Genomic DNA, 68,206 nt, shown 5'->3' with positions numbered 1-68,206 from the left:
CCAACTGTCTGCTAATCCCATTGAAGAAATTATCATTATGGACTCCGCCTTCTCTGCGTCAAAAATCACTTTACTTCACAAGTTGGAATAAGGACTTACGTAGATTTATGTGTAAATTTTGCATATTTAATTTTCTTTTAATGTTCTAAAATCTCATTGTTTCTCCACACGTCTTCACATTTCTTCCAGAAAAGCTTATTTAGGAAAGGGATGCAAATTTCTATTTAACAAAAACTGGATCTTGATATAGAAAAACACATTATCAAGGTCGTGTGGGGATGTCTGCAAAGCAGTAGACAAAAATATCAAAATGAAGAGAAGAGATATCCTTCTTCTTGTGAAGAAGCTGGAAGCTACATGGAAAAAAAAAAACAAACAACCAAAACAAAACCAAAAAGAACCACCTCTTAGTTCCTAACCTTCTTTTCCTAAAGACTTATCCTAATATTCTTGCATCTTGAGTCAACAAAAATGTCCCTTCATTCTTACTCCTACTATAATGGAAAAGAATTCGGTTTGGGATGCCTGGACCTAGGCAGAATCACTAAGTAAGGGATAAAAGAGTGTAAAGCTATAGGGCTGAGTCATCTCCTTGAAACTCCTGGATTATTTAGAGGTTACTCAGATTTACCAAATCAGGATTCACATCCAAACTTCTGTAAACTCATGATGTATCCCATCCTATAGAAACGTAAATTGCCACATAGAAAAAATAATGCTTTAAGGCAAACTTGAAGAATCGTGTCCTAAAATGTAAGATTCACTGAATGTTCTAGGAGGAAGTGTCAAGTTAAACTGTCATAATGGGAAAAATTTATTATTTGCTACATTGAGAGGTTAGAGTGTAAAACCAGCCAGATGTTATGAGAAAAATGTGACAGTTTTTTAACAATATCAATGATGTACCCTTCTAAACTTTCTTGAGGGGGGAAGGAGCTCCATCTGAAGTTGAGAAACATACTAGATTCTGAAGTGTTAGGTACCTATTATTACATAGACAAACACAATCTCTATTTTCCTGGGCTGTTCTCCCAAGCAGACAATACTTTCTACTGTCTCTCCAAGGAGTAAAAGCCTCCCTAGAAGACTGGTATCAGCAGGACAAGCAAGCAGTGACACATTCCTCCCTCTTCTGGGAAGCAGTGCTACTGCCACCCAGACAGCAGCTCTAAGGTACAAAAAGGGAGTAGCAGGCAGACAGCAGGTTGAGGAGAGAGTTCTCAGCTAGCCATGAAGGCAACAGTTGCAGCAGTCAGGGCAGTTCAAACAACTGCAAACCAGTATCTCAGGTGGACTCCCCACATGGTGATGGAGGCTTATTACAGATCTTACTGCAGTTTCAGATTGCAGTAAATCTGACTCAACAATTTTCCTTTACCCCCTTGTATGGATATAAAGTCTAAATACCAAAAAAGAGTGTGTTTTCTTGTAAATCATGATAGAGTTAATTTTTAGTAAGATACAGAGTTCAAAGATGGACAAAATACATAAGACCAAAGTCTCTTTAGCAGATCATGGCCATACATCTTAAGTACTGCTGGGCTTTCAGTCTAGCAGGAGGTTGTAAACAGTTTTTCAAAAACTAAGGATCTGATAAGGCCTAGTAGTTGAGGGATGGATTGTAAGTCTGTACAGTTTTGGTGTATGTGGTTTCCCACATACCTGGTATCTGCTTTTAGCTCTTTGTATCCCTTTCCACGGCTCCTGAATCATACTGTGACTGGCTCCTAGCCCTCATTCTCAAGGCCTGACTGTAGCTGCTGACATTATTCTAGCTCTACCTGTTCCTTGTTCCAGGCTCCTACTGCAAATAGGGTCTTTACCGTGGCTGCCAGTGATGCCCTTTCCTGGTGTGTATCTTGACTTCTCTTGTTTCTGACTTGGGCTGATTCTGACTGACCTGATTCCTAGAAACTTTTAATTCCAGCTTGACACAGCCTAACAAATATGACAGCTGATTTTGAAATCTTCTTATGCACAACTTCCCTCCTATGTCCATAGACCATGAGTAGCAATGTAAGCATGAAGAAATACAAAGTACAACCTGGCTAAATGTGTTCCCCGCACCACGGTGTCTAACAACAGAAAATTAGGAGCAGACTAGCAATGACAGGATGGTGTTGGTTCTGTGCAGTTCAGTCACCCCATGATTCTAGGGGATCTATCAACATTGCATACGGCACAGTTGGGATGTGCTGCACTTTGTAGAGCTATAGAAACTGTGTAAATAAGCCAATATGTAGAAATACTTCAGCAACAATCAAGGAATTCCTATTCTCACATACCTGCTACAAATACAAGGTAACAAGAAAGCCACTTTTACCATTGGGGATTGTGATCTTGCCAGAGACACTACTCTGCACCTTTTTATAGTGCATTGCATTTCTTTTAGTTAAAGCTAGATTTAAAAAAAAAAAAAAAAAAAAAGCAAGCATAACATTTAATAGCTCAGCATGACTGAACTGACTTTTGGCAACCCTGGAACTTAAGTTAGCCTTTCCCAGCAATGTGCCTGAAAAGGAAAAATTATTATAGAAAAATTTCAGAAAAAGACTACAGGAAAAACTTCTACATAGTCTCCAGATTTCTCTTGATCTCAGCCATGTCTTCAGTTCCTTCTTTCTTTCAAACATAAATCAAAATGGCTATTACCTGGCCTATTATAAAAGTAATTTCAATGCTAGTGTAGAGACAGACATAATTTGCACAGTACATGACATGGATTCCTTTCCTTCTGAATGGCCCTGATCTTTACATTCCATGTACTCACAAAACTCCTGTTAACTCTCCTGGAAATTTTGAGTGCTGAAGGTATGTAAGATTGAATCCAATGTGCTTATCTGGTGACAAATCAGGGTGGAAGTGCATGTTCTTTTACCCCTTTTTCTGTTTTTGTCTTACACTTTCTTTAAGGAGTGCAAAATTGCAAGAGATGTGTGATATTTTAAAGTTACTATAAAGATGTAAGTGTGGTCTTGTCTTTCACAAAATCCATGAGAATGTGAACTGTAATTAGCAGGAAACAGAGAAGATAAAAGGCATTGTAAAAGTAAGGAAGCCTGTTGAACCTAAAGGAGAAACAATATTAGCTGCACATGGTAAGAGTCCCCCATTTTTATCTTCTGAAAAGATTTTAAAAGTTTCTCTTAAGCACAGAAAAGTATATAAAGAATGGGATCAGGAAAACTTACACAAAGCGGCTTTTGAAAAGAAAGCAAATAAAGGGAAGTGAACTTATTTATTATGATGAATTGAAATTGTCTTCTACATTTGCCTTCCAAATTTGCCCCCAAATCCATGTTAAGCATCTGGTAGACAAATGAAGTAGCATAATGAGATGCTTAACACATCTTCAGAGCATTATACAGCCATTGAACGACCAAGTTGTCTTGGCTAGCCTACAGCCAAGCAGGTTGTCTATGTCAGAAGTATTGCCCTAACCCTTCTGCTTGGACAAATTTCAGCACAAAGATTTGCCTCTTTTGCTGTATTAGGGACAGCATCAGAGCCACAGGCTGCCAGGCCATTTCAGAAGCTCTTATTCTTCCCTGTCTTGTTCCATATATTCTTTCTGAATCACATATATGGTCAAACCTTAAAAATAAAATGACCTTTTCTATTTTTTGATCCAACAAAATCTTTCACCTCACCTCTTATAAAAATTTGCTTTTAAAAAGTTCTCATTTCAGAAATCACAAGAGAAATCCTGTCATTTCAGCAATGGCAAAACAAAGTGCAGGGATTGCATACCCAAGTTTAGGCTACCATCTTAAGAGCAAGAGTGGAAATGCAGCTTGCAATCAGACCAGTCTTTCAACATCACTCCAGCACATTTCTGTTTCTACTGCAATTCTTTGTCTGAAATCGCAGCATCTAATAAAAGTTCTACAGATGTGAGAGGAGAGAAAAGAATGAGAGAAGCAGAAGTACAGGAAAAAGCAATGAAAAATAACGGTTTCTGAGTACAAACAGAACACAGAACTGAAAGTCAAAGAACTTGCCAAACAGTGGTGAGTTTCTCCATGTGTATAATGGATAATCTTCCATCTGAGAAGGTTGTGATAATGACTAGCCAACAACTGCTTGATGTGTTACAGATACGTTAGGGAATCCTGTTGGACTGTGATATTTCCAGTCATTCAAGTTACAGTATCTTACTTGTGTAGCATAGGAAATCGAAGTTGTGGATGATTGCATGCAAATGCACAGTATTATGTACAGTTTCATATCGCACAACCAAGTGGTGATATACATCAGAAAAGAAAACTAAGTAACAGAGGAAAGTAACTAGATATTCCAGAAGAAGCATACTAATAATGTTATCTCCATCAGTCTTGAGAAACTCTTCTCTTCACAATATCTCATCTGCTGTGTAAACAGGAATTACTTAACCACCAGTAAATCGCGTAACTCAGAAATAGAAGTAACTTATCAATGCATTATAAACTATATCAGGGCATAGGTGTCCTTTAAGGATCTACTATATATTGCACAACTAATCCTGATGTGTAATTCTGTGAATCTATCTATCTCCTGGCCTGAAGGAGTGCAAAAGCCTAGAAGCAAGCTTGTTTTAAACAAAACATTAAGCTGAATTATCTCAATTCATAGTTCATGTTTATTGTGTGTGAACACGTGTGTAGTAAGCCTGGTTAAGAAGTGACTTAAAGTGGATTGGGTCTCCACTGCTGGACTTGGGGTAGCAGAAGTAAGGCCAGCTACTTGTGGTGGAGAATGGCAGAAGAGGCACAGACTCCTTTGAAAGACGCATTCCCAAAGTCCTGGTGAGTTGGATGAGAGATTAGCAATAGAGAAAATCCTGGTGCAGCAGTACAAAGATCAGTAGACTTCATAAAACTGACCCCAACCAACATTTGCAGCAGACTTCACACCATTTCCAGGAAAAGCCAAAAGATACAATAGGAAGAACTGAAGACCTCTGGTGAGTGCAGCTGTATTTGCAACTTAAAAGAAAGCTCTTTGTGAAACAGGATCAACAAGAAACTTCCTAATTCATAAGTAACCTTGAATGAGTGGGTCAGTAGGATTCTACTCACTGGGGAAGCCCAGGCAAGTGTCCTGCTTGTTTTCCTACTGTTGTGACTTGAGCTATTAGTTTAAGTCAGAAAGCTTTCTGTTGGTGACTTGGGAAGCTTACCATTGGTTTAAGTAAGAGACCAGTCCCCCAGCCTCCTGTTGAGGGAAAATATTTCAAGGACTCATGTATACATTAAAAGCAGAAGCATATTCACAATAAAAGCAGAAGCATATTCCCTTGGAGAAGGTGGAATGAATGAATGTGAAACAGATATTCTAGTACTGCACATAGGGAACTGATAGTGGGTTCTAATATAAAAATAGGGAATGTAGAAAAAGTAGAAAAGGGCTTGGAACCTCACCTGGACTACAGACTAACATAAAAATTGTGACAGTAGGATTTGAAGCTAGAAGATATTGAAATCCACCCATGACAGCCTTCTCATTTGGATTTCCTCAAAGGAGGTCTGGGATTTTAAGGTAGCCTAAGGATACTACTAGGAATTTCTAAACTAGCCTGTAACGCAGTGAGAGAATACATTAGCAGAAAAGAGCACATCACTAATTTGTTTTACCTTGTGGTCAGGAGTGCCATAAGAATACCTAAATCTTTAATTCAGTAACTGTAAAGTTCTGTGTGTGTCTTGGAACTGGTAGACTCTGCTTTTTTAGTAGTTCTCCTTGCTCCTGAAGATACATAAAAAGGTGAAGGTATATGCATCCATGGGAATGTTAAACCTCAAATCTATGGCTAGCATCGTTTTTGCCATAAGGAAAAAGGAAGAAGTTAGTGTGACAGCTGCTTGGTGTTCATGCCTTACAGTGTTCAATTAAGACTGGATGTGAGTATGCTGACTCACAGTTTCATAGCTGGCATCAGGCTTTAAAAATTCTTAGAAACCTCTGAAAAATTAATCCATCCTGATTTGACTTTCAGTTTTCTGAGTCTCAGCCTGTAGTAATTGTGCTACTATATCAGGACAGCAGAGAGCAAATCAAACTTGGATTGCAACTGTTTATTTGTGTGACAACAGGTGACATCACTTAGTGCTTGGAACAGACAGCTTTGAGTTATGCTGTTGTCCAAAGCATCTTCAGGGACCTCCTGAATATGTTTTGATGGAAGATGGAGAATTTTGAAGGTAACTGCTGATTACAAGGATTCAGCTTTGGTCCTGGCTAACGTGAAATCTGGGCCCCTTTAAATGTTTGTCTTTAAGAATATTGCTTGCTGGTGGCTTGGTAGAGCCATTGAACTATACAACGCAGGTTACAGGGCATGCCACAAGCTTCTATAACCTGTGAAATCACAGAGCAAACTAAAAATATTTTGCTTTGTATTCCCCTCTCCCACCCTGGTCAGGTCCCTAAGTGTACTAAAAGGCTTCAATGGCCCTGACCAGCCTCACCTGGGGTCTCCACCCACACAGCCATCACCTCAAAGCCTGTCCAGCCTCACAGGCTTCCTAGAGGTAGATTGAACCCTTCCCTCTGCTCTGCTCTGCCCACTGTGTCCTGGCCGTCCCATCCCGTCTCCTCCCGTCCCACCCTGCCCTGCCCTGCCCTGCCCTGCCCCGCTCTGCCCTGCTCTGCCTTGTGCCCAGAGTTTGTCAGGGATAGAGTGAATTTATGCCCACCTCATCCCCACCTTGCCTCTCAAACCCATCCAGCCTTTAGGGACCTCATAGGCAGCCTGAGCTCTGCTACCCAGCCCCAAGTCTCCCGTGCCTTCTCTCTTTCTCAATACCCTGTCCTTGGCTCTGTGTCCCCTGAAATAGTCCCATGAAAACCCACAACAATTAAACCACTCTACCAAAAGTCCTTTCTGACCCCAGATCCCTGTAAGGTGTGAGGACGTGTGTTACTGGGAGGGGACACTATTGTTAGGTGCCTGAGTGCACTAATGGGCTTCGATGGCCCTGACCAATGTAACCCAAGGCCTTCACAACAGGCATACACACACACATATATACGCCCTGCCCATGAGCGTAGGAGTCCCATTTAAGATCTGTCTTGGGCTTTCAGTTCCTGACTGAGTTATTTTGTAGGAGTATAAATTTTTAGCTCAACTGCAGCTGTGCCTATGTTTGGCCATGAACTCCAATGAGCTGGACCTGACCTGCTGACTGACTTCTAGCTTGATTTTAAACTTGCATTGTCAACATGGACCTACCTAGTGGTAAGTGGACCTTGGTTACCATAACTGGACATCATTCTAATCAATAGATTAACTTCCTAGCTTGATCTGAGACCTGCCTCATTACCACAAAATTGACTGACAGTCTAGGCTCTTGCTTGAACCTGGCTATCATCTCCAGTTCTGCTTACTCACCTTGCTTAAATAGTGTGGGGCTGTACTCCGGCTGATGAGGCCCCTCTACTCTCTGGTGTGAAGTCATGCTCAGCTTCCTATGCCTTAGGGTACAGTTAGGAACCCTTGCTGCTTCCTTACATTTCCCTCACAATTTAAGAGGTCTTGTAAATACCTCTGTACTTATTACTCTTCAAATTGCAGTTTCAAAGATTGTCCCAGTGAAGTCTTTACCTGTTTTAAAAGTTTTGGCAGTAGCAAGAGATAGTGGGAAGAGGCCAGATCTGACTGGTTGTGCTGCAAAACTTTGACAACCCGCTGTTCCTAGAAGTAGTATTAAAATAGAAACAAATATCTCTGCTTACATTGACTTGTTCCTTTCAACAACAGAAAAGAAATAATCAGTGAAAAGTGGTAGAGTCCAGTTATGATATCTGAAGAACTGCTTATAGAATTTTCCTGGTATACAAGTGACAACGGAGCCAGTGGTTTCTTGCATTAACTATTAGAAGGCCTTTGATTAGGTAAGTATATCAGAGCTTGATCCCAAGCAGACAGAGTTTAAAAAGGTGCACACTGAGAGAGAAGCCCACTAGCAGAGAAGATAGAAGGTTCAGGTTACTGTGTTACTGTGTAAGTAATCCTGTTCTTTCTGTGCAGGTATGGTAATACAATAGTTATGAAAGATACTCAAAGGCTGTAGCACTTATTGTCATGAGCTGCTGGGGAAATGACTGTTATACACCTCATGGAAAATTTTATGGTAGAAACTGAAAGGTGCTGTACACAAAGTGCAACTGATTCAGGGAGAAGGCAGTGAACTAAACTTTAAATGAAATTTTAAACACACTGACAAATGAAATGACAAATCTGTAAAATCGAACTGATTGTTTTCTATTTAATGCATTTATTAAAGTAACTACTGAATAAAAATAATTTATTTTAAAATTTAGTTACTTATTAACAATTAGTTATTTTCCCATTTACATCTGCTGGAAAAGTTAGTGATTGAGATTTTTTTGTTGTTTGGATTTTTGTTTTTCCTCAGATTCTGTTGTTTTCACCTTATTTAATAATGCAAAATTATTCTTTTTTGTGCCTGACATAACACTGTGCTGTATCAGAAAGTTTAATTTCATTATCATTCTTTTGCACTTTTTCTAATATGTTGTTTTCTTCACATTTGTGTTATCCAATTAGAATTCATCAGCTAATGAATTTTGGGACCATGACACCCAAAGAGCTACAAGACCTTTATTTGCATTGGTTATTTGTTCCTCCCACCTGCTCCAAGAAGCTGAGAGAAGTTTTACTCCATAGCAGAAACAAGTTTGTCATTACAACCACATGATTAAGAACATGATGAGTGATCAAAATTATGCATTACCCTCTATTCCCCCTGAGAGTATTGAATATACCAGAAAGCTGTTCCCTAAAATGAATCTGCACTGGTTAAAAACTGAGAACAGAACAAAAGTTATTCTGAGAAGTCAGGTCTTCAGGCATTTATACATACTCCAAACAAATATTTGCAGTGACTACTAGGTAGATTCTTAAGGGAAAAGAAGTTTAATTGACTTACGTAACTCTGAATAGGACAGGCATTTATAAAACAATTAGAGCAAGTGCTCTATCTTTCTGAGGGTTTCTGAGAACAGAACTTGAAATAAAAAGTTACCTTTTCCTTCACAAGTATGATTCATGACATTTTTCAGGCAGAGGCTCATTTATAGCCTCCCTGAAGTCTCTTGCTCTCAGTGGCTGTGGACAATTAAATGTGTTTAAATCTTCCTTAAACTACATCTTAACAAAGGATTTCTTTCTTTTATTGTTTAGATGATCCAAAATGACACTTTTTCCTTAAGTGAACAACAGAAATATCACTCATGCTGCTCAAGGGAGTATAGGTAATGTGACACAAAGATCATAACTTAACAAAGCACCACAAATTTGATATCATAAAATGGCATTAGGAGATGGCTCAGGAGTAACCTCACTTCTCCTCAATTCAGTCCTTATGTCTCAGTATGGGGTTGTGATCACTGTACATCCACTATCACTAAACACAAGCTCAAGGCTCAATGTAATGCCCAACAAATGAATAACAAACCTAAATGCATATTTTATTTTAGTTATTCCCAACAAAGCCCGTAGCAGGTTTCCTAGTTTTTAACCTACTTATCTATGAAACACAAGAGCTGGTGTAAGAGTGGTATATATGCTTTGACATTCCTCTGTGCCCTGTGTGTTAATTAGCAGAGACTGACTGCACTTTACCGGATTGATGAAAGTTTGTTCACATTGTTAATGGTATCACAAATACATTCAAAGTACAGAAGGCACCTTCGATACAGTAAGTTTGCAGATAGCACCAAAGTGTGGGGAGTGGTTGCCATACTGGAGGGTAGGGCTGCCATTCAGAGACTACTTGATAGAACCAAGTAACAGGCCAACAGGAAGCTCATGATTTCAACAAAGACAAATACCCAATCCTGAGTCTGGGATAGAAAAACCTCTACATTTCAGCACAGGCTAGGAAAGATTGGCTGGGGACCATCTCTGCAGAAAAGAGTTTGGCAGTTGAACATAAGCCAACAGTGTGCCCTTGCAGCAATGAAAGTCAACCACATGCTAGACTGCATTAGCAATACTGTAAGCAATATGTCAAGAGACGTTATTATTCCCTTCCATTTCACAGGGATTACGCCGCGTATAAGAGACTGTGTCCAGGACAGTGCAGAACAGACACTAGCAAACTGGAGTCTCCCAGTTCAGGAGAGATACTGGCAAACTTGAGCATGTCAAACAGAGGGCAACTAAGATGGACAACACTGTTCGAGGAGAGAGAGACTGAGGGACCTGGGTTTGTTTATCATTGAGATAGCTAAGGGGGAGGGGAGGGGAAGGCACAGGTCTAATTGCAGTGTCTAACTACCTTAAACAGGGTCATAGAGAAGATAGAGCCAGACTTTTCTCAGAGGTACTAAGGACAAAAAGCAACAACTTTCAAATACTGCAGTGGGGATGGTTCAGCAGTGGAATAGGTTGTCAAGAAAGACCGTCAAATCTTCATTCTTTGAGCTTTTCAAAACTCAGTTGAACAAGACTGAGCAAGCTGATCTAGTTTTGATCTTTGGCACTGCTTGAGCAAGGAGAGACTACAGCCTTTTTAAACACTACGAATCTATAGAAACGCTTTTAAGAACTAAAAATTTGACACCTCTTTACAATTTATATTCTGTTAATTAACATATGAACTTCTTGTATCTGATCATTACCTGTTCATTGATGTTAGTGTATGCTAGAGCTGTGCAGCCATCAAAATTACATCACTTCATCACTACATTACATCATCTTCAAGCATTAGCCAAAGCAGATACCGGACGTGATGTGACTTTCTTGTCCTTCAGGGGTTTTGAGTGAACCACCTCTATTTGTATTTTCAGCACTTGCTGAGACCTTAACACTGCTTACAAACACACTTCAATTTGTGCTATAGTCATACGCTGTTATAACTAAAGCAACAAATTTTACTTAGAAGTAGCAGACATCTAAACTTGTACCTCTTACTTCTGCTAAAAAATATTTTTTAAAGGCTAACCTCACAAAACAAGAGAAAACTCGCTTTGTAATATTATTTTAAAAACTATTTTCTAAACTGAAATGTATGAGGCTTGGAGGATTTGAATTTTGCTAAAATAAACTTGCAAGATCTCAGTTTGCAGGAAAAAAAAAAAAAAAAAAGAATAATTTGCCTTTCATAACACCTGGAAAATGGATGTCTTCCCAAGATGTACCTTCTACCAAATAATTTTAACCTTGACCTACTTGGAATATATACAAACCAAGGGTACAAAGGGTACAACCACACTGTAGTCACCATGATATCCATGTGAATTAGCTAAAGGATCTTGCATGAGAACCTGCCACCAAGCAGCCACAGCAGCTCAGAATTCAGTGTAAATTAATACTGCTGACACCAACCAAGCTAGTTAATTTAGAACTCTCACCACTACAGACTGCAGGGTAAACCTGCTTCAACAAAGACCCTTTTTGATTTCTTTGCACACAAGAACCTATAAACCATTCCACTTCTTAATCGGGTATCTCTCTCAATATATGTGATCTTTGCATTTATAGTTAGAAAGAAGCAACTTCTCATCTGCTCCTCATGATTTCAGAGTCAAGTTTCTGGAGGTTCAAGGCCATCATTCTCCAAAAAAATAAAATGGTAGCATCACATTTTTTGAGGCAAGACCTCTTGAGGTATCCAGTGTAACCTCTCACTTAAGAGTGGGACCTTCAAAACACTAAATCAGACCAGCTGAAGCTCTTAAGTAGATGACTCCCATTAATATGGCAGAGTAATAAGCATTAGGGCCCAAGTCTTTGCCCATCTTCTGATTTTAAGCCTGTAAGATCAGAGGTCATATCTCTAGAACAGCTATAGAACACTGTATCTGGGTGACCTTCATCCAAACCCTGGGGAAAAGACCACAAAGTATTTTTCCACCTGAACATCCCCTGTGCACCCACGGCATTTTTCCATAATTTGCCCTTTGGAGTCACCAGGTTTACTGAAAAAGAAATGCTAACCGAATACATTTATTCCATTTGGCTTCTCCTGTATGCGGAATTGCCAAAAAAATGTAATGTATTAAAGCTTTCTCTATGTCTTAAGTTCCTTCCGAAGTCTGTAAATATTGACTCCCAATCTATTTTCACATGATGCCATATACAAACTTTATTTGAAAAAGGATTATTTCTATTACAGACCAGATCATCAGTTTAGTGTTTTAGTTTCAGTCTTTAAAAAGTGTAATGTAACCTCTACTTCTTTAGGTTATGCAGTGTTTTTAATCTTTTCTCATTTGGAAATTTCCTTTTCCCAACACTTTGAGACATTTTCACTTCCACCATCCAGTAACAAAACTCCAATACCTGTTTATTTTTCAGAAATAATGTAATCAGAACTTGGAGTATAGGAAGCATGTACGTATAATCAGTATGCTAATGTTTATAAAATCTGTAGAAATTGTTTTGCCAGCTAATTTCCACAGTTTACAAAACGCTGCTGATTTGGAGAACCATGAGTGCTCTGTAGCTCTGCAACTATTTCATGGACAGTCCTAGCTCCACAAAATTTTTGGTTAAAAGTGGCTTTGAAAAGGCTATGTTATTATCAAGGAGATGTTCCAGACTGGTAGTTACTTATTATTTAAGGAAAAAAAATAATGGAAGCATGGAAGCAACAATACTGACAATTTAAATTTAAACTGTATTACTACACTTCTTACCTGAACTGGTGGTTCATTCAGCTACTGCAGCTATGTCTGAAACTACCTATATTGATTTCTTTGCCATGGTATGATGAACAAAAACTCACAGCGGAATTTTTAGTTCAGATGCTGCCATACAGTAGGTGTTTCATAAAGATATCTTAGTGATGATTCTATGAATTGGGGCAGTCATTCAGCTACTGTTGCTTTTTTGCATTAACTGTGGGAGACAAATTTTTAAATAATAAATAGAGAAATGATAATCTGATTTAAAAAAAAAATAAGATAATGCAACACTAAGTAATTTAAATGGTCAGAGTTTTTCCACAGCTATCTACCCTAGGGGAGTGATATATGATGAAACCTTACCCAAGTGAACAAATTACTTCAAAAACCACGAGTAACTTACCATAGGGCTAATGAAAGATCATTTTGCGATTTTAAGAATACTTCTCGCTACCAGGAAGAAAACATAATTTTTACCATTTTCTCTTTTGTGTCAGTTCTTTAGTATTGCCTGTGCTCTGTGAAATATTATCCCTCCAATGAAACTATATAAAATATTTTTTCTATTAATAGCATATTGATTATGTTAAATAGAAATATCAAACATTCCAAGTTGTGATAGGAAGTCATGGGGAGAAAACCCTGAGAATATACCTTTTAACTATGTCATTTCACATGAAAAGAAGCTCAGAAGGCAATCACATAAATTACTAAACGCAAGGCATTTGAACTTCCCCACCTTTGGGGTTCATCTTCACAAAAGCACTTCTGAATCTGCTATCTTTGGAAAGAAAGAACAACAACAAAAAATCTTCAAAACAGCCTCTGCTATTTGTTTCCCAGGGCTAGACTACAAGACACACATGAAACTCGATATGAAGCCGAGCTCAGATGCTGCAGTGGTGGGCACAGTTCACATTCCAAAACATACAGATCAGATTATAGACTGGGCATCATGTTATCAAGAGTATTATGGGAAGAATGTACATTCTGGCAACTTCTGCCCTCTGTTGCAGTGCTGAGAAAGCATGACAGAATCATGGTACTAGGGAGAACTTCTGCCACAACTACACTTTCAGAACCTGTTCACTTGCATTGCAAACACGAAATGGCATTTGTTGGCAGTATCAATGTATTCCCATTTTGGAAGGAATACCTGTAAAGAGGTGGGCCCCGGGTTTAAGACAGCTTTATCAATAGTTAAAGAGAAGGTCAAGCACATTACAGAAGATGTTGATAACACAAAGCATTTAAGGTCATATCTTTGCAGCCATTACTTGCCCAGTTTGTCCTGTGACACAGTCCTCTCAGTCCAAATGCTTCACAGTGGGACGCAAATACTTCTCTCTCCCTCTCCAGACAACTCTGTTTACACAATTCAAATAATTTACAAAGAAATAACATTGAAACATTCAGTTTTGGGGTTGACTGGTTTTATTTCAGAAAACTGAAAGAAAAAAAAAAGGCACTTTAAAACTATATTAAGTAACTATCTACATCAGGCATGTTGAAGACTATTTGTAATACTCCCGCTTAGCTAGTACACATGCAGATACTACTTAAGCAAAATCTTGGCTCCAAATGAAGCCATTGCTATTTTGCAACTGACTTCTTTTCAAAACCTGAATACAGTTACATTTAAAGGGGCAGTGCAATCTCATATATCTGCCTATTCCATTTCAGCAAGTCAGTATCGCAAACTCAGACTTATAAATACCAAAGGAAGAAACAGTGAGAATGGAAGAGTAAAACTCCTCTGAACAGAGAAACTGGAATGATATCCATCCCATGGGAAGTTCAGAAGTGAAAGCCACTGAGCTTAACATACAGTATTCCATGGCTATTTAGAAAACACAATTAGAATAGTAAGAATGAAACAAGACTAATTTTCTTAATCATCATGTTTAATTGTTTAAACACAGAATTATCTATTTAGTTCTTTTAATACTAAATATTCTTCCTTACTAGTAAGGTGACTGAAATACATTGCATGACACAGATTGTGCAGCTTCAGGGGAAGTTCATAGTAACACCTCTGACAGCAGTGAACTATCACAGCCTTTCTTACAAACTACCTAATTATCTTGGATCTCCATCTTATTATTGTACTGCCCTTATTTACCCTAAACCAAATTACAGCCTGGAAGGAGACTGCAGCAGTGACTTGTGTACCTTACCTAATGAATAGTTACATCATGTGGAAAACTCTGGAACAGGTTCAAGAGAAATTAAGGCAGAACCTCATATAATTGCCTATTCATAAAGAAAACATGTCAGAACAATGTCACTGATGTTTGCCTGGGGAGAAAGGGATTCAAGGCCCTGACAATGCACCTAATGACTTTTGCATTCCCATGGTAGCTATACCATTCTTCTTCTCTGTACTTTCAATAAATGCATGGAGAGTTGCCTCACATTCTCATTGGCAAGAACCCTGGGTATATGTAGCTTCCACCCATTTGGAGGCCCCATTCTATTACCATAATGCTATATATTCATTTATTAAACAATAATGACTAATTATATTTATTAATTTAATTATATCATAATTAAATTTTATCTTTTTCCACATAGGCCTTTGATGACTTCACAAATGAAGAAAAACATTAATATATACATCATAAAAGCTGAATAAAAACCATGGATGGATATATGCAGATTCTCTGGGAAACAAAGATAGTTTGCATTGTACAAACACTACAATGCCTATTGCAGAAAGACCTTCGAAGTCTACAGTGCATATTGGACTGAGTCCTTGAATTTTGCCAGCTTTTAAAAAAGTTAATTCCTACATTTCATTACCGTAAAAAGAACACTGAAAATATTAAGCAAGCATATTCAGAGAGCAGAAGGTAAACAAAATTTCTCATATTATTTTCTAATTCTAAGACTATTCTCCTATAGTCTTAAAGATAGTTTATAAGTTTTCTTAAGAACTTGCTTAACAGCTGTGACTTTCTGAATAATACATATAAGCTGAAACTCTTTTGAAGTAATTTATGTTTTATCTTGTGTCTAAATTTGGCCAGGGTAGCCTGAAGTAAATCAGAGAAAAAATACAAGAATGCTTTAAAATAGACATAAGACCATTGTAAAAGATTTCAACATTTATTGAATGCATAGGGAGGTGGATGATGATTGCCATAAAGATATCTGGATAGATGATGCGAGGCTTGACAGGCCAGACAGAAAGGTGCTTCAACAGTTAAAGCTTCTTCTCCCTAGGCTACACTGACACCTCTGCTGCTAATGAAGGCATCAGGTTCCTCATACATTTAAAAGAAGGGGCCGGGTGGGCAGTGGAGTATTCTGATTTAGAAGCTCCCAGCTGTGAACTTCCCCTCCTATCTGAATTCACTTTCTTCAAAATTGAAAGCAGGGGTGCTTATCTCACTTAAATACAGATATTTAAAAATTAGTTAAGTCCGAGTTACTGTAAAAAGTAATTTATCCTGTCCTAGTACAGCTGTTTGAGCTGCTTGGGAAGGATTGCCTCCTGGAGGTGACTCTCTTGCTGTTAAAGAACACTAGGTTTAAAACAGGTTGGATTCACATCATGTATCTTGTGTATGCTTCCACTGCTATTATTTTACATAATTAATAGCAATCAAGACAAGAGCAGATGAAAACAGAAATGGCATAAGGAGAAGATGAGAAGAGAAAGTGGCAATACATCCCATGCTCCAGTGGAAATCCGGTTCACAATGTTCTTTTAAAAAATCATCAGCCATTGTCACCATCACTCCCTGCTCAGGAGCTTTTCATTTCTTGTTACTGTGTCATGGTGAGGTAGATGAGACCTCTGGGATAAGGACATTATCTTCATCTCTTGCATGGGATGATACAACCTGACTGCTGATATCTGCTGTTAGGAGAAACAAGATATTTTCATTTTCAGGATCCAATATCAGTGGTGAAAAATGGCCACATTTTGAAACCGTAGATAGGTTTCAGCTCTTTTTCACCCCTCTTTCTAAGTTTTTAATGTACTGATGACCTTAGAAGTTGTGAATTCTGCATGAGAAAGCAAAGACGGTGAGTGCATGCCTTCCTGTGTAACGCATATGAGAGTCATGAGAAACAGATTACAGCAGACTAGTTATTCTAGCGTTCTGATAATAGGCACAACAGAAAAATAAAAACAACTGTCTGCCAGACAGGAACAAATTTTGAAAGAGCTAAACCCTGACAATCCCTGACTAAGGCCTCACTGTGATCTGTTTAGTTTCACTTGCGTCTTTGCTTTCTTGAGTTTTCCTTCCCCCACAAGGATGTTTTAGCTATTTGATGAGCAAAGTTGGTAAATAGATAACATCTTGCCTGACACCAAGACAAAGCTCCAGATATCAAGGAAACAAAGCTATCTACACATGCCAGATGTTAAGGAGACCCCAGCACACATCTACATGACTGCTTGTTACAAGAGGAAGTTGCATCAGAAAAGGGGCCCTGGCTTGTCCTCAGGAAGATTTAACTAATGCGAGAAAGATTATGAGAAAGATTATGAGCGATGAAAAGACCCTAACCCTAAATTTACTGCGCATGCTTGGACTATGTAAATGAATTCTGGGAACTTATCACCATAAGACTGCCCTTCTCAGGAAATCTGATGAATATGTATGATTTTTGTGTATATGAAATGGTGTGTTTTGCTAGCCCGTTGGAGCACTCATGGTGGAGCATCCTCAGTGCTGCCCAGCGCTGCAATAAAGAATGCCTGCTTAATAACACTCTGCTGTTATTGAGTTTTCATCTTGGAATCCTTACCCAGCTGCACCTAGCCTCCCTTCTCAGTGGGGAGTATTAGAAAGCAAGGGGTTTTGGAGCTCCAAATTTTGTATCAGTTTCTCAGAATTTGCAGTGTACTTTTTGACTTCCTGCAACACTAGATCAGTAGCCATAATATAGAACTGTCTGCAGTCACTTCACCACACACCTCCACTCACAACTGTCTGTGGCCTGAGCTGCAGCAGTTCATTCATCTCAAATCCAGAACTTCCAATATCCATCGTTCCTGTCTCTCAGCTGCCCACTCATTCCTACTGTATGGCCCAAAAAAACCTCTGTCAATTCCCTACATCTCTCTGCTTATTTCTGCTCTAGGATCTTCACACCGTTCTGCTTGTGCCATTCACGGCTAACCTATTCCCTGGCTTTTGTAGGTCTGGACACTCCCAAGAGGATCTGCTCTCAATCATGTTCTGGAGTCCCCTATTACAGACTGGAGTATCCCCAAGTTCTCTTAGTTTTCTGATCATGACATCAAAATCAGCCAGTGTGTGTGCCTTCAGTTGCCTGGCACTATACTATTTTCTGAGGAATACAGCCTTGGGGTAGGATGCAGAAATTCAGATCTTTCGGTCCATTTCCTTTCCTCCCTCCATTGGCTCCTTTTTGCCTCAAGGCCCTCACTGCTCCATCTTGGGAAAGACTTTATAGCCTCCTCCACCTCCTCATTACAAATCCAGTGGGGTTTTGACCTCACATAGGAGAGTCATCTGATGCAGACAGTGATAACCTTCCTAGTGCTGCCAATTGTCCTGTGCTTCACTGGACCGAAGAGCTGCTTTACTAGATTCCATGCACCAGCTCTTTCAACCTGATGAGGGAGAAAGCATATATTAACTAGTTTGTTTTATCCCCTTCCCCCAGCCCAATCTGAGACCAGTGGCCAATGTGCTGTACTGACTTGGATATTTTCATTGTCTTTGCACCTCACACTGGGTCATGTTGCAGAATTAACTAAGAGAGGAAAACATGAAATATTGAGTCAAAATCCCTGGAAAGAGCAGTTATTGCTGTGACGCTGGTTTATCCAAGAGGCAGGAACCTGTTGTCCAGTGCGGCAATAAGCAGAAACAACCATAAGAATTCCAGAAAACAACAAGGCCATGTGGAGGGAGATTTTTTAAATCAGAAGCAGGAAGTGATGTTAACCTACTAGTGTGCAGACCAGTGGAGCCCAAGCACAAAAAGACTCAGTTCAAAATAATGTCCAACTTAGGCACAACATCCAACAACTTTTTAAACAAATCCGTTTAATGACTCTGCTGAAGATAGATTTCTATAATGTAGAGAAATGTCTCCACATGGGGTGGCAGTGCTGACAAGGTGTGATTTAGTTCCAGGAATAGAGATGAAGTGGGAAAAATCTCTCAATATTACATTAATTCTTTCAACCTTTTTTTGCACTGTCTTTCTCGTGCGGAATGTATACAAATTGACATTTTCACACATACTTGCACCCACACATGCAAAACACTAACAGGGAACATCCAGAGAAATATGCATACAAGGTCGGAGGTGGACAGCTGAATATCCTACTATTGTCAGCCACACTGAGTAAAAACTCATTTGCTGGACAGTCTGGTTCTGTTCTCTATATTTTTTCTTTTTTTAAAGAAGAATTTTGCATTTTGATTTTATGTACTTTTCAGCCATGGAACCGTGTTTAAGGAGCACTGCTATAAGCTTAAATCTTTCTTATTTCATATTAATCTTAGTACATCCCTTTCCTATTTTCATTACACATATTCTTTGCTGGTGAACATATATAACCACAAATGAAGGAAAAGATAGAGTCAGAATTCTCTGAACTCAAGAAAGGATTGTGTAGTCACTCTGTGTCTTTTAAAGGCCATGGCTTCTATTGAATTTATATTGTTTAGCACTCAATAAAGGGCAGTCTAGCCTTCCTTTGTCCTGATCTAATAATTTGTTTCTGCTGCCTAGCCACAGACTAAAATTTGTGTGACTGCACAGTTAACTGGATCCAAAACTCACCCATTAGAAAAGTGACCTCATAAAATCTGTATTTAAAATGGTTTTGCCACCTAATAAGTCTCATTAACTGAAGCCATACCAACATTAGTGTCAGCACAGAAAAAGATGTAGGATCAAGCATCCTGTGTCAAGATCCCTTGCTGAGGCAGGAACCTGGACGTTTACCAGAATTAATACGTCACCATGACTTCAGTAGCAGTATGTGTTTCCACATCTGGCATCTATTTACTTATCTACTTTGGCTAAATAAAGAATTTCAGAGGTGCAGGTGAGGACTTGAAAGTATTCCCCACTCCCTGTGAGGAATGTAGAACACCTTTGATATACAATCTTACACTGAATTGGGTACAGATTCCTTTAGATCCAGAGATCTCTGTAGGGAACATGCCCCTTGAAGTTACTTTACTAGTCACGCTGCAGGACTGAAAATTCCACGTTCCAGTCCCTCACCCTCTTACTCTGTCTGATGCATTCTGTCTTAAGATCTGTTGAAGCTTCTGTCCTTCTTCTGTGTTACAGTGTATAGCTACTGATAGTTAGTATATTAATCTCACTCCTTATCACACACCATTCAGTAAGAGACAGTATATAAGAAATTTATGTAGCCATTTAATATTCAACCATTCAACTTAATGAATATTTCTAAAAATTGACCATCTAATTTCCTGAGGTCTGCACTTTCTGGGCTGATTGTAAAACCTTTTGAAGACTAAGTGGAAAAAAATTCTTTAATGTTTTGGACAGCAAGCTGAACATGACCCAAGGCCACCACCTGCTGTAGAAATCTCAGTGTCTATAAATAAAAGTGTTTATATGCTTGCATGTGTTTACTTCTGTAGCAACTTTCATAGGCATGGGATAATTATTACCTTGATTTGACAAGCTAAATTTCTGACCTGCCTAAATTCCAGACAGGTTTTTGGGCATCTCAGAAAAAATGTGGTGAACTTGAATAAGGTGACCATTATTAATAGTAGAAAAGGGAAAACAAACAAACAAACAAACAAACAAACAAAAAGGAAAAGGGAAAGCCGATACTAATGTTGTCAGGAGAAAAAGTGTTAACAGCCACAAACATTCCAGGTTTTGAAACTAGGTGGGCATGAATGGAGGGGTGGGAGCATCAATCCTTGGCACCAAACTAATCTCAAAGACAATAGGAATATCAAGGTAAGAGAATGTTAAATGTCTGTTTTCACATGTAAAATTGGGAGTGACCTCATTTACTTTACTGCAGTTCTTTGTTGCCATTTTGCATGTAGGACCCGGCTTATTTCTCAAAAGGTGTGCTTACTTTGTGGAGTTACCGCCTAGCACCCTTTTCTGCACAGAACTGGAATTAAACAAATATCCTGATTCTATGTTTTTCGGCTCTTTGCACACCAGGTAAAAAGAACCCTGATTTTTTGGGACAACAGTAACATAAAACTATGTAAATGCAGGAAGCATGGAAGACACTTGGTACAGCAAATGATAGTTAGGGTTAAATGGGAGTTTGAAAATAATTAGAAAATTGTCTCCCAGGCTATATGGTGGAAAGTCATCATCAGAGCCCTCAAATGTAGTCTGGACAGAGGCTCAATTAGAGTGGATAATTTGGTCTGGCAAAGTGAACAGCAAGGGTTAATAAGACATGAGATTTTTTTTTTTCCCTGTAGAATAGGTGTTTTGTAAGATGAAATATTTCTGCCTTGATGTTGCTAGATCACCATCTAGAGGACATTTAAAAAGACATACTTGTCATTCTACTGTTGTTTTTTTTAGAATTTATTTCTATTCACAGAGGCTATGGGAGACAAAAAGCACAAAATACTAATAAATGGTTAAGTGCTGAAGTGGGAAAGTCATTACATTTGCCTTTCCTTTCCACTTGCACCACTCTTATAAAATATTTTTTGTCTAGTTTCAGTCAGTTATTTGTGAGCACTACTTGTAAGGGGGAGCTACAGAAATGTTCAGGATTAAGTGTTATTTTTCACATCAGGTGGTGTCCTATTGTTGTGATCTTATCCCTTTCATTCTGTTGCTTTTTAACTTTGAGCAGAGGCATACTCTTACTGATTCCCAAAACCTCTCACACTCTTTTCATGCTTTAGGGTGTTGTTAGCTAGTCCACAGTATTTCTGCCTAACAGTGTATGACACTTTTGCATGTCAGATGAGCCCAGTGATGTCACAATGTGCCTCAAGTAAGACTGCGGTGCCAGAGAAATCCTGACTCCATTAGCTGAAAAGGGCTGAGGAGCAAAAGTGTCTTGGGCTGGACAGAAGAGTTGGATGATGTGTGATCCAACCCTGACAGTTTCCCTGGGACAGTTTTCCTGGCCACTTACTGCCCAGTCTTCTGTAATGCCTTCAGAACACTGAAAAGCTAGGCAATGATTGACTCAGCCAAGCATGGACAGCAAGAGGGAAACAGTCTATCAGCAGGTGAGAGGATGGGTTGAAGTGACAGGACGAGAAAGTGGAGGCAAATAAAGAGGAGAGCAAATAAAGACAGAAAATGAGATAGGGTATGGACACAGAAGCTTGGTTTTGCAAAGACAAAAGCAGAAAAGGAGTGAAAAGATATGTGTCAAGGTGCAGTAGGGGTCAGATGGTCCTTAAGGAATAGGAAGCCAACAACTCAGTGTGATAACAAGACCAGCAAGGCAGGGGCCTCATCTGCCAGGGTCCAATCCCCACAACCCCAAGCAGTATAAGCAGGACAGGTCTGGGAATGGTAGTCAGTGTCAGACAAGAGATCACCAGGGAAGTTCATGATGATGAAACAGGTCCAAGTTCAAGGAGGAATGACAGTCAGCGTCGGGATCAGATGAAGTGATGGTAAACAGGGTCAGACACAGCCCAGCCCTACACTTAAATGGGGCAGAAAATGCGAGATGAGGCACAAATTCAGGCTGCTCAGGGCCATTAAGGCCTCTTAGTTCACCTGTGGCCCTGACTGCAGCCTCTCGTCTCAGCAGGTCCCCTTCACACCCTATGAAGATCCGGGTTCAGAATGCACGTGCTATAGAGTGATTTAATTGCTACAGGATGCCACAGGGCAATTTCCAAGGGTAAAGAACCAGGAAAGGGATGAGAAACTGGGAAATGGCCAAGGTATTGGAGGCCTTAAGGCCTGGGGAAGGGGGGCAGGGTGTGAATCATGTTGCTTATGAAAGCTTTGGAGGCTCAGTGAGCTGGAAAAGACAGGTCCAGGCCAACCCTGAGGAGCACCAGAGGCTGGGCAGCTGGGAGGGGCAGTGGACTTCACTCAGAATCCTGTGGGCAGCACCAGGGGCCAAGCTGGTCTCTCAGAAGGTATCATTGGCCCTGCTCAGTGGTGGGCACAGCTCCATGGTGTTCGCTTCAGTGCTCAAGAAAGCCCAAGATTAACTTTCAGGGAGCAGTGAGTTCCAGATGCTTTCTAAGGGTCAGAGAGCCAGCAGACAAGTATCTGCTCAGCAAGGCTGGCAGAGCAGGGGCCTTACAAGCCAGGGCCCATCCCCACAGGCCCTAAGCAAGGCAACCAAGGCAGGCCTGGGGTGGTAGTTAGGTAATTAGAGGTAGGGATAGGTAGTTATTCTGTCAAGAATACAGAACATCAGGTAAGTCCATAATCATGAGGCAGGCTCCAAGTCAAGCCAGGAATAGAAGTCAGCAAGATATGGTCACGATCAGATCCAATGAAAGAAATTAGTCAGACGCAGTCCCGTGATTGCCAGGCTAGTCCACAGTGATAAGCCATATTCGAGGTCGAACCAGGAAGTCAATTTGTATGTCAAGATCCAGAATAACAGGGCCCGTGACCAGGCACAGCTGTGATGGAGCTGGAGCAGGAGATAGGTATACTTGTAACAGTCCACAAATAGAGACTGGAGACCCAGGCCTGAGCTTAAATGAAGCTCCTGGGCCCACGGGCAGAGGATGGGGGTAAGGCTCCAGTTGGGGCTGGTAAGGGCCATGAAGGCCTATTGCTGCAGTCATAGCCCTGAAAAGATAAAGGAATGAATCTGGGATGGCTCTTGTAACGGAAAAGCACAGGAAAGAAGGAAGAAGACACAAAGGAAGGAGAGTGAGGAGAAAGTGATTTCTGAAATAAAAGATTTCAAAAGGGCTTTTCAGGCAAGAACTCTCTCATTCATATAAGGAATGTGCTTATATGAATATTTCATTGCACTTTGTACTTGCCTTGTACAATGTTCCGATACTCATTTTGGGAGGCAGTCGCATTTGCCACTGTGGTTGTAGTCTTTCTCATGCCACCTCTCCTACTGTAACTCGATGGGATGTAGTCTAATAGTAAAGTTCTTTGCCCAGAAACTGGTGGTTTCTCAAAATAGACCCACAAGGAAGCAGACACTTTATTCCAAGACAAGCTTCCTCAGCGTGTGGTGGAACCAGGAAGCCAGAAGTCCTGTAAGAATCTCAGAGGCAAGAGTTAAAATTTTCTAAATGAAAGATAAATTCTTAGAAGATTCCAGCTGCAGTAAGAAGCAAATGTTCCTAACATACAGCTACCTCTAAAAATCAGACTACTCCTTGAAAGACCAATATCTAAAAGAACTTAAATGCCCTGTGGCAATTAAGTAATTGCTCTTCCTAATTCCTGAAAAAAACTTACTTGTCTGTGCACATAAAAAGGCAATGGCTTCTGACCCTGATCTGTTGTTGGAGCTGTGGCTCACTTTAAGATATGGCACCTTTTCTGAAGTGATCAGTTCCTCTCAACCTGACAATAGGTCCCTCTTTAAAAAAAAAATACTAGAGCTTGTGACATGCTGGCCATTCAAGTACTGTTTCCTTGGGAGTGTCTGAGCCATGCTTCTCTTTCTTCTTCCTTCCTTCCATCTCTCCTCTACTGGACACTTTTCTCCTGTCTGTCATGCAGTAATGAAACTGAGGAAGAAAAATGAGACATTGTCACAGTGCAGCATACCCTGGAAACAACAAAAGTGAAGCTATTCAGGGAGAACAAGTCTGAGAAGTGAAGCCAGCATGTGAAGAGAGAAAGTCAGGGAGGAAGAGTGTTGAGAAATAAATGGGGAAATTGGCCAATACATGAGTGAAGAAATGAGGGAAGAGAAAATCAATGGAAGACAGACACGCTTGTAACAAGAGGATGAGAAAGATTGTCTTGAGAAGAGAAGGGAAAAGAAAAAAATCCTGCAAAAGTCAAACCACAAGAATCCAGATTCCAGATCTTCCAATGCCTTGCTTCTCTGTATATCAGTTCCCCTTGTAAAATAGCAATAATGATGGTCTCCCCTTCCTAGATGACCACTTGCTATCCTGCTGCAATTGCATGCACTTAGCAGGGCAAAGGGAGACAAGTTTAGGCCAGGTTTGCTCCCTCACATCCATACACATCAGGAAACCACAGTTGGGAATTATGAGGATGCTGTGGGGAGGGTGAGCATAGAGGAATATGTACTGAATTAGGAAGAATAGAAACAAGAAAAAAGGGAAGGAGAGAGTGTTAAGGGGTATGTATGAAAAGCTGCTTAGTATGAAGTAGAAAATGGACATACAGTGAGGATGAAATGGAGTTGGAAGTTTAGAAAGCAGGGAGAGAAAAGAGGGAGGCAAGCAGAGGTGAAAAGGATCCCAGTATGAAAGAAGAGAACAAGAAGAAAGCTTATGCTGTCCCCACCCACCCCCCCCGTTACTGGCTGGGAGCAAATGGAGGAAACATTTGTGGCATCGTCAATGGGGGAAGGAATGGAGGTGATCAACATGGTGCAGCATGAGGACTCACGAAGACTGAGAAATTCAGCAGTGAAGGATCTGCTGTTGGATCTGGCTGTTTCCCTGAGTGCTGGAAGCATTGTGCTTTTTTTTAGTGTGTGATATAAAGCATTAAATAATTTCTATGGTCATGGTTGATAACAATTTGAACATCTACCTATGTTTCATGATCACCTACTAGGCAGCATGGCTTCTTTTCATCGACCACATCCCAGGGAACTTGCAACACTGAGGACAAGAGCAGGGATCTTGTGAGCATATTGGAAGTATTTCCTTCTCTCCTTGAGAAACAATAAATTCTCAGTCCAAGACTTACATAGTTCTTTTCTAAGCCACACCTCCCTTCTTGCACTTCCCATGTCCTTTGTGTAAAAACATCATAGTAATGAACAACAATTGATTCAACTCACCAATTTCATGAGTGACCCTGTCCTTTAAACAGGAAATTCATTAATTTATCATACATTGTAAGAACAAAAAAAAATAAAATTGTATATTCCAGGCAACTGTCCCCTCCCATACACTTAACAAGATATATACAAGAAAAGTTAAAGACTCCTCAAAATGCAGACTCTCAATGGATTTTGCTTTTGCTATACATTATAAACAAAGAAGCCAAGTAGTCTCAGTATACTGAAATAACTTTTATATTATACACAAGGTCTGGTACAATGTTAATTGCTATTAGCATCTAAAAGAAAGACAGTCTGAACACACTGCTAGGATGAAATCAATTAAACAAGCGGAGCAACAGTATACAGTGTTTAAATGGTAAAGATAAGCCCAAGCCCAGTTTTGTTACTTTTTATGATAGGTAAATAAATCAAATTATTTTTATGCATTATTATTTATTACCTGTGAAGTTCAGCTAGGAACACCAGTCATGCTGGGAATAGGACAAATACAGAACAAAGAAACAGGCCTAGTCATAAAGAGTTTGCAATCAAAGTAATTTTTTTCTCTGAAGTAAACACTTTATTAGCATTTTAGTTAATTAATGAAAACAAAATCTCTGAACAGTCTGTTCTTGGAGAATATTTTGCTGCACTGCTTAGTACTTGGAAAAGATTAACACATTTATTAGGATTTTCACCATTTTTGCAACACTTACATTGGTAAGAGATGTTTCAACTTGTTGCTGCCTATTACATAAACAATCTCTAGGCAGCCGATATAATAAGTAAAATAAAAATGCTGCCATAATCAAGAACAGTTTGAAGAGTATGCAAAAGGTAAGAGTATTTTGCATTCTTATTAACTTTGGTAAATTTTAGAACATTGGTAAATATTTTCTAATTGTCAGAACCCAAAATTGATGTAATTATTATGTGCTTTAAGCACTGCTCGTGCTACCCTGAAATATATTATTTCTTACTCTCTTTCTTCTCTAAACTAAACTAATACCTAAAATTCAATATCAAGTAGAAGGTAAAATCCTACAGCAACCCTACTCCTCTGTTTGAATGGTAAATATTTACAAATGTAGGGATGAGAGAACTTTTAGGTATCAGAACAAAGTTCACGATCCAGAGAAGTTCTGGGAATCTAATTGTTCATTCTTCAAAGACTTCTAGAAACCCTTGTGACTGTCCCATACTCACCCTCAACTATACCCTCAACCCAAAACAGAGACTAAAAAAAGAGAATCTTCTCGGAAAAGAAAAAAAGAAGAAAGAGAATCTGTTCTCAGCTCCCAGTCCCTCTCCCACTAATGGAGATGTTTTCCTCTTTCCTGTTTTGTCTCTTAGGAGTTTTTCTGATGAAACAAAAACAGAACAGGGAAGGCCTTCAGTAACCTTCATTATTAGGTAATTTATCTTTCAGCCTAGAATCTGGAGCCACCAAGCCTTTCCTAGAACCTATGTCCATTTATTGGCAGAAGAAGAGAAGACGATTCTTCCCTCTCTGGTAACTTATGTGTGGTTTACATAGTAACACATAGGATATCCCTAAGAGCCAATCTTTTATGAATAAGTCTTGGAGCTCCATCTTATTGCCCTGTCCATTAAACGTGACTGTGAGGCTGCTAGAGCAAGATAGGAAAATGCACTGAAGAGAAGGAATAAGAATCTAACAGTCCTGTTTACAACTCCTCAGAAGCTGTTGCCTACTAGAGACTGGCTAGTCATCTTGCCACCTTGGGACTTGATAAAGTCCAGAGCTGTCACATCTGGGACAGAGTGCTGACAGCAGTAGCAGACCCTCTTCCCTTATGAGCTCAGCTTAAGCATTTTGCTACCATCAACTGCTGAGGAAAGGATAACAAGAAAAGAAAGACAGAGGGGTGAATAAGAGCACCACGTCACCCTAGGGGTCCTGAGAAGGTGATCATACTTTCATGGCTCAGGTCTTCCTGTCCCTGGGGTAATTTCTCTCTTCCTCCTCTTCCATGCAGATTACCAGATGTGGCACTTGTTGTCTGGGTTCATCGGGGAGCCATTGGAACAGTGGAAGTGCTTGGCAAAGTCCTGGCTATTGCTAACAGGCCCACTGACACGAAGTGGCAAGGGACTGTGCGGATCTGTGTTCAGGGAAGACTGTAGTTTCTCAGGGTCCTGGCGTCCACACATTGCCTGAAAGGAAGCAAAACAGAAAAATCAGTTTGGCTGAAAGTCCTCATGTGAACAAGACTTAAGGCCTCTCATGCCTCTGCACATATGACTGAGGCTGCTGGCGTAAACAAGCAAACACACTTAGGTGAGTGCCAACAATGTTCTGGTCTTTCCCTTTACCACCACAATTTCTGACTGTTTTCCCTTTCCCTAAACTTCTCTGTCCCAATATCCCAAGTCATCTGCTCTTTTTCTATACTGTGTAATCCAAAACACAGGGAACTTAGACCACCTTGGAGTTTAGGCTCATGCAACCTTGGACTCCATTTGAAATAATGGTACAGATGTAGTCTCATTGTCTAGATTCAGCTTCTTAAGCAAAAGCAATGAGTGCTCATCAAGAAAGGAGGGCACTTACGCAACATCCCATTACTACTTGAGACATTGAGGGGAAGGTTATGTGTTTTTACTGGTGTTAAACTGGCAATCCAAGTCTTCACGCTTGTGATTTCAGTCTCTCTTCATTGACAAATGATGCAGTGGCTGCCAGATAGCCTCTGAAATGCAAAACTTGCCACCAAGACCCAATAATCTGTGATTTCAGAACTGCTTTTCTACACATTGCTCTGAACTAAGGTCAATACATGCACAAAACTTTTTCCCTTTGCACGATTACAGTGACTTACAAGGGTGGGACTTTTCTGAGCACAGAAATCCAATGATCTATCCTGAGGACTCAACTGCACAATTACGCACAACTGCACAATTATGCACAACTCCTTAAACCAGGTTCCCACAGAAATCATGAACTGTGTGTGCATGTACTTCTAGTTCTTTATCTCTACATAACATTCTAAACTCCTTCTTTCACTATCAGTCACTCAGAATGACATGACGTCTAGTTATCCACCATGACAGAGAGGCAGACAAAGGAAGGGGTGGAGAGATACACGCCTTTTCCAGTAAAATTCCCTATCCATGTGCAAGATTGCTCACAACAACAACAAAGTACTCCAGAAGCTGGCAGCGAAGCATGCTTTCCCTGACACAACTTGTCCGCTACTACTTAATTTTGGCAGATTTCAGAGCTTTGTAAAAGATATACTAGCAGCCACACTTTTTGTTAGCTTTGAGATCCGTAACAGGTTAAAAACATTGGTCATTCACAGTTCTGTGAAGAGGGGGAAAAGTGATTGAATACTGAGAAAGACAAACTGTAACAACATGGAAGACAACGGAGAGTGAGAGAGACACATGACTAGCCTAGAATTCATTACATGAGCAAAACTGAGGTAGAAAAGCTGGTCATGTGAAAGTCCAATCTTAGGTAAATCCTCCTCTCTTTTGTGCTTTTTCAGCCAATTCTTATAGGCCTGTGGAGAGAGAAAATTAATAATAGTAAAATCCCCTTCAGATACTGACACAAACCCATGTCTTCTGTCAATGGAATATATCAATCTAATATATATTTAATAAATCGGCAAGTTTGTATCTCTCTCTCCTCACTCTGAGGCTTCCTGCTGCTGGCCGTGCCCCTAATATCTTTAAGATGGGAGAATAACAACATAACTCCTTTGCTTCCTTTCCAGAGACCACCACACACACATCATCATAAGAGAAGATGTGATGACTGCACTATGAAAGAATGAAAACTACTTTCAAAGAAAGTAATAAATATTTGAATAAAAATTAAGAGACTTTCTATCTCCCAGCATTCTTCATGCAAGAATGCAACAAGTACCATCTGAGACCTGGAGATCTTAGACCACCCTGCACTCAGTAATTAAACTGCTGAACTACTGCATGATGAAATAAAATAATTCTATCTAGACCAAAGTATTGATGAAAACGTCATTATGGAGTTATTGTACAACCACACAGAATTCTGGTTCACTTCTCAGTTTAGTTCCTCAAATATAACATAAACATATAAATAATGACATGCTTTTATATGCATGACATAAATGAGGATGTAAAGAAAGGCCCATCCCAGAACTGGTTGAAGAGGATAAGTGGTCTTACATGGAAGTAGTAAGGTTATGAGCAAAGCTTTGGGAGGAACCTATGTCTGGAATAGCAGAGACACACGCTGCACTGACACAGACATGAAACAAATCTGGAACTGGAGCAGAATGTATTAGAGGGATGCAGCAGAGCAATCCTGGCAGTTCAGTTTTGTGGTGAGACTATGAGATTAGAGAATTAAATAGTCTACAATACCTGGTAAGCAATGCCAAGCCCTCCAGTATCAGCTGTATTCTCCAACAGTGTATAAGTACCATTGACATTAAAGCCATAGCTTTCATATTGTTGAACCAAGCAGTCTATAGATTTCTGTAGTGCACTCCTGTTGCATGTAGGACAGCCCCCAGGTAGCACTGTGGGAAAATAATAGTATTTCTGGCATTCACCTATATTCCTCACATTAATCACGGAGTCTTCTTAGTAGTCAGCATGGCCTGGAGTGTGTTTTCCTTAGTTTCATCTACCTTAATAATATAAGTATACATTGACATAGGGATTTAAGATTCCCTGAGGGAAAGTACCAGTGGGGACCTAGAAGAGTAAAACCAGACACTACAGCTGGTACCCACCATAACCATAGAATGCGTGAAGAAGTTCATGTGCCATGAAGACCCCAATGGCTCCAAAATTCACAGCACTGAAAAATAAACATGAAAAGAGTGCTTTTGAAAAGAAAAAGAAGGCAGGTGAGCATTCTTTATAGCCACTGAGCACAACTGTTGGCTGCACAGGAGCATTCTGCTCTGAAAGCACACAGAAATGCTTTCTATTTATTGTCTCTCAGATGTGGTACACTTTGTAAAAATACAAATACAAGTATAAATTACTCTGCCAATGCTTAAAATTGTACTATGGGCTTACATTAAAGTATTCGCAAATAGTAAGCCATCATAATAACGAAGAGTCTGTGACTGAGATTCTGCCTTTATTAACTCTAATGACATGTATTGTTATTTAGATATGTTGTTATTTACCTACTACTGGCTGAACTGCTGCACAAACAGTAACTGCAATGGTAATCATACAAAAGCAGGACGGTTGGATAAGCAATCTTGCAACAACTGCCTAGTGAAAAATGGTACATAAACCAGGCAAGGCAAATTAAAATCATGAAAGTTTGACTACAATTACTCTGGTCTAGCACTGGTGATCTTGTTACAAGCAAGAGGTTGTACTAGAGACCTTCAGCAGTTCTTTCCAATCAGAATTTCTATGATTTGATGCAATGAATTTACAAATAGTCACACAAGTAAAAGTACACTCAAAATGCATTTCCATAATATGAAATTAAGGGTTCATTCTTTCTTTACATGCACTGATTAATTCTGCTGAAGCATGAAAAGATTGTAGTAGATCATTATTACATCACTGGGAACTCAGTAGGAAGTGACAAGAACAGAACAACTGATCTTCACTTAGAATTGCTCTTTGGGAAGCTCCGTAGCTGATAACTTATAATTGCTGCCCAGAGAAGTTGTAGATGCCTCATCATTGGAAGTGGTCAAGGTCAGGCTGGATGGGGCTTTGAGCAAGATGATCTAGTGAAAGATGTCCCTGTCCATGGCAGGGTGGTTGGACTAGATATCTTTAAAGGCCCCTTCCAGACCAAACCATTCTATGATTCTATAACAATTGTACTGCTTTGCTGACTTCTTATTTTAAAAATTGTCCTCACCATCATCTGAACTGGTTTTGTCAGCAAAGTTTAAATTTTGGAGCATCATCTTACAGAATGCTATTGTGCAAACTCACGAAAAGCTCATCAAGTTTGACTTATCAGTCTACTGAACTGGGATGACAGTGAGAAAAATATATTTTACTGATGCTGAATACAAAAGGAATAAGAAGTTGTAGACACTTTTTGAGAGAGGAAGAATATGGTAAGTGACAGGCCGTACTACTAGAAAAAAGTAAATTTTTTTCTGTTATTCTTTTGAGGTGTCCTGTTCTTCGTACTATAATGAATTCCTGAAATACTGCAAGCACTAGAAGATGTCATACAACTAGTGGCAGAAGATCACCACAGAGAAAATAATTACTTTTAACTGAGACATGTTTCTTTCAAACTTCAGCCTCTTGCCATGGTATGAGCTTATCTTTCAGTACAATGGAATTAAGAGAAGTATCTATCCATTATCGTGCAAAAAAGGACATCAAGTATTTTTACAGTCAACTGTTTTAAGTGCTTTTACTATCAGAAAACTGTTGCTCAAAAGATCTGTTCCATATGATGAAAGAACCCAACTATAATAATATGGTCTACAGCAGTGTCATTGTTGCAGGGGAAGACTCAGAATGAAAAATGTATTCACTCATTAGAAAAGGTTTCTTAAAAAAAAAAAAGGAGAGAAGAACTGTGTTTCATCCATTTGAAAAAGACTTCTGACAAGAAGTTGCTCTTTGAGGCTCCTATTTTCTCTGGGTTAGAGTTCTATGTGTTAGATTCCAGCAATTCTTGGAATCTAGAAAATGGGAGGCAAAGGTGAAATGTCTTCTTTGCAGTTAACCTACATGAGACTTCTGCCTCTGTTGTGGAGTAATACACTTGGCTTAGCTTAGTTTCACCTAGATTCTGATTTTGCTCCAGCAGAGCCAATGATCACACTCTTTCAGGACTCATAAGGCAGTATCCATCAGGCTTTAGAGAAAGCTATTTTTCCCCCCTTTACTGTGTCTCTCTCTGAGTTGCAGTAAGAGGTTAAAGACAGACCCATTAAGATTCTTCCCGGAAACATGGTGCAGCCAAGGGACTACCTTCAGCTTCCACCCTTGCAGCCCCTCCATACCTGGGAAACTCCATGTGGAAAAAAGGGCTGTGGAACATTCCAGCAGGAAAGACCACCATGTGGTGCCTTATTGAGTAGTATGAATGCACAGTCCAGGGGGACACATGCCAACTAGAAGCAGAAAAAGAGAATGTATTAACTCCTTATCTCATACCTTGCTTCTTTCCTCCACTGGGCTTGCAAAAATGGTTTGCTCAGTGCAACTGTTCATACAGAAGCAGCTAATGATGGAATTCACATTATTTAGAGTTAAAAGTGTTTGAAATAAACCTTCACATGTTTACAGATGTCTAGAGCTAGTAGCTTAGCTTTCAAGAACATTAAGGGCTTCACCCTCACAAATCCCAGTCAAGTAAGTCAGGACTAGTAACCTCCTGTGAAGTCCTGCACAGAATACTTTCCTGGCAGTGTAAGGTGCCATGCATGCCTATCAATGCTGGCTGCCTTCTGAAGCATCCTATGCCCTGCCTTTGAGGTGACCCTGCCAGCATTCATGTCATTACAGTGTTTTGCTGTTTGCTTTGCTGTAAAGTCCTGGAGAATGAGATACCCCCCTTACTTTAGGGTTCATGGGCAAAAAAAAGGTTCTTTTTTTCAGGGGTCTGGGGCTCCCTCCACAACAGTGGGTTTTTTTGGTAGCATGAGATCAGGCTGAATATAAGACAAGCTGCCAGATTCAAGGCGCTTTTTTAAGTAGGATGCAGAAATGCAGCCTTGCAGCAAAGAAGGACAACAGTTTCTTTGTCTTGCATTAGAAGAAGTGTCACCAGCTGGTCAAGACAGGCGATTATGCCCCTCTATTCAGGACTGGTGAAACCAGACCTAGTAGTACTGTGTCCAGTTCTGCTCCTGCATGTCCCACTTGCCCTCCCCCTTCTTCCCAAGTAAAAGAGAGCTATAGACATAAAATTGGACACAGTCCTGAGTGACCTGCTCTAGCTGATCCTGCTTTGAGCAGAAAGGTTGGACTAGGTGATCTCCACAGGTCCCTTCCAACCTCAGTTAGTGAAAGAGTGTGTTGTTCTGTTATATTTTTCAGATTGGTATCTGACACTTACTCATCCTGTGAGTGATGCTGAAGGAGTTTCAAGTAGGACTTTTCCCTCAGTACTTTCAAGCAAGCCACCACATTGAGGAAAAAAGTGTCTTCCTTTATCTCCAACTGAGGGAAAAGATATGTAATGTGAATGTCGTAGGGCATGAGTTGGAATTAATTGGACAGTATGAGAAAGCAAAAAGTCCCATGGGTCAAAAAAGGGTTAGTCAAAAGACAAACCAATGGAATATTTGTGGGTTTTCTCTCCTAGTTCTGAAGACCTTCAGTTTAAGATATGACAGGAATGTTATCTGCAGGCCAAATAGAACATACAAGCAGGTCACAACCAATCTCTATCAGGCCAGCCACTCTAAATAGGAGACAGCATAGGCAACAATATAGAAGCAATAGATAAATGTTCTCTGGGCCTGTACATTCTCAGAAAATGAACAGTAGAAAATATGCATTGCTCCAGAGGTCATAGCCTCTTTTAGCAGCAGACAAGATAGCAGTTGGCACAGGTAAACTGCCAATAATGAGGCAGGCATGTTTACATTATATAGCTCACATTCTGGTATTCCAGGTTCACTTTGGCAGTCTGGAGTATGTGAGTTGGATAGCCAATCTCCACTTGGAGTTTGGAAACCTAAAAACATAATAAACAAACAAATCAACAAAAAAGAAACATGTCCAACAGGAGGTTTTACATTCCACAAGTCCTTTTTAAACTCTATTTCTAAACAACCTAAATAGCATCTGTGAATCAGTCCTTCAAAATAACAACTGCTCTGTTTCAACAAGATATCTTCTCTTGCTACTCTGCTTTCTTAACTCAATGACCTCAGGCCTAATGTTGTTCTGGCATTGTTTTCTGGCATTCAGCTTTATAGTTTTTAATCTCTCTAGGTGTATAAAACCGAATTGTGTCACAATTCCGAGTATCCATGAACAAACAAACACTGAGCCTCTCTATGCCTACACATCAATGTATGATCACATGTGAGTGTTAACACTTATACAACCACCTACAATTTTCAGTGTTTATAAGACATCTATTTAAGATTGTGTGACTGTAGAAGCAGTAGGAATATGTGAAGGTGCAGGCCCCTTCCATTCCTTCTCCAAAGGCTTCAGAGAAAGGAAGGCCTCAGTAGCTTCTGCCTTCTGCACGCACCAAGGCTTTAGCCTCTTGGCGAGTCTTTTCATCCATCCACTCCAATTGATCCAGTTGGCCATAGAAGGCATCTTGGATCTCAGAGAACATCTGCTCAGCCTGCAATGGAGAAAAGAAAGTATAGTCAGAACTGCAGAAAACTGCAGAATGGAGAAAAGAAGGTATGCTTAGCTACCATCTTCCCATGTTCCAGCAATTCAACCACAGAATAACTGTGGGAAAACTCCTCTTCTTGTGATGAAAGAGAAGATTTCAGTTTCTACAATGATTTAGGCTTAAGTTATTTGGCATCTAATGGTTCCTCACAGGGCTCATCATTCTCTCCTACACATCTTTCATCTTGCCTTTCATGGTAACTAAAGGGGAAACAATTGTTTTTCATTCATCCCTGTTGGGATAGGAATAGACAAAACGATTGCCCCACTTTTTGAGTGAAATGAAAATTCAGTATGCACAAGTATTTCATTCTGATGTCTTCCTTTCCAAAGTTATGGCAATCTGAGTCACTCCTTCACAAAATTATGTTTTGTTCATTCAGCTTTGTGCTTCACTACATATAGTCTTAGTTTTTCCATTAACTTTTCTTGAAGTTATTTACTCTTGTCACTTTATATACTGCAAACTCTTTATAAAACCTGGTACCTACACTAACTTCCCTCAAAAGAAAAAGGAACTCTGATTATCAAAGGGGAAAAAAAGAAATCTTTTCCATATTGCAGGCCGGTGTTCCTTTTACTGTGGATCCACTCAGAATGTTTTGACATTGATTTGTTTCTGCATAACAGGTCATATGATGGCTTAAGGCTTTGCAATTGAAAATCTTATTTAAATATGTCAGATTGGCGATGAATACTGTTAATACTAACTGCCATTTCAGGAAGCACACTGAGATTGCATGCATCTGTAGGGCTGTCATAGGCATTGGTGCTGCACACATGACTGAGATAAAGATAATATTTTATTTTAGCATTGATTATTCTAGCAATGACAGCAATGTGTTGTTCTGACATCTTTTATTCCCCAAAAAAGGAGGGGAAGTGTGTAAGTACAGGAATATGTAAAAAGTTATAAAACCTACACATGATTCTGCTGCCTTCATGTGGTCTTAAGTCATGTCAAAAAAGAAAGAGGTGAAGCTGAGCTCTGCTTGGGAGTTAAAAGGATGAATACCTACAAGGTTCTTGGTCTGCTGAGGGAAAATTTCTTGCACAATCATCTGCCCTAGAACTGGCTCAAAGAAAGAGCTGGTATCAGCCAAGCACTTCCTCCAGCGCTCAGCTGGCATCTGTAAGAACAGAGAAAGAAATAGAGACACATTAGAGCACAAACAAAGGGATAGGAAGACAGTAAAAAGATAAAGTAAATGTGCAGTCAGTAGCATGTATGCTGCTATCTAAAAATGGCAGCAGTGAATAGTAAGTAGTGTAGTTCCATTTAAGTTACCTCAGAAAAATTTAATCAAGTAAAACATTGATTTCCTTATGATTTACTCCATTTACTTTCACACAGGATGAAGATTCATATGCTAGCTGAGACAAATATGTAGAACAAAGGTGACCCTCTATATGTTGTTCACTATGACATGATACGGAGCACTTAGCTCTCTAAAGTTTTGTGTGTCATGTCTACTCTCACATTTCTTTGAAAAAAAGGAATCATTTAATGGCCTAGTGACAGTAGTTTTCCCTCCAAATCTAAGAAACTCCATCCAGACAAGACATCAAGAAAACACCCAGAAGGCACGCCCTAGGGTGCTCAGCTGCTGGTGTGGCTGAAGAAGACAGTTAAAGGCTAACTCACCATTCTAGATCCCGTTTTTCCATAAAGAATCTTAGATAACTCCAGGCGTGCATCTTGGAATCGACTGTCAAGGGCTGGCAAGAGATTCCCAACCAGACAAACAATCATGTAAATGTGAAGGACTCTGTAGGAAAATGACATTTAAAAATGATTGAAGACTGGTCACTATAAACACAGAGGCATGGCAAGTGTCAGAGGAATAATTTGAGGCAGAGGAACTCTAGTAACCTGAACAACGACAACACAGTACTCTGAACAGGCTACACCTGGGGCTATCAAAGGATGATTTGACATGATTCAAAGAAAGAAAATCTCTCCCCAGAACATCATGAAGACTCAAGGGGTAATTGCCTGCTGGGGCACAGGATTCGTTATGTGAAGCAGGTGAAAAGAGCATTTTTAGGACTAGGTGAAACTTATTATAGCATGTTTCAAAGGGTCTGTGGGGACTCTGTGAGACTTATTATAGGATGTTTATGGGAAGGACCAGAGGCAGGGAAAGGGAAGGATCATGGTGGATTGGGGGAACATGTGTGGGAAAATGGAGAGGAAAGGTGGTAAGAGTGAATGATGTAGTCTTGTGGCTTGCCATGATGTCTGTCTGATTGAGCCCTGCACATGGTCACCAGAATCTGCCCTATCTTATTAAATGCTATTCTTAAATAACATTCTACTCTCTATGTGAGTGGATGAGACTGGATACTGCAGAGACAAGGAGTTTGAGAGTTGTCTATTGTAGAGACTAGTGGTTTGGACCAGCTACCGGAGACATCTGCTTGTATATGCACGGTTGTAACAGGAAGAGACCAGAGTATCAGCAACCAAAGCAGGGCTGCAAGATTCAAGGGCTCATATATCCAGGTGCCAGCAGCTGTGGACACCAAGGGATCTGAGCCAGCTTCTGGACAGACTGAATATCTAAGACCAGCTATTGGAGTGATCCATATTGCATGTATACATATATATATATTTAATTAGTAAAGACCAATCCTCATCAGCTGGAAGGAGGAATAGGATCAGGCTGTCTGAGCTGTTCACGTTTGCACGAATGCTATGGGTGGATGGGTGCCAGTAAATGTACTATGTTCCGTCTCCATTGATCTGTGTGACACATATATATATATATATATGTATATATATATGGGTGCACATACATGGTGTGTGCATGTGCAAGCCTATTGGGAATATATGCTAAGCCTTAGTAGTGACTAAACCTGTGGATATAGAGCCACAGCAGCCTTGCAATTGTTAAGCTACTGCTGGATTCAGCAGCCTCTAACACAGACTTCTTTAATTTATGGTATCTGAATTTAATATTTCTTGAGGCATGAACAACTACAACCATAGATACTGACTCCTACCTTTCCTTGTGCCACTGTTTGATGAGCTGTGACATGCCTCTTAAGTAATCCATGTCATGCACTGCAATTGGCTGAGAGAGGTTCATTGTCATAGGATGGAAGACAGCCTGGAGACATGACAGCCAGTCAATAGCAGGTGCCTTTTCCTAGAAGTACAAGAAAGCTTACATGGTGAACTATGAATCCAAATTGACAGATAAGAAATAGTAGGGAAACTGGGATAGTCTCTCTAATACAGTTAAAAGATACTTTCAACAAGTTAAACTGTTTTTGTGATGTGGGTATTGATTTTTGAAAAGGAGAACTGACTTTTTTTTAAGATTGAATTAGCTTGGGGAGGGGAGAGTTGTGGGCCTGAAAAATCCAAGTGTTGTCAATAAAAGACTGTAACTTAATAGGTTATTTAAAGCTCAACAGACTCCAAGCGTAAGTTGCAAGGGAATGGCATCTAAACAGAGTGTCTCATATCTCTTTTGATCCAGACCTTCAGAATGTGAATGTCACATGTAACTGTGCTGCTCAAGCTCTAAGGCACAGATACCTGTAGCTCTCTAATGGTAGTGCGAAAGAACAGCATCCCCCTCTCCTGTCTTTCCTGCAGTGGGGTCACAACTCGCTGGAGATTAGAGATGAAGGACAAAGTAAGGGAAAAGGAATCAGGGGGACCATCCTGTGGCACTCCAAGTAGGCTCCCCAGTTTCTTCAAATATGAGAGATACACACGGAGAACCTGCAATACACACCATATGACCAGCGGGAGAAACATGACCGAAAATTAGTCATCCCAGTCATCCATCCATCCAATCATTCATCTTGACCATACATGTTTCAATCTTTGAAAACCACTGCAGCCCTGTCCCTAAAACAGTGTTCTTCAGTGTTGCAGTGTTCTTCACTGCAACATCCTTATGCAATTCTTTATGTGGAATACAGTTTGCCAAATATATCTCCTCTGTCAGTGAAGAACACTGAATTCTCAAAAGGTTATTTTTGTCCCAGCTTACAATTACAGTAAATACCAGAATTATTTTAGAGATGTAGGCCTGCCATCTCTGGAGTCAAAGGAGAGAGACACAGTGATATAATGAGACAGTACTTTTGATGGAGAGAAAATGCCAGCTTCTTGCTTCAATGTTCGTGAGGTATTGAAGGAATGATTGTGATGGGTAGACAGGCTTAATTTTTTGAGGACTCTTCTCAAAGAGTCAGATTGAGAAACTGAAATCAACTCACTGTTTATAAAGTTCAGAAAAATGACAGAGCTGTGATGAAATTAACTTTGTTGCAGCAACTCCCTAGGTCAAAGAGCTTATTTCCCCCACTTAGGTTGAAATATTTCAAAATAACTCTTAAAATGCTAGCTATCCCTCCCCCAATACACAGATTTTAAGTTATAAAGCCTCACTTTGGACAAGAACATTTTTTTTAAACATTCATTCAAGGTGAAACCTAGAGGGAAGTCCAGGTTCATGTTACTTAGCAAATACAAGTTAAAACTATAACATTCTGTTTCTACACCAGAAGTTTTAATCCTGGCATCTAAAATGAGTTACATTTTACAAACTATCTTTTTTGGAAAAGTAAAGAGTTTTGTAAAGAATTCCTTCTGGATACATTTTCAGAGGTCACTGACTGTAACACATGGAAACAGACAGGAGGCAATTCAAGGACACCCTTACACCAAATAGCTATTTCTACGTTTCTTCAGCCTCTGATATGTTACCTCAGGATAATTTTTCTCTTTAAATTTACTCTCAGGTGGCATCTCAAACTCAGGATGGTCAATCTGTAAAAGGAGTAAAGGAAAAACATCTCACTACTTCCAGAAACATTGGAAATGTGAGGATATGCCAACAGGCTTTGTCAATTTTTGTTCATAGAATTTGAAATGTTAATAAATTGCTTTTACTTTTGGAAAATATTTGCTGAGTAATTTTTGTTGCTCTATCATATTCTGCAGTTCATTTACAAGCTCGTTACAAATCTGCAGTGACTGATATTCAAATGTAAACCACATTATTAAATATTTCTACATGGTACATTGGTTTTGGCTGGGTTAGAGTTAAATTTCTTCGTACTAGCTTGTAGGGGGCTATGTTTTGCATTTGTGACGAAAACAAACGATGTTTTAGTTATTTCTGAGCAGTGTTTACACAGCACTAAGGCCTTTTCTGCACCTCACAGTGAGCAGGCTGAGGGTTCACAAGAAGTTGGGAGGGGACACAGCTGGGACACCTGACCTCAGCTGACCAAAGGGATATTCTATACCATATGACATCATGCTCAGCAATAAAAGTGGGTGTGAAGCAGGTTGGCTAGGGCTGCCATTGCTTGGGTACTGGCTAGGCAGTGGTTGGTTGGTGGTGAACAATTGGGGGTTTTTTGCATTACTTCTTTTTTTTGCTTTCTTTCTTTTTTTTAATTTTTAAATTATTAAAGTGTCTTTTTCTCAAGCCATGAGTTTTCACACTTTTACCCTTCTGATTTTCTCCTCCATCCCATCGGGTGGGAGAGTGAAGGAGTGGCAGTGTGGTGCTTAGCTGCCTAGCAGGTTTGAACTACAACAGTGAGCTGCAAAATTCGTAGTACAGTATGTGTATTAGACATTTAGCACTTAGAGTCCACTATTGTACTAGTCATACCCGTGAACATAAGAAGAACCAGACCCTTCCATGACAAAGTACAATCTACACTGTCAGGCAGAAAAGATGAAAGTAAGCAATTTATTCTTCCTCATCTGCTCATTTTCCAGAACTAAGCACATTTTATGTAAAAAAATAAAGAAGTTTACTGAAATTCAGGAAAACATTCTTCAGAGAAGACCGTAGGTTTAACTTGAGCATTAACTGAGGTAATTTTTTTTCTTTAGTCTGCTCACCTGAATAATATTGGTCTTGAGGTCAAAAGGACTAGGTCCCACATGGACTCTGAAAAAGGGAAAGGTGCTGTATCTGCCCATGAGAGTCTGAAGAGTTTTGTTAAAATCTTTTGTTTTCCCCACACCTGTGATATTCCATCCACCAACCTAGAGAGAGAGAGAGAGGGAGAGAGAGAGAGAGAGAGAACATGACAGCAGATGAGAAAAACACTTCTTTGATCCATATTGGCAAAATCTTTTCTTTCACTCCTGTGAGGTCAGTCATTACAACTGAGAAGCAACAAAGCAAATAGCAACAGAAAACTTACGAAGATTTCTACACACCCTGTTGGCTTTAAAATGACCTGTCACTTTCACTTAAGCAAAGGAACGAACTGCAAAATGACACAGGGTAAAGGAATGACAATCATCAACAGAACACTGTGTACAGGAAAAAAGCAGGAGAAGAAAGAGAAAGGAAAGAGGTCTTATTTTTCTAAAGCCATCCAGAAGGAAAACCAGGCATCAGGGATTACAGGTTCCACCTCCCTGACAAGCAGATTTACAGGTGGGCCTGCAGTCACTCTTTCTTCAGCTAGAAGGTTCTGCATCCTCCTTAAAGACAGGGCACAAATGCCCTTTGCTGGCAAGATGTACAGCCCTTCCTGGCACTTAGAGGAGTCTCCCAGAATGGAAAGAGAAGCGTTTTCCTATTTAAACCACCTCTCCTGAAGCCTGGAGTGGATGGCCATTAGATCTTCAACACAAAAATTTCACCTGTTTTGCAAAATATTCTTTGGCCTGTAAGTTGGATCCTATTAAACTCAGCTACTGAGATTAAAAGTGAACCATCTTTGCAGTCTTGCTTGTTGTACAGTCCTAAAGTCTGAAGTCCTAAAGCCCTGAAGTCTTTATTTTACATTAAGGTCATGAGGAAAGATTCAGGTACCTGATGTCAGAAGATCAACTCCTGAAACAGCATTTAAAGCTAGATGATTTATCACTTAGATGCTGTGCTGTGAACCATGAACTTATTTCAGGGTCAGATGCTAGCAAAATTCCATCACATAGGACTATATGACCCTAACTTCACACTTTCCTTTTCCTGGCAGGATTTATCTTCTGGAGGGAGAGGAAATAGCACAAACATTCACCTGATTTAGGAGGTCCTTCAATGGTTGAGTTCCTTGGGATTCTATCCATTGGGTGTCCATGCAGGAGCGATAGAACTGGATTGCTTTCTCCTTAGCTGAGCCTTTTATCCCAAACTGTGGGCCCTCTAAGGAAAAAAAAAATAGATGAAAAACTATAAAACTGGTAAAAAGAAAAAAAAGTTGAGGCAGTATTAGAGCAGAGAAAGGTTGTAAGAAAATACTACACTGCACTTTGATTCAGAACAATTTAGTAAATACATCCACACTTCCCACAGTCACTCAAAGCAAGAGACCTAGTGTCCTGACTCTTCCTGAGGCCAAATATGTGAGTTTCTTTGCGTGGAAACAGAAGCACAACAGAAAGGTGGTATGTGTCTAGGTTTCAGTCCTACACGGAATCAGGACACATAACCAGAGTGCACATTCAGACAGGCATAGCCAAAAGGGTCTAATTTCACAAGGCAACAGGAAAATGGTTTGGGTTGCTGTCAGAATTTTAAAGTGTGACTCTCATCTGTTACACTTGGCAAGGGGAAATAAAATGTTTAAAATGCAGCTATTGTAATATGATTTGCTCAAGAATAAATTTGTACCTGTAATGATAGAAGAACGAAGAGACTGGACTCAGTCCCTGCTAGGAATGATTGTGCTCTCAGTTATTAGTATCCTCAGCTCTGACTGTAGAAGATGCTGAAGATAACACACCAATCATCTGTCCCTACCTAAAAGCTTTTTCAGGATCAACTGGTTTTCTTCCAACAATACATCAAATACATTTAGTGCTTCTTCTGTGGTTCTGCTTGAGTGTTTGCCTTCCCAGCTGCCACAGGCATATTTGTAGAAATCCTCACAGGGGTCTACAGTGTCATTCCTAGAATTCAGGAGTCTGGCCAACAGTGTAAGTCCCAGCTCGGCATCACAAGTTCCTGGGCAGGAAGTAAATAGGAGAGAACTGAGCACTGGCAGTGGACAGTGCGAACAAGTGCAAACAAAAAAAAAAAGATGGGTTATGTGCGTCATTTCCCCCGAAAGATGTATTTTTGATACAAACTCCTTTGCATGCAGTGTTGAATTCCTTGTAAGTTTTTCCTGAATATGGAACAAAGTGTGTTCTGTCTTTCATTCACAGGAAGATTGCTTCGCACTTTATAAAGGAGACTCTTTAAATAAAGGACAGGTAATCAGTCCAGAGGTCATGTCCTCTGTTCATACTTTCTAGGCAGTCACAGGTTGGATTGTTCTGCCTTTTCAGTGTATTTTCTCTGAATTAGCCAAATTTGTTCAAGTGATAAACAAGAGGTAACTGATGGTATCAACAGATGAAACAAAAGGACATAGCGCAGAGAAAGTAAGGAAATAAGTTTAAAATGTGGAGGGACATGTTCAAGCATAGAAAATATTTCTCAGCAATGACATTTGTTAAAACAGGACAGACAAAGACTTTCTAGTACATCTTAGTTTCATCTAAAACTCATTTTATCTAAACTGCTACAAATTACTGGGTATGTGTTTTCATTTTGGTTCAGTGTCTTGTATCAGCATCAGATCAGATCAATTATTTGCTGAAATAAGTCACTTGTAAATCAAAGTAAGACTTTCCATACTATGGTTTCAACAGTTGACATGGGAGGAGGTAGGCAGAGTGGAAATAGATAAGATCTAAACTAACAGTTTTTCCTTGGTGTCTGTAGTGAACCGTCTCTAACTAACAGGGGCTAAAGAGAAATACTAGGTGAAGAGTCAATAATGTTTATTTTGGAGCAGGGAATGTCTGTATCCACCAATACAAATGCACCTTCAGGCCTGAGCATTCTATATGTGTAAACATTTACATGGACTATTCTACTGATAGTTGTTAGCATATTTGAAAGGCAAATTTAATATTTCTGGTCTATGCTCACAGCGCCTGTATTAGCAAGAGACTGTGACTTTTCTTTCTACACTATGACTGCACTGGTCTGTGCTAGAAAACTAGAACTATACTTATTAAGTCAGAGATGGAAAGGTGGAGGAGGAGCTGATTTCCTGGAGGTGACTACAGATGCAGTATGACACGATGATGAGATGCAAGACAATATAATGATGCTTTCCCTCAAAGCTGGGCCCAGGCATATTGAATGGCAGGCAGAGGACAAGGACAGGTGTGCGGATCTCTCCCCACTACGACCCAAGGAAGAAGCAAAAGAGTGCACCTTTTTACAACTAGTGTTGATTCTTCGAGATTCTGAAAGTCTTATTCTTAACACAGATGCTAAGTCAAATACACAATGGAGGCAGATGGGAGAGAAAGGGATTTTACAAACGGGGTGGATGAGGAACCAGAGAAAAGGATATCTCATATCACACCTAGACCACAAGTCATCATGATGTAGGTGATAAGCAGTGTAAAGCCAAGGAGGGTACTGAGAAGTGTACACAGAAGTAGGCTTTTCCCCTGAAGGCATCGTTCTTTCCTTGCACCTGTTCTCAGCTCCTGGTCACAGGTCTGAAGAGACAAAAATGATAAAAACAAGAAAAAAAAAAGAAGAAAGAAAAACCCATATTAAAGTTAGCACTGGTCATATACTCCATCTTCCACTAGAATATCACTCACAGGACTAGTGCCAGAATATCAGCTGTTATTCAAGCCATCTAGGTAACCATACTCCCAGGAGCTTTATCACCTCTTTCATTTCGCTGCCTTTTCCAGCTACAGCTGTTGCACGGTGTTACGAACTATGCATCAAAAAGCCAGCTTGTCATGAGGAGGTCTGTCCCTCCGTAGTTCCTTCCAGTTCATGGAATCACCTTGCATATACCTCCTGAAGATATAAAAGCCTTTTTGAGCGCATAAAGGCAGTAATAGGATGACTAGGAATAGTGGGGTTTTATACTGTTACAGTCTGGCAACCTGAGCATTAATTTCAGATCTCTCCTCAAGAAATAACTCCTGCATCCTAAGCCCTCTAGTCCAGTTCAAATGGGAGTAAAGATTTGCCCTATTCTAAAAGCTGCAGTAAGCTGTAAGTCACAGAGATTTTATATACAGACAGATTTTATCTCACTGAAGTTCACCTGTGTTCATAATCTAGGTGTGTCTTTTTAGTCAGTGAAGGCTAGGCACCTTATGAGTACAGCTTCTATTTTAGACATCTGTTTCAGGATGAGCTGAAGCATCCTCCAGAGTTACCTGTCTTTTCCTCCATTGACTGCAAAGGAAGCTAGATGACTATGTTAGGATACACCCCTAACATCTACCTGGATAAAGTTAGATAAAATTACATATACTCTGTGTGTCTACTGCTTCTACCTACTTTGATGTACATCAGACTGGAGAACAGCAGATTACAAGAGAACAGATGTGGGAATGGATGCTGGTAATATAAGGAAAGGGAAAGAACCGAAAAATGAAAAGTGGAATAACTGAATAAGAATATACAGTAAGAAAAAGGAGGCAGAAGGGAAAAAAAAAACCACAAAACCAAAACCAAAACCAAACAGAAGATAATGGAAAACCTGGGAGGAAGAGGGATAGAGAAGAAATAGTATAACAAGCAAGGAGTAAATCTCATAGGTGTGAAAGCTAATGGAAGTGCTACTTCGAGAGTCTTTCATGCCAGTGTCAGGGTCTGGCCTTTACAGCCTCAAGTTTAGCTCCTGTGCTCAAGTCTGGTTCTCTGATAAAAGAATGACATTTGAGAAACCTTGACAAGCCTTAAAGCTCCTTGAGAAACAGCTAGAAGCAGCCTTGGTGGAGGTGCCACTTCTTCACTTGGAAGCTGCTTTTTGCAGTTCGCATGCGTGATCTCCATGTGAGCTATGCTGCAGCAGTAGCCATGCCTATGGCTGGCTAGCCATGTACCCCATTGATCTGGAGTCTGACCTTAACATATAGACTTGATTCTGCAGGTTTAACCTTGGACTTGCCTCCTCACAATGGACTTGCCTGGTAATCTACACTCCTAGTTGACCTGGCTAATGTGACCAGACTTACCTTACCCACCTCATTCCCAAATGGTCAGGGTGCATCCCTTGCTGGTAGAGTCATTACTTCTTGCCTGCCTTGTCATGCCTCTCAGGTTTTAGATTGTCTTCCCTTGTCTGCTCTTGCTGCTCCCTCACATGCAGCAGCTAAACTGCATTTGTCACCATGCTTGGTAACTATCTTCTTTACCACAAAAATAGAAAACATATCTCTTTACAAAAAAAAAAAAAAAAAAACAACAAGAAGAAATGAAGAAAAATCCTAAAAGAATTAAGTACCTCACAGCACATAACCCTTCATTGGAGGAAAGGCTAAGGAAATGAATGAGTCTGCTGTTAATCAACTTGCCCAATATATTACGTACAATTCCTGCACAAAAGCATTAAGAGAACAGAAAACACAGAAAGAAACAGAAAAACAGAACTCATCATTTTGTATCTTTCAAACATGTATTTTATTCAATCATTAACAGAAGCCTCTCAACGGTGTATGTTAACTTACTTGACTAACGGAAACTGCTAACAAGGGTTAAATACCTAATTGCTTTTCTCTCTTTAAAATCCTACTCTCCTGACTTCTTTAGGCAGGATAGAGAGTAATTAAATGGAGAGCAAGTACATACAAGTGATTCCTGGCATTAAAAGTTGCTAGATACAGAACATGATCAAACTGGCAAAGCACAGTGTAGGAAATAGAAAGGAGGAAACCCTAATTCCTTTCATACATACCTATAGTAAAACACTTTACCTTTTACTCCTCAAGTAGAGAGTAAGTGTCACAATCTAGCGGTATGGCAATGAAGTGAGTGAAAGAAAATTTGCTTGGCCAAAATGAGAGAAGAAAAAGTATTCTTCAACATGCAGGCCCTCATTTCTCACCATTTAGGAGAGAGTGACGATTTACATTCACAATGCTCCTGACTTATTTGTTGCAATAGACTTCTTGTTTTTCACATTGAAAATCTGTCCTATTCCTACTATGAAATATTCATAATTTTGCAATTCTTTGTTCTCATATTATCAGAGGACATCTGTTTCTCTCTTTTGAGTACTAAATGGTGTAGCTGTGGAGATACTAACAAGAAACTGGTATTTCAAGACTGTCACTGCAGTTTATGCTGGACTTCTAGTTAACAGTAGGTCTATATCAGGCCTATATATTATGTTCCTTTTGAAATGGAAAATGCATCAAATAATCAATTCTTAAAAATCTGTAAGAGAACTAGACTGTCCCCCTCAAGACTCCAATGTCAAACAACTGAGAAGTACCTGGCTGAGAACAGCATACCCCAAAAGAATAGCATACTTCAAAAGAAGAGACAGAGGATCAGAAATTGGCTGTGTACCTCTACTTAGAAACTGGATTAAGGTCTGTGTTATGTGAGTCATAAGGATATAAAGTGTTTTTCCAACACTTCACCTTCCATAAAGAATGTCTTTCTAATCTTGCCTCTGTTACTGGAGCTGGGTTTGGGAGAACGTATGGACCTACATAAACAGAAAATAAGAGGGCAGTCACACTTAATTGTCCCTTGGATCTTTTTCATGACAACAGCTTAAAGAAATCTAGACAAACACATACCCACTCTTTCAGTACTCACAAAGATACTGACCTGGGCAATATCCCTGTCAGATTCTTTATCTAGTATGAACTTCATTTTAATGTCACAAATGGACTAAGTGGTTCACAGGCACTGAAATACAGAGCACTTCCTAATTCAGTGACCCTTGGTCAAGGAAGTGTGGATTTAACTAGATGGAACTGGAGATGGGACACAAAAACTTTCAGGGCAGAGATGCAGATTACATAGCTTGCAGGAAGCAGAAGCACTCTATTGTGGTACTTTTTCAGGCTTGGTTGACTCATCCAGCATGTTCCATATAAAGAGACAAGTGAATAGTTTGAACAAGCATGTGAAGAGGATAAAGAGCATTTAATCTCTGACAGAGTTTTTCCATATGGGGCTCACTTATTCATAAGTGAGAAGAACAATTAGTATTTGCATGAAGTTGAAGTGAGTGCAATTTCCAGCAAAATTCCAGTTCTTTCATGCTTACCTTTTAAGAATATGCAAGTCCTCAAATTTAAATGGTTTCACTGTAGCTGAGATCAAATGCCTGTAAAATCACTAAAAACTAGCTTCTAATTGACCTCAATTATAAAATGAATAATTTTGAATTTACATACTATATGAACATGACTTAGGCTAGCAGAATCTTGGCAGGTACTGTTATCAGTAAAGCAAGAACTGTTTGATAGAACTAAATCAGCCAAATAATTTTATTTTCCTTCAGCAGCATCTTCTTTCTGTTTGTGAGCCATTCCTGAATTCTGCAAGGAAGTTGCAGTGCCTAATTCTTCCTCACCTTGCATTTTCCCCGTGTTTAGTGCTGATGCAGAAGAAGCATCTAAATTTTATGAAAATTAGTTTAATTTAAGTGAATCAAAATAAAAAGAATGAAGGCAGAGAGAACTGGAGTTATTTTTCATAAATATTTACTAGAGAATTTTGGGGTATTATTTTTCAGCCAGTAGATTATTGATGAATTACTGACTTTGGCTGTTACTCCAATTGTGTTTATCACATTAGTCATGTGGATGAGATGTTTTTGGATTAATGTCCCAATACTCTCAAAAACTTCAACATTTTCTTAAATTTATCTTTTGTCAGAAAATTACTTAAGGACACAAATTGAGCACATCAAATGCTATTTGAGAAATACTAGTTTGGCCTGTGTTCAAAATATAGAACCTGCTTACATGAGAAACTAAACAAAGTTTGCTGAATTATATTCTGGTCTACTAAAAGTTTGACGCATAACTATGACCAAGAACTATTTAAAATTATGACTATTACCTGATCTTTATCACATGGAAATATGAGAAACCAAACAGTTCTACAAATTCTTCAGACAAAAAAATGCAGACAAGATAATACAAAGTGACCGTTTGCATTACAGCCACAGCTCTTGCAACACTGAACAGCTCTCAACATAAGAAAACATGCACATTTCTTTTTTTTGTATTAGTTACATAGAAAATTTTACCTATCTCTGTTGTCCTTGAATGTTTTGTCCTTTTAGCGACCTTGAGCTAACAGTTCAATTCAGTGTGATTTGTCTGTAAATATGCAATTAACACTTTACTAGTTATTTATATAAGACATCAAACCAGGAAAAGGACACCACACTACACGGGCAGCAATTAGGCTTACCATGTAATTCTCACATTCAGAAAACTATGTCATGTTCACTCACAATTATTTGTGGGGAAAAAATTGGCATGTTTCTGCATAAGTACTTTCTTAAAATAATTTGATGAAAAAAATTAGGATACAGTAAAAGATTAAATTATTATTTATTTATTATAATTACTACTAATAATACTTGGTCAGTGCTTCAAACAGATCTGAATACAGCCTCAGAATGGCCATTAGGATGACTAACAGGAAGGGCAAGAACCCCTAAATCCTCACACCACATCCCACATCATGAATTCTGAGACCTAGAACAAGCCCCTTCTGGATCCAAACTGTCAAAAATTAAACTGCTCCAGTTCCCTAGAGTAATAAGCATTGTATCTGTGACAGGGGAAGAAAAAGAGAAGGGTGCAATGAATGTACCTCTTCAGACTGCAAGACAGACCCCTTTCCTTACCTCTGGAAGAGTCCTCATCCTTGTCACTGAGCAGGCTTTGCACCTGTGGTTACCAGTAAACCCTGTTTACTTTTTTACTATCAGTCTTCTGTGCCAAGACACACTACCACACTACTAAGTTCAGAGACAATCTCATCTTCCCAGCTTGGCTGATTGCTGTGGAGACAGGAAAAGCTCTGAGAAAAACGCCCTTAAAGAAAATGGGAGGGTGGGAAATGGATACATTTCTGCAACTCTCCACCCACACTTACTTCGTAACACCTCTGCTTCCCATAAAACTCGTAATTTTTGTTCCCTTCTGCCTCTCCCTATGGTCCCTGTGTCTTTCTGTCTCTTGGAGCTGCACTGCAATATTTTTGAACAGAAGTATGTGACTCTTTATCTCCCCCAGCCTGTTCTCAACTATTTGCTGCTTCTTTTCTCTCCTACAGTGTTACTATCCTGCCCAACAAGCCTGTTTTGGTCTGATACTCTTACTGCTACTAGCCTGTTTCAACCTGCTGCTCTGGGGCCTGAAGGCCTCTACCTATTGCAAGATAGCGTGGGTTATGGATTGTAGTGCTCCTCCTCCTGCAAAATAAAGGTCAATGTGCTGACTTGCTTTTTTGCTCTCTCTCATCTGCATCCAAAATTCCATTCAAGGGGTGAACACAAATACACTTCTGATTCTTTTTCTTTGCATTAAGAGGCATAAAAGAAATAGTTCGTTACTGATTCTAGTTACAGTTGTTCGTTGCTTCTCAGGTGATGGCCAGCCTGTGTGCCTTTGCTTCCTTAAGGACGCATATTGGAAAGTTTTGGGAGGGAAGTTTCTCTGCTTTGAGGACTGGAAACCAGGATCACTTCCCCGAAACATTAAAAACTGAGCAGTGGAGAGTTGAGACCTTCTCAAGTGGCAGCTGGGAGCTGAGAGGCATGGAGGGGACCAGTTTGGTGTCAGCCTCCAAAATGACGGAAACAAGGAGAATACCAGGACAGAACTGTTTATCTCCCCAACTTTCTGGTCTCAAGGTAATAAGATGTCTTGGTCCACTAGTCTGAAGATATCTGTTCAGTTGTTCAGAGGTTCCCAAATCTTTGGTGTATCTCCTAAAGTCCAAATCTTCTTCTCACCTTTATCAACCTGTTTTTTTTCCCTATTCCTGTAGTGCTTGTTTAATTTCTTAAGATCTTTTATTATACTGTGGTAACAAACTTCTTACACAGCTGAAGCTAGTTATTTACTCCAAGTTCTTTCCACCTCTCAGGTCACTGGTAGCTATATATTTCTACATGTACCAAACAGCTCTAAATACTGTAAAAAAGGTCCTTACTTACTGCAAAAAAAAAAAATTTGCTGACCTTTCTTTCCTTGCAATAGGTCACTTCCCTTCAGCTTAACATCAGAATCCAATTTGCAAATGCTTCTTGCATAAATGATTGAGATTTGACTTAGTGGAAATAACAGGACATTCTTTTGGTAGTCAAAACTCTTGCATCAGTGAAACATTACTGTCATCCATACTGCCCAACAGATACAGAGGTGCTTTGTTCATTGTGGCCTAAATTAATTTACAGCTGGTCAAATCCCAAGTCTTTGTGCAAACTGAGAAATGGGAATATGTAACAAAATTCAGCCCTTATAATACTTTGTTTCAACATAGCTTTAAGTCTTCATGTGTTTCTGCCAAATTTGTCTTTAAGCCTTTTCTACTCTTCCCTACTTTACATGTTTTCTCACAATAGCTACAGTTCTAGTACTGTCTCACAAATGCTTTTCAGTAGTTGTGGTGATAGTATAAACAAATAAATGGTATGCAAATGTGTGTAGCGACCTAACTATAAGTGATCTTACAGTGGAGATATCTTTGTAAACCAACTGGACAAATTTGTTCATGACAATATGCAGTTTATTTGTCTGTCTTATCTATGTGTCTAAACTCTTTCTTCTTCTACAGCATCTAACAACTCCCAAGCTTTAAGTAATGAAGTTAATTTTACTTCTATTTTCTCTAAACAACACTATGTAGGCTTTAAAATTTATCTGGGCAAGGAATGTATTGCCTTTTTGATTATAAAATGGCTATGATAATTTTGAACACAATGTATTTTAAATTAAAGCAAGAAATAAAACCTTAGCTAAAGTATTCAGTTTTAAAATGATACTTGAGAAGATCAAAAAAGACTTTTGGTCAGTGTGCTATTGGGATATGATTGAAGTTAATATGGTTTCATTAGCCAGTCTCTTTTAAATGGGTCCTCTACCTCCTCTTGATTAAATGTAATTTTACCACATAATTTGACAAAATGTTACATTGATATTGCCACACCATACTGATTGTCCCACATACACTATCTAGAAATACTTTGAATGTGTATATATGGATGATTCTTTCCAGACCTTGTAAACTAATCAGGACACATGCTGAAAAGTAGTTGGATCACAAACTCATTATAAGTGTGCATAGGATGTTTCAGGAAATTAAATGCACATGACTTTCTCAGTGAAGAGCATGGGTCTTTGAATTAGTACATGTTTCAATGGTGCTGTGATACTGAGAAAGCTGTCTTGCAAGATGTGGCATGGAGGTGATGTTCCCTTTCCTAAGTCATCACAGACCATAATAACACTATATAGTGGATCTAACAGACACTATTGTTGGTTTCCATTGGAAGAGTATGCTCCTGAGTAACATTCTGCTGCAGCAGAGTTTGTTAAATAATTCAGTAGGAAAATTGAACCGTTATGGACAGAATCAAGTTGTTAAAACTTTTATTTATTCCAAAATTCATGTCCGTCTTTGGAGAGAATGTGAATTTATTTCACATAGATGCTCTCTCAGTGTTTGTGCTGTGAGGTATTCAGGTATAAGACATATTTTATCCAAAATTATATGACCCACACTTCAGAAAGCTCTGTTTGACTATGGTCATTAGCTGAAGCTGAGTAATTCAGACACTGTGGTTAGGTACCTTTCCAAGCAGAATTTCTTGCATCTATCAGAGTAAGGACAGAGCACATTTGCATCTAGCAGCAATAAGCCAGGGAAGCATGTCTTACATTTTCCACACTACCAATTGGATATGGAAGTCTTCTTCAGGTTAGGTGCCACAGGACAGTGTAATGCCTGTATATGCATTTAAGCCTTGAAAAAGCTCTACCTTGGAGGGAATTGCAAGATGGCAGTGTGCTGTCCGACATCTTTATCGAATATACAGCCTGTAGAGCTTTGGGGATCTTGTGAGCTGAATACATGAAGCGTTCACATATACAAGAATGTCGTGCTGTATATGTGCAGTTGTTTTTTTTTCCTGCCAGCACGTAAGTTTCTTTGAAAACACCTTTATCAAATACTGAAAGTGGAGACAAAAAGTTTCCCTGTAAACTTTTTCTAACTACAGAAGCAGGAAGAGGGGGTGGGGGTGGGGGGTGGGGGTGGGAGTGGTGAGAGACGTCAGAAGTAATGCTTATCAACTGATTCCCTTCCTATCTTTAAGGCACAGATGACAGGTCTGCTCTCTTGAGTCCACAAATTAGTGAGAAGACCTCTGGCTTTTTGCTCTATGACAGACTTTCTCTTCTCTACACAGTGCATAAGCTTCTCCAAATGTAACACTGATCAGCATATTGAAAAGAATACAGTGTTGGACATGCCTTCCAGCCATCACACATAAAAATGTTTAATGGCAATTATCTTTTAAATGCCTCTTAAATCTAAACAGATGTATGATTTGAAGAAATGTAGAATTATTAAGTGAAATGATGTATGTTTGACAGCATTTCTTATACATTCAAATAGTTAGGAATCCAGGCAGATTTCAGAAAATTATTTTCTTAATATCTGTCCTGAAATGAAATTGAATTGGGACTTTGATTTTCTACATTGTGTGAACAGTAAATTCCCCTGCAACAGTTTGGTAGGGTGAAGTTTTACTTCATAGACTGATGTTCCAACTTCAACCTTCCAAAAATATGTACGTATCACAGACTGCACAAAAAATTGCCAGCTTTATGTAATTAAATGAAAAAAAAAGTATTAGAAAAACATGATGCAGCAATGTTAGTATCAGTGGCCATCTTGAGAACTCATGTGGAAAGGTTATCACTTATTAAGAGACTGTACTTAGTTTTAAAATAAACTTGTCTAACTCAAGCTTTTCTATCTCAAATGGTCGCTGATGATGTTATCAGTGACCAATGTGATTTGTGGATTAAAGCAGCATGAAAGAAATTCTCATTTATATGAAAGATTGTCCGCCAAAAGTTAGTAATAGCTTTGGTAACCATCAAAAACACAAATTTGTTTTGAAAACATCAGAACACTGTAGCACTGCAGGAGCTTGTTGCTTCACTAGAGAAGTTCAGAAAACTGAGAGCCCTAACATTTTCCGTTGTCGATGGGAGGACGGATGGCAGGATAAATTCATTTTAAACAGTCCAGAATTGGAGCTGCCAGTCAGGGATATAGCAGAGTGTTCTAACTGCCCCATAGGCAACATAGAGAGATCCCTTCTGGGGCAAAAATGCTCTCAGAGACTCTTAGTCACATATGCAGATGAGAACTTTCCATTGCCTTTTTTTCCACCAAACACTTGCTCTCCTATCTACCTTCAGTCCATCAGGTGTGTAGAATCAGAGTCACAGAGTGGTTAGGGTTGGAAGGGACCTTTTAAAGCTCATCTAGTTCAACCCCCTTGCCATGGTCAGGGGCATCTTTCACTAGATCAGGTTGCTTAAAGCCCCATCCAATCTGACCTCAAACACTTCCAATGATGGGGTATCCATAACTTCCCTGGCAACCTGTTCTTCCAGCTTCTCCGGGCCACTTGTTCAACATCTTTATTCAGGAAAAAGGACAGAAAAGTTGCTGACAGTTCTAACCACTAACAACAGTCAAAAGGCTTTGGGTTCAGAAGAAGCAGGAAGAAGATGAAAGACCAAATGTTGTAACCAGCTCAATGTGAGGTAGGTCAGTTACCTGAATCTGTTAAAGATGATGAGAGCTGAACTTGGTGAGGGATGCAAAGAAAAACAAGAAGGGCTTCTACAGTTATGTAAACCAGAAAAGGAAGGTCAAAGAAAGTGTACCCCCCGTGATGAGCAGCAATGGTGAACTAGTAACAAGAGACGAGGAGAAGGCTGAAGTTCTCAACAACTTTTTTGCCTTAGTTTTCACTGGCAACCTCTCTCCTCACAGCTCTCAAGTTAACGGTCCGAAAGACAGGCAACCAAGGAGATAAACTCCCTCCCATTGTAAGTGAAGACAAGGTTTGTGATCATCTCAGGAACCTGAACATATACAAGTCCATGGACCTGATGAGATACATCCCAGAGTCCTGAGGGAATTGGCTGATGCAGTTGCCAAACAACTCTCCATGATATTTGAAAAGTCATGGCAGTCAGGTGAAGTCCCTAGTGACCGGAAGAAAGGAAATATTATGCTGATTTTTAAAAAGGGTGGAAAGGAGGACCCTGGGAACTACTGACCTGACAGCCTCACCTCTGTGCCTGGGAATATCATGGAACAGATCCTCCCAGAAGGTATGCTAGGGCACATGGAGGACAGGGAGGTGATTCAAGACAGTCAGCATGGCTTTACTAGGGGCAAGTCCTGCCTGACCAACCTAGCGGCTTTCTACAATGGAGTGACTGCATCAGTGGACAAGGGAAGAGCTACAGATGTCATCTATCTGGACTTCTGCAAGGCCTTTGACACGTTCCCCAACAACATACCTCTCTCTAAATTGGAGAGATACGGGTTCAATGGGTGGACTGTTCAGTGGATAAGGAGTTGGATGGACTGTCACATCCAGAGAATAGCAGTCAATGGCTCAATGTCCAGATGGAAAACTGTGACAAGTGGCGTCCCTCAGGGGTCTGTACCGGGACCAGTGTTGTTTAATGTTTTCATTAACAAAATTGACAGTGGCATTGAGCACACCCTCAGGAAGCTTGCTGATGACACCAGGCTAGGTGGTGCAGTCGATATGCCAGAGGAATGGGATGCCATCCAGAGCGACCTGGAGAGGCTGGAGAGGTGGACCCAGGTGAACCTCATAAGGTTCAACAATGCCAAGTGCAAGGTCTTGCACCTGGCTGAGGCAACTGCCAGTATCAATACAGGCTGGGAGAAGACATGCTAGAAGCAGCCCTGTGCAAAAAGACTTGGGGGTCCTAGTGGATGAAAACCTGGACATGAGTCAGCAGTGCGCAACTGCAGCCCAGAAGGCCAATCGCATCCTGGGCTGCATCAAAAGAAGTGTGGCCAGCAGATCAAGAGAGGTGATTCTGGCCCTCTACTCTGCCCTGGTGAGACCTCACCTGGAGTGCTGTGTCCAACTCTGGAGGCCTCAACGCAAGAAGGACATGGACCTGTTGGAGCATGTCCAGAGGAGGGCCACAAAGATGATCAGAGGGCTGGAGCAACTCTCCTACAAAGACGGGCTGAGAGAGTTGAGGTTGTTCAGCCTGGAGAAGAGAAGGCTCTGGGGTGACCTTACGATGACCTTCCAATCCTGAAAGGGGCCTATAAGAAGGCAGGGGAAGAACTATTTGCAAGGGTTTGTAGCAATAGGACAAGGCGTAACGGTTTTAAAGTAGAAAAGGGTAGATTTAGGTTGGACATTAGGAAAATGTTCTTTAATACGAGGGTGGCAGATCGCCAGAACAGGTTGCCCAGAGAGGTAGTGGAAACTCCATCCCTGGAGACATTTAGGTTCAGGCATGATGGGGCTCTGAGCAACCTGACCTAGTTAGATATGTCCCTGGTTATTGTAGGTGGGTTGGACTAGATGACCTTTAGAGGTCCCTTCCAACCCCACACATTCTATGCTTCTATGATTCTATGAATTGGAAGTAAGAATAGCAGAAGACATTGAAACTGAAACTACAAAATATCCACCTTATTTTCTTGAGTTTCCCTGAGCATAATCCTGCCCTGCATTAATGTCTTGTATTATTTTCTATGTTATTTTAATGTCTCATTTTATTGCTTCATTGGGCACAATCTGTAAGAATAAAGAGACTTAATTATAATATCACTTCAGGCTACTGTTAATGATTTTGTAGTTTGTTGCAGCTACTGTGCTAGTGAGAACTTGAATTTTTTCTATGCAACACAGTAAAGATTTATATGAAAAAGGAATTTTTTGTAGTTGTGTATCTTTTTACATGTTCAGACATTAACTGTGAAACCGTCCCAAAACACCCATGAGGCATTGTTTTCCATTCAGAAAAACAAGCACTTGCCTCTGAAACTTTCATTTAAAATGAAGGAGGGCAAGAAAGATAAAAACATAATCCCTGAATAAGCAGCCACACAGCTTGATATTGAGGAGGCATGCTAAGGCAAAAGAAATGACTGAGCCCAGCAGACTGCCAGAGGGACTCTGTTAGAATTGAGTGTGTACCAACTCTGTTCCTGCTTCTTCACAGTGCACCACCTCCTGAAATACACCCTAGAAAACCATTTTCCATAGTTCTTTAAAGTACTTGGTCTTTTACAATTGCTTACAGGCTGATCTAAAAGGAAATTCAGTCTAAAATTAAATTCTGATTCTGAAAAAATCAGTAGAACAAAAAAATTCCCTTTCATAATCAGCATAATCAAAAGTGATGAATTTAATAATACAAGTCTATGTCCTGTGTTTTACTGCATTAGCCCTACAGATCCAACTGAGATGAGAGACAACCTTGTGTTAGATGTGGAATCGTTCATTAATACCTACTTATGGCAAACTCAGGCTAAGTTCTGTGCTTGGTGACAGAAATAAGCCTTATAACCTAAATGACGGGTGCTAATACCTGAGGTAAAAAGGGCCTTGAATTTCAGAGATTATGGGGCTAACAAGTAGAATCAATTTATTTCACATGTAGATTTTCTTCTGGTGCAGAATCACTTGACTGCTAAAATGCAACAGCCCCTGATCAAAACTCAGACTTGTATCCCAACATGTATACTTTAATTGTAATGCCACCACAAGAAATTATGCAGAAGCATAGCATTTACAGTTAAATTAGAAACTGTAGGAATTCCATGGCCATTGGCAATGTTTAGAAGGTGTGAGCAACACTGGTTTTCAATATTTTTTTTTATAGCAGTATATACATATTATTTACCATTAGTTACAGTTGTGGACCAGAAGTGTCATCAGTCATAAAAATTCTCTTCTATTCAGTCCCCAAATCTGCAGTCCCCATTTGTGTTTTAGCTTGTGCTTGATACTAAAACTCTTCATATTCTTTGTAATATCACAAATAATGCTTGTGAAATGCAAAGAGGACTGACATCTTTCTTAAGAAAAGTGACATCATCTCTCCTGAGCAGAACCCTCAAATTCCTTGCTTTCTATTTCCACCAAGTTTTCATTTTATGTCTTCTCTTCTTACCCTTTTCATCCGGTTTACTATCTCCAGCTATTGCACTGTGTTTCAGTAGTTAAGGCCTAAACTCAGGATTCTGGAGATTTCAAGTTTCACTCCTATCTTTGATCCTAACATAATTATTACGTTATTACCATAATGTAATATGTGGGTTTGAGTCATCTGCTAATTATCAGTGCATCTGTAAAACGGAGTTGTTTGTATCTGCCCAGCAATGTGACATATTCTGAAATTAACTAAACAGTTTCCTGTGTGACTATGAGGTGTTATTAAGTACCAATGACTCCAGTACACAAAGTCAAAAGACATACTGAACATCCTAATTGGCAGGGAAAGATTTTCTCCCAAACGGATGAAATGGAAACAAATGCATTTTTAGTAGACTTATATGTAGTTAAATGAGTAAGCTGTGCTTTCATTCACTTCTCTTCTCAAAGGCAGGACTAACTTTCCTTGTGTCATTCCTGCAGCTTCTTGTTCAAACTCTTCTAAAAACTTTGCAATGAGAATATATGCGACATTTTTCTCTCTAAGTTTGAACATGGGGCCTTGAGTGCATTCCCTCTCCACTGCTTCTGGGGTTTTGGCTGCCTAGATTCAGAGCCAACTTTCACAGACCAGCTGTTTGACCTTAAATCAAATTGCTGTGAGAAGTCTCAATGGGGCTTGGCCTCCCCTGCTTTCAGGAGTTGCTTCTAAGCTGGGTGCTCACACTTGTTCTCCACCTGAGCTATGCCTGTACTTTTACACATGCTTACCTGATCTGGAGACTAATCCTGACCTGCAGACTTGAATTTCTGGCTTTATTTTGGACATGCCTTATCACTATGGACTTGTCTGACAATCACTGGACTGCTGGCTGACCCTAGTTACCATTATAAAGCTTACCTGTTATGCTTGCTCATATGCTGTGGGACTGCATGCCTGACCGTGCTCTTGCTGTCGCAGCCTGCCTTGTGGTGATGTTAACTTCTTGGCTCACTTTCCTTCATGGAGCAGCTCCTCCTGCTGCTCCTTGACACACATGGCCATTGTAATCTATGCTTCACCATAATTCTCCCTCTGGACCTGCAGCGTGTTGAGTAGCTTTTGAATCGATGTACTGATAGTAACTTCTCTATAAACAGCATATGGGGATATGTACTTTATTAATTTTCTGCATGAAAATGGGGAGTTCAGCTAACACCCATCTGTGATGTTGGTTTTGACTCATTGATAGATAGTCTGGAAGATGGCCTGGGAGACCTCCATCCCCATCTGCATTGTGGACTTCAAATTGGCTGCCTAGCAATCAACATTAAGATGGTAAAGCTACACAATGCAATGGAGGACTTTCCTCACAGGTGCTAGCACCCAGAATGTGCTATGGTGACATTTAGTGACAGGCACTAGGTCACTGCATAGAGCCTTGAAGGTGACCTTCTTTAGGTCAAAATTTGGCACTCCCTGCTGGCCCACCCAAGTGCACAACAGAATATGACTCCAGGAACTGAACGGTCAATTTCTGCAGCATGAAGAAATTATCTACCCTACAGCAGCTCACTTGGCCCCTTCCTGGAGAAAAAGATTGGTCCAGTACTTTTTGAATAATTCCTGAGAGTAATTGAGAATGCAGCTGCAGTACAATCAAAACTGGCAGCTAGAATGGCAGCAGTATATCAGTCAGCTTGTCAATTAGTTGCCAGACAGGGTAGGCTTGGCCTGGCTTTTGAGGTGTGCAATGAATTTATGAATGTGAGTCACTCCAGCTCTCTTTTAGCCATGGAAACAAAGATCATACCCTGGAATGGGTCACGAGGACATTAGAAAGTTGCATGAATATCTTCAGGTTCTGTAGTTTGATTATTACATAAAGGATAAACTGTAACATACTAATAGTCTACCAAAACTAAATTAAGAAAAATTTTCACAAGGAATTTGCTGACACAATCTGTGTCCAATTCTCTAATTGTACAAACAACTCGTACCATTAGGATGGTACTGCAGTATGTTGATAACTGTTAACAGATGTTAGTACATTGTTACATAATTTCATTAAATGTAGATCTAATCTATCCTGTTGAAACATCACCAGCATGGATGGTATTTATGATACTTGTTTAAAGCAATCTCTATACTTACTGTTCTTCCTAATTAGATTCTATCATCTAAGGATTGTACTGCTACTGGTTGATGAATCCATTATCCTGATGATGCATGGATGCTGTGGCTCTGTTTTCTTGAGGTCAAGCTGGTAAATGAGGCTGAGCACATACTCCTCAGGCATATACAGAAACACACACAAGCACATACAGTCAGAATACTCAAGCACACAGCTGGCCATGCAGATCAACACACACAGAAAGTACCTCATCCTATATAGTGTGCCTTGAAAAGTTAGGTAATGACACTATGAAGCCATCAGAATTAGCAAGACATTTAAAAACTAAGCATCCACAACATGAAGACAAACCTCTACAATTTTTTCAGCGATGTTTCAAATTATGTGATATTCAATCCACCACTTTACAAAATTTCACTGAACTTAGTCATAAATGTTTGGAAGCCTCCTTCGAGGTTTCTTACATCATAGCAAAAGACAAAAAGTGACATATCACTGCGGAACATTTATTCTTCCTGATACGTTAAAGATGGCTGAAATAATACACAGAAAGCAACACGGTGGCAAACTAAAATGCATTCCTTCATCAGCAAATATTTTTGGAAGACGCACAGAAATCATTGCTGAAGGTTTTAAGAAACAAGTATCAGTACAAATTACACAGTGTGAGAAGCTTACTGTGCAGCTGGATGAAAGTACAGATGTTTCTAACATACCTCAGTTTGCGGTATTTGCTACATTCTGTTTCGATAGTGAAATACATGAAGAACTACTTTCTGTGAGCCACTAAAGGAAAGATCTACCAGAGAAGTTATGTTCTCAACAGTAAATCACTTCTTTAATAAAAATACTTTATGGAAAAGCTGTGCAAGTGTAACAACCCGTGGAGCAGCTGCTTTGACTAAGGGAAGGATTGCATGGTAAGATTACATAGCACCACTCCTGAAATTCATTCACTCCATTGTTCATAGGCAAGCTATTGCAGCAAAGAAATCAGAGCCAGACATGAACAGAGTGCGACGGGATGTTATCGATGTGGTTAATTTCAAAAACCAGGACCTTGAAACAGCAGAATCTTTACTTTGCAGCTTCCTTTAGGGCACATCCACTAGCTGCCACATGGGCTCTCCACGGGCTGCAGAGGGACAACATACATCGCCATGGTCTTCTCTAGGGGCTTCAGGGGAATCTCTGCTCCAGTGCCTGCAGCACCTCCTCCCCTCCTTCTTTACTGACCTTGGTGTCTGCAGAGTTGTTTCTCTCACATTTTCTCACTCCTCTCTCTCTCTCACAGCTGCTGTGCAGCATTTTTTATCCTTTCTTAAATAAATTATCACAGAGGCATCACCAGCAGTGCTGATTGGCTCGGCTTTGGCCTGCAGTGAGTCCATGTCCTGGTTTGAGATAAAACAGAACTAATTCTGTTCAGTGATTTTACTTTTCAGTTAAGTCTTTTCTAAGTAACTGCACTTTCTGAAAAACAGCAGCATGTTTTTCCAGTGACTGCTTCTAGCAGTGATAAGGCTTGATGTTTATAGTTAATACCAAGGAATAGTATGCAGAAAGGCTCTTGCTTATACTTGCTCCTATAGCAACCAAGGTCACTGCTAAATTCTGCATCCCTTATTGAGGTGCCAGAAGTGAAAAAGGGTCAGAGCAAAGTGAAAGGTCGCACCTGCAGGGAGGAGCGAACAAGACAGGTGACCAAAACTGACCAACTAAGTATTCCATCCCATACACATCATATCCAGTATAAAGCTGAGGGATCATGAGGGTTAAATTCTTCTTCGATGGCCGACATCCAAGGATAACTTAGTACATTCCTCTGTCTGTGAACCCAATCCATGCATTCCTGAATCCAGCTCCTGCATCTCCTGCATCCCGTCTGCTGCCGACTCCAGCCTGGGACTGCCACAGTGCCAGCCCTGCAGTATTAGTGGTGACATATTGTCATTGGGAGCGTCGGGTTCGGTATTGGTTTTGTGTATATTTGTATATACTTTATTATTTTCTTATTAATACTGTTATTTTTTCATTAAAGCTGGTTTAGTTTTCTTTTCCAATCCATAAGCCTCTCTTCCTTAGTCTCCTCTCACTTTTCCTTCTAGGGAGGGAGAAGGGTCAATAGAGAGCATCTGTCATTCGTTAGTGGCTGGTCCAGCCCTAACCTGTGACAGTCCCTTTTGGAGGTGACTGGAACTGGCTCTGTGTGACATGGGGGCAGCACCTGGTCTTTTCTCACAGAAGCCACCCGTGCAACCCCTCCTGCTACCAAAACTTTGCCACATAAAACCAATACAGTATCACACAGACATTTACTTGTTATCCTGTGGCAATGGGCTTGAAAGAATTGTTGAATTTAAAGACCAGTGACATATTTTTCTTTTTCAAAATGACAAGTGTTCTGAATTTCCTGACCTTTTCTGTGATGACAAGTATCTCTCAGTAGTAGGTTACCTAGCAGTTATTTTCCAAAAAATAAGCACACTTGATCTATCCCTTCAAGACAAAAGTGACTTTCTAGCAGCGAGTGAGAAAGTAACGTCTTTTCAAAAGAAACTTGTGCTTTGGAGATTTTCATTATATTCTTGACAAAAATTATGTGTCACCTACAAAAAAAATCTCACACGGGTACACTTAACAAAACTTGGAAACAGAACTTTCTAACCTGTTTAAAAATCTTCCAAAGGAAGAGTTTCAGAGGGTTTTGAACCCATTTGTTAAAGATATAAAAATGCAATACCTCTGATTAATTTGCAAGTTTTGACATGAGGGAAAATGGAATTTTACTAGCTGAATTTCAACAAAAATATTTGCGTAAGTGGTGGATGGGACTGAAATATGAGTATCATGATTTAGTAAGCACAACCACCAATATAGTTCTTCCATTTGGATTTATGTATCTTTGTGATATAGCTTTTTCAGCTATGGCAGCCATTAAGACAAAGTACCGAAATAAACTGAACATAGAACCAGACCTTTGAATCATTGTATTAACAATGAATCAAGTGTTAAACCAGGATTCTAAAAAATATTGAAGCATATCCAGTCACATTGCTGTCACTAAAAATTATTGTTAATGATGTTTTTAATGAGAACAAAAAAAGTATTTGTACCATTAATAAAATAAAAGAAAAATTATTTCTAAAATATTGTTGATTTAATCTTTAATCCTTCTTTAATTTCTATTGTAGTGTATGTTTTTTGATGTATGTAATATGTACATAATATGTACAGTAGTACATGTATATAATTTATAAATTAAAAAACATACATCTATCAGGGGTGCATGCTGAAAAATTTTTTATTACTAGGTGTGTGTGATCAAAAAAGTTTGTTCACTGTCCTAGGCAATCATAGATTACATTAAAGCATTTGTAAATTCAAGCTACACAAAGAAGCAGCATTGAATAAATATTTCAAAATTTCTCCCTTGATAACTGCCCACACCTTGTACTGTACTACTGACAACAATTTGTATAATTTCATTTTTAAAAAGTCTTTGTGTTTTTTCTTCAGTGTTCTACCCTACATATCAAACAACTTTCCCAAACCTTTTCACTAAACCCAAACCTGTCAACTCACTTAGAAGACCCTTCTTGTGTGTTTAAGTTTAGCAAGTACAACAGAATTTTAAAAGTATGCATGTGCCATATGGGAGCAAGACTCTGACACCATTAACACTTGTGCCATTTCTCCTGTATTTAATGCTGTATATTTCCGTATCTTAAATTCCTTGGGTGAATTTTGTATTTTTTCAGAAGACTAGAGCAAAATGGCCCAGTGAAGTACTTTGGTAAAATAATTTTCATTTTCCCTGTTTCTATCTTCCTACAAATTTATTATTCTAGTTTGGAACACTCAGATCGAGCACGTAATGATAATTATAATGTTTAAAAATCTCCACACACATAAGAAAAACATGATAATCCTCTTTGTAACAGCCATTTTAATATATCTGATAACGATAAGGAGCTGACCTGAGGCCCAAGTATAAGGACATCCATTTTGTTTCTTAACGTAGGAGAGGCCATGGTAAGTATTTCTCATAAACTCAGCAGTGATAACTGTGCAATTCAGGGAGATGTTTAGGCATCAGATATAAAATACAAATATAGACATATAAAGTGGGACATCAGACACTAGAATTCAAAATTGTAGTTGTAAAAAACACAGTTCAAATGCTGCATAACCCTAGACGTGTCTGTATTTCACAGAAGAAGAAGTAGGTATAGAAGAGAAAGGTATTATTTACACAGATTGGCTGCACTCCGGAAGTCCATTGTAGTGGTTTTGTTGACTCCCCTCACTATTTCATCAAGAATTGAGAACTCTGTCATTTCATGGTCACTAAACTCAAGACAGCCTCCGACCACCACATCTCCCATCAGTCCTTCTCTGTAAACAGCAGGTCAAGAAAGCCACCTCCCCTGGTAGGCTCACTTACCAGCTGTGTCAGGGAGTTCTCTTCCACATACTCCAGGAACCTCCTAGACTATTTCCTCTCTGCTATGTTGTATTTCTAGCAGACATCCAGTAAGTTGAGATCCTCCATGAGGACAAGGGTTAACGATTGTGAGAATTCTGCCAGCCAATTGTAGAATGTTTCATCTGCCTCTTTCTCCTGGTTGGGTGGTGTATAACAGACTCCCAGCAGGATTATCTGCCTCATTGGCCTTCCCCCTCATCCCTACCCATAAACACTTGTCCTTGTCCTCACAATCGTTAATCTCTACATAATTGAAACACTCCCTAACATACAAAGCCACCTCACCGCCTCTCCTTCTTTGCCTATCCCTTCTGGAGAGCTTATAGCCATCCATTGCAGCACTCCAGTCATGAAAGTCAACCCAGCATGTTTCTGTGATGGCGACCAAGTCGTAGCTGTCTTGCTGCACAATAGCTTCCAGCTCCTCCCATTTGCTGCCCACGCTGCGTGCTTTGGTGTAGATGCACTTGAGCTGAGCTGTAGATTTCACCCCCAACATTGGCATACCACCCCTATGTTCATCACTACTGGGCCTTGTTTTATCCCCTTCCCCCTTCAAACCTGGAGGTATAAAATACCAGAAGTATTTTATTTATTCACCGGAGTACTTATTCACCAGGTATTTATTCACCAGAGGTATAAAATAATAGAAACATAAATGAGTAGGTTATGGCCCTGTTCTGGTATCATGAAGAAGCTGGAAATTTGCTTTACGTGAATGTGATCCTTGTAATGAAAAACTCCCTAAGTTCTCTCCTATTTTAAAAGATGATTGCCTGCAGGATATAAGTACTGTATTTGCTGTACTTTCTTTGAAAATCACCGCAGTTTCTCTAAGACAGCAGAAGAACAAGGCCAAGACTCCGACACTAATGTAATCACTCGAAATGTATTAAGTTACAGATCAGACTCTCATGTACTAACACAACAGACTTGCTTAAACACAGGTGTGCTCAAATTTTGTATGTGAATATGAAGCTTGAAGGCTGTTTCTGCTTAGTACAAGCACATAATGAGGATGCTAAAGAATTCCCAAGAATTTGGAAATTTCTAACTGATCTTTTTTAACTGCTTGTTGATTGTATAAGTAGAAAAATATTTGTTGATTCTAAAAGCATCTTTAAGATTCCAGTATGATTCAGTAAAGAATGACAGCCTTTTGAGCCTTCTGCTCTTGCTGAACTAGTAATCAATGCCTGTGTTCCCAACAAAAAGATACATTGGAAGATTCTCCAAAACCCTGTGATTGGAGATAACATGAAAAAGAGTTTCCTTAATATCAGACTTTTCTGAAGAAGAAATTGAAAGTTAACATTTTGGTTTCTGCTATGGAGAATAGATTCCTCAAATCAGAAGCATGGATTTCTGTCATTTAAATATTGTCAAATATAATTAAATTACTAAAATATTAAAATTAATTAATATTATTGAGAAAACAGTTCACCAATGTTTAAATACATGGTTTCAAATTATCATTAAAAGTTTCTAGAAATTGCACATCTCCATGAAGTTTCTCAATTTTGACAAGCTGTGTCCTGTAATTTTTTTCTACACAGGAATTCTCTCAGCTTTTGAAATAAAATACAATTTCCTGGACAAATCACATATTTTGGCAGAGTCCAAAACTTAGCACATTATTGTTACATTGAGACTGGAACTTTATGATACTTTCCAGTTGCAGGGGCAGTTTACAGTCTTTTAAAGTGATCATCACCAAAATATATATGGCTTGAGCCTTGTGTTGTCTAAGCCCATTCTGATTTAAAATATCCAATTTTGATGTTGTCACAGTCAAACTGTTTGAAGCAATGCATCTGTATTTAATCTGAGTTTGTGCCAGAATTGGGATTTTAAAAAGATTTAAAATTACCAAGTTAAAAAATTGTTTCTGTTGGAGTCTTTCTTCCCCTTATGACATAAACTATTCCACAAGTGACAGCAGTGGTTTGCAGAAGAATTTTATATGGCATTTACCAGAGCTGGTGAAAATTCAGGGCATGGCAATGATACCAAGACATGGCATTTTCACCATCTGCGAAAAATGGTGATTCCCAGATTAGCACCATGAAATGCACATGTTGGGAGGTTTGGTCTGTTCTCTGCCCCTCCATGGTGTCCCCTCACTGGCCTTGGGAAAAAAATCTCAGATGTCTCTGATCACAGGAGCAAGCAAGATACATGGGGTACGGTCAATCCATAAAACACGTATTTTGTCCTGCTCCAGGCTGAGCAGGTATGTGGCTGCTCGATACCCTGAACAGCCTTTGTCACATAATATGCTTTACATTACATCGTTATCTCTTTTCCATTCCCCCCCTCATGAATAAAGAACCTAACCACATTCCTCAGAGGACATGAGATTTGAAAGACATTCCTGTGTTATTTTTCAAACTCTTTAAGTGGGTCTTCCCTCCAAAGCTTCCTTTGCATAGAATTAAATGAAACAACATGCATTTTGGCATCTCAGAAGGAAAGCAGACAGAGATACTGGAAGGCATCTTATAAGGTCAATCTTCTGGGAGACCTTTCTTTCTGTTGCTGACCAGCTCACTTGTTGTATTAGTAAAAATATCTTTTACATGCATTTTATAAACAGTCCACTAAATCCTTGTTGTTCTATTTGATAACTACTAAATAAGATTGATAAACGTTTATTCTGGGGAAAAAAACCCACCATGTACTAGTAGGAAAATCTAGAGTTATGATCCTTTGATGTCGTGCATCTTATCTGACAGTAGGCATTTTTCTCTTTTCTCTGTTTTGTTTGTAAGCTGGAAGTTGGTTTGATTCCCTCATCTTAAACTTACCAGTTTGCATGCGGAAGAAAGTTTGAAATTGATCTTATCAGACCCTTCTAAAACATCCCAACTACTTCCACACACACCAATGCTACTTACAGGCACTGGCAGCTCTTTTTAAATCTGGTACAGTCAATTGAATCGGTAAACAAGCAGAGTTCAAAGCTCATCCTATCCTAACACTATCAGAATAAGATGATACAAATCATGTGGTCTTTTCATCAAAGATCCAGAAAAAAAAAATACAAGATTTTCTAGTAAACTGCTCAAATGTAGCGTAAAACAAAGATGACAGCATTTGAAATAAAGCTCTTTTCCACCAAAGAGGCTTTTCTGGATTTCCCTAATTTAGTAGTTTAATCAGAAGCCTTTCTTTTTGCCTGAGGAGCAAATTCCTTGTAAACTATTATGCGATTTCTGTTCACGAAAGAAGTATTATAAAATTGCAACCTTATGGCTATATTTTAACAAGGTATATGGCCTTTAGATTCCTTTGTAGTGGACACAGAAGATTACTTCTGTTTCACTGCATGGGACTGTGGACTATTAGATACTGATGAAGCCATACACAGAAAAGGCCCTGAACAAAATGATTAAGAAAAGGGTTCACAGTCAGAACTTCAGTTTTGTGATAATATCAATATACCATATTAACGTAGCCTATAGAAAACTGGTAGATCGTAAAATCCTTCATAATGATAAAAAGTCATCAGTAGGTAATTCAGAGAAAAAAGGCCAACAGCCCTCATTTGTTTTCTAAATCACAGTCTGGCTTCCTTTCCAAGTAATGAAACAGTAATTTGATTCCAGTTATTAGCTCAAGACAAGAAATGTAAAGATGTACTATGTAATTGACAGATCACTACAGGATCCTTCTCTGATTTTTATACTTGTAAGCACAGCTGGAATTTTCATAACTGAAATTCTGGAAAACATCTTGTGGATT

General features: G+C 39.5%; 1 protein-coding gene across 5 annotated transcripts; it reads right to left on the bottom strand.

Annotated features, from left to right (window-relative positions):
• Positions 1–25,774: 25,774 nt before the first annotated feature.
• On the bottom strand, positions 25,775–49,677 carry KEL (Kell metallo-endopeptidase (Kell blood group)). Of its 5 annotated transcripts, XM_086478820.1 has the most exons (19): positions 49,511–49,677; positions 44,237–44,375; positions 42,613–42,816; positions 42,484–42,524; positions 41,891–42,013; positions 40,758–40,904; positions 39,603–39,665; positions 38,421–38,609; positions 37,880–38,025; positions 36,519–36,642; positions 35,893–36,003; positions 34,719–34,817; positions 34,113–34,190; positions 33,567–33,670; positions 32,509–32,619; positions 30,292–30,359; positions 29,918–30,075; positions 28,975–29,070; positions 25,775–27,718 (listed from the first exon to the last, which is right to left on the bottom strand). In XM_086478820.1, the coding sequence occupies exons 1-19, from the start codon at positions 49,526–49,528 to the stop codon at positions 27,542–27,544; spliced, it is 2,196 nt and encodes a 731-aa protein (XP_086334946.1). In that variant the 5' UTR covers positions 49,529–49,677; the 3' UTR covers positions 25,775–27,541. The 5 variants fall into 5 exon arrangements, with proteins under 5 accessions (XP_086334946.1, XP_086334967.1, XP_086334952.1 ...); XM_086478841.1 differs by lacking the exon at positions 28,975–29,070; XM_086478826.1 differs by lacking the exon at positions 42,484–42,524 and having other exon boundaries at positions 33,567–33,697; positions 34,101–34,190; positions 41,891–42,015.
• Between the last annotated feature and the right edge of the window lie 18,529 nt (positions 49,678–68,206).

The sequence above is a fragment of the Leptosomus discolor genome, chromosome 1 (genome assembly GCF_034619465.1).
Source record: "Leptosomus discolor isolate bLepDis1 chromosome 1, bLepDis1.hap2, whole genome shotgun sequence".
In the NCBI taxonomy this organism is placed as follows: Eukaryota; Metazoa; Chordata; class Aves; order Leptosomiformes; family Leptosomidae; genus Leptosomus; species Leptosomus discolor.
This window is presented reverse-complemented; position numbering and strand designations above follow the sequence as displayed.

What these genes read in the sequence shown, in the direction of transcription:
- KEL (XM_086478820.1), bottom strand. An exon ending in GAAAAACGGGATCTAGAATG is followed by an intron (nt 36,004 to 36,518) that starts GTGAGTTAGCCT and finishes CTGTTCTTACAG; the next exon opens with ATGCCAGCTGAGCGCTGGAG. An exon ending in CTCAGCAGACCAAGAACCTT is followed by an intron (nt 34,818 to 35,892) that starts GTAGGTATTCAT and finishes TCTCCATTGCAG; the next exon opens with GCTGAGCAGATGTTCTCTGA.